The following is a 72,089-nucleotide window of genomic DNA, read 5'->3' as shown; positions in this document are numbered from 1 at the left end:
TACCACACAGTAACAGTCAACTAAACCTGGATTCGGTCAGTATTTTAGTCGGTAACACCGGTTAGGTCTGGGTTAGGTCTTGGTTATGCCCGCATCTGGCTCATGATTTTGCCTTCATCAGATACTTGTTGGCCAGATCCTGGGTTTTTTCGGGTTTGAATCACGTAGTAATGTGGTACCACACGGAAACAGTCCATTAAACAGGATTTCGATGAATATTTTAGAGGATAAAAGCGGTTAGGTCTGGGTAAGGTCTGGGTTATGCCCGCATCTGGCTCATGATTTTGCCTTCTTCGCATACTTGTTGGCCAGATCCTGGGTTTTTTCGGTTTTGAGTCACGCAGTAATGTGGTACCACAATGAAACAGACAATTAAACCTGGTTTCGATCCACATTTTAGAGGATAAATCCAGTTAGGTCTGGATTACGTCTGGGTTATGCCCGCATCTGGCTCATGATTTTGCCTTGTTCGCATACTTGTTGGCCAGATCCTGGGTTTTTTCGGGTTTGAATCACGTAGTAATGTGGTACCACACAGAAACAGTCCATTAAACTGGGTTTCGATGAATATTTTAGAGGTTAACACCGGTTAGCTCTGGGTTAGGTATGGGTTATGCCCACATCTGGCTCATGATTTTGCTTTCTTCGGGTACTTGTTGGCCAGATCCTGGGTTTTTTCGGGTTTGAATCACGTTGTAATGTGGTACCGCACTGAAACAGTCAATTAAACCTGGTTTCGATCCACATTTTAGAGTATAACAGCGGTTAGGTCTGAGTTAGGTCTGGGTTATGCCCGCATCTGGCTCATGATTTTGCCTTTACGCATTCTTGTTCGCCAGATCCTGGGTTTTTTCGAGTTTGAATCACGTAGTAATGTGATACCACAGTGAAACAGTCAATTAAACCAGGTTTCGATCAATATTTTAGAGGATAAAACCGGTTAGGTCTGGGTAAGGTCTGGGTTATGCCCGCATCTGGCTCATGATTTTGCCTTCTTCGCATACTTGTTGGCCAGATCCTGGGTTTTTTTCGGTTTTGAGTCAGGTTGTAATGAGGTACCACACAGTAACAGTCAACTAAACCTGGATTCGGTCAGTATTTTAGTCGGTAACACCGGTTAGGTCTGGGTTAGGTCTTGGTTATGCCCGCATCTGGCTCATGATTTTGCCTTCATCAGATACTTGTTGGCCAGATCCTGGGTTTTTTCGGGTTTGAATCACGTAGTAATGTGGTACCACACGGAAACAGTCCATTAAACAGGATTTCGATGAATATTTTAGAGGATAAAAGCGGTTAGGTCTGGGTAAGGTCTGGGTTATGCCCGCATCTGGCTCATGATTTTGCCTTCTTCGCATACTTGTTGGCCAGATCCTGGGTTTTTTCGGTTTTGAGTCACGCAGTAATGTGGTACCACAATGAAACAGACAATTAAACCTGGTTTCGATCCACATTTTAGAGGATAAATCCAGTTAGGTCTGGATTACGTCTGGGTTATGCCCGCATCTGGCTCATGATTTTGCCTTGTTCGCATACTTGTTGGCCAGATCCTGGGTTTTTTCGGGTTTGAATCACGTAGTAATGTGGTACCACACAGAAACAGTCCATTAAACTGGGTTTCGATGAATATTTTAGAGGATAACACCGGTTAGCTCTGGGTTAGGTATGGGTTATGCCCACATCTGGCTCATGATTTTGCTTTCTTCGGGTACTTGTTGGCCAGATCCTGGGTTTTTTCGGGTTTGAATCACGTTGTAATGTGGTACCGCACTGAAACAGTCAATTAAACCTGGTTTCGATCCACATTTTAGAGTATAACAGCGGTTAGGTCTGAGTTAGGTCTGGGTTATGCCCGCATCTGGCTCATGATTTTGCCTTTACGCATTCTTGTTCGCCAGATCCTGGGTTTTTTCGGGTTTGAATCACGTAGTAATGTGGTACCACACAGAAACAGTCCATTAAACTTGGTTTCGATGAATATTTTAGAGGATAAAACCGGTTAGGTCTGGGTAAGTTCTGGGTTATGCCCGTATCTGGCTCATGATTTTGCCTTCTTCGCATACTTGTTTGTCAGATCCTGGGTTTTTTCGGTTTTGAGTCACGTAGTGATGTGGTACCACACTGAAACAGGCAATTAAACCTGGTTTCGAGTCACATTTTAGAGGATAAATCCGGTTAGGTCTGGTTTACGTGTGGGTTATGTCCGCATCTGGCTCATGATTTTGCCTTCTTCGCATACTTGTTGGCCAGATCATGGGTTTTTTCGGGTTTGATTCAGGTACTAATGACGTACCACACAGAAACAGTCCATTAAACTTGGTATCGATCAATATTTTAGAGGATAACACCGGTTAGCTCTGGGTTAGGTATGGGTTATGCCCGCATCTGGCTCATGATTTTGCCTTCTTCGGATACTTGTTGGCCAGATCCTGGGTTTTTTCGGATTTGAATCACCTAGTAATGTGGTACGACACAGTAACAGTCAATTAAACTTGGATTCGATCCACATTTTAGAGAAAAACACCGGTTAGGTCTGGGTTAGGTCTAGGTTATGCCCGCATCTGGCTCATGATTTTGCCTTTTCCGCATTCTTGTTGGCCGGATCCTAGGTTTTTTCGGGTCTGAATCACGTAGTAATGTGGTACCACACGGAAACAGTCCATTAAACTTGGTTTCGATCAACATTTTAGAGGATATCACCGGTTAGGTCTGGGTTAGGTCTGGGCTATGCCCGCATCTGGCTCATGATTTTGCCTTCTTCGCATACTTGTTGGCCAGATCCTGGGTATTTTCGGGTTTGAATCACGTAGTAATGTGATACCACAGTGAAACAGTCAAATAAACAAGGTTTCGATCAATATTTTAGAGGATAACACGGTTAGATCTGGGTTAGGTCTGGGTTATGCCCGCATCTGGCTCATGATTTTGCCTTCATCAGATACTTGTTGGCCAGATCCTGAGTTTTTACGGGTTTGAATCACGTAGTAATGTGGTACCACACAGAAACAGGCCATTAAACTGGGTTTCAATGAATATTGTAGAGAATAAAACCGGTTAGGTCTGGGTAAGGTCTGGGTTATGCCATCATCTGGCTCATGATTTTGCCTTCTTCGCATACTTGTTGGCCAGATCCTGGGTTTTTTTCGGTTTTGAGTCACGTAGTAATGTGGTACCACACAGTAACAGTCAATTAAACCAGGATTCAGTCAGTATTTTAGTCGGTAACTCCGGTTAGGTCTGGGTTAGGTCTTGGTTATGCCCGCATCTGGCTCATGATTTTGCCTTCATCAGATACTTGTTGGCCAGATCCTGGGTTTTTTCGTGTTTGAATCACGTAGTAATGTGGTACCACACAGAAACAGTCCATCAAACTTGGTTTCGATCCACATTTTAGAGGATAAATCCGGTTAGGTCTGGATTACGTCTGGGTTATGCCCGCATCTGGCTCATGATTTAGCCTTGTTCGCATACTTGTTGGCCAGATCCTGGGTTTTTTCGGGTTTGAATCACGTAGTAATGTGGTACCACACAGAAACAGTCCATTAAACTGGGTTTCGATCCACATTTTAGAGGATAAATCCGGTTAGGTCTGGATTACGTCTGGGTTATGCCCGCATCTGGCTCATGATTTTGCCTTGTTCGCATACTTGTTGGCCAGATTCTGCGTTTTTTCGGGTTTGAATCACGTAGTAATGTGGTACCACACAGAAACAGTCCATTAAACTGGGTTTCGAGGAATATTTTAGAGGATAACACCGGTTAGCTCTGGGTTAGGTATGGGTTATGCCCGCAACTGGCTCATGATTTTGCCTTCTTCGCATACTTGTTGGCCAGATCCTGGGTATTTTCGGGCTTGAATCACCTAGTAATGTGGTACGACACAGTAACAGTCAATTAAACTTGGATTCGATCCACATTTTAGAGAAAAACACCGGTTAGGTCTGGGTTAGGTCTAGGTTATGCCCGCATCTGGCTCATGATTTTGCCTTTTCCGCATTCTTGTTGGCCGGATCCTAGGTTTTTTCGGGTCTGAATCACGTAGTAATGTGGTACCACACGGAAACAGTCCATTAAACTTGGTTTCGATCAACATTTTAGAGGATATCACCGGTTAGGTCTGGGTTAGGTCTGGGCTATGCCCGCATCTGGCTCATGATTTTGCCTTCTTCGCATACTTGTTGGCCACATCCTGGGTATTTTCGGGTTTGAGTCACGCAGTAATGTGGTACCACAATGAAACAGACAATTAAACCTGGTTTCGATCCACATTTTAGAGGATAAATCCAGTTAGGTCTGGATTACGTCTGGGTTATGCCCGCATCTGGCTCATGATTTTGCCTTGTTCGCATACTTGTTGGCCAGATCCTGGGTTTTTTTCGGTTTTGAGTCAGGTTGTAATGAGGTACCACACAGTAACAGTCAACTAAACCTGGATTCGGTCAGTATTTTAGTCGGTAACACCGGTTAGGTCTGGGTTAGGTCTTGGTTATGCCCGCATCTGGCTCATGATTTTGCCTTCATCAGATACTTGTTGGCCAGATCCTGGGTTTTTTCGGGTTTGAATCACGTAGTAATGTGGTACCACACGGAAACAGTCCATTAAACAGGATTTCGATGAATATTTTAGAGGATAAAAGCGGTTAGGTCTGGGTAAGGTCTGGGTTATGCCCGCATCTGGCTCATGATTTTGCCTTCTTCGCATACTTGTTGGCCAGATCCTGGGTTTTTTCGGTTTTGAGTCACGCAGTAATGTGGTACCACAATGAAACAGACAATTAAACCTGGTTTCGATCCACATTTTAGAGGATAAATCCAGTTAGGTCTGGATTACGTCTGGGTTATGCCCGCATCTGGCTCATGATTTTGCCTTGTTCGCATACTTGTTGGCCAGATCCTGGGTTTTTTCGGGTTTGAATCACGTAGTAATGTGGTACCACACAGAAACAGTCCATTAAACTGGGTTTCGATGAATATTTTAGAGGATAACACCGGTTAGCTCTGGGTTAGGTATGGGTTATGCCCACATCTGGCTCATGATTTTGCTTTCTTCGGGTACTTGTTGGCCAGATCCTGGGTTTTTTCGGGTTTGAATCACGTTGTAATGTGGTACCGCACTGAAACAGTCAATTAAACCTGGTTTCGATCCACATTTTAGAGTATAACAGCGGTTAGGTCTGAGTTAGGTCTGGGTTATGCCCGCATCTGGCTCATGATTTTGCCTTTACGCATTCTTGTTCGCCAGATCCTGGGTTTTTTCGGGTTTGAATCACGTAGTAATGTGGTACCACACAGAAACAGTCCATTAAACTTGGTTTCGATGAATATTTTAGAGGATAAAACCGGTTAGGTCTGGGTAAGTTCTGGGTTATGCCCGTATCTGGCTCATGATTTTGCCTTCTTCGCATACTTGTTTGTCAGATCCTGGGTTTTTTCGGTTTTGAGTCACGTAGTGATGTGGTACCACACTGAAACAGGCAATTAAACCTGGTTTCGAGTCACATTTTAGAGGTTAAATCCGGTTAGGTCTGGTTTACGTGTGGGTTATGTCCGCATCTGGCTCATGATTTTGCCTTCTTCGCATACTTGTTGGCCAGATCATGGGTTTTTTCGGGTTTGATTCAGGTACTAATGACGTACCACACAGAAACAGTCCATTAAACTTGGTATCGATCAATATTTTAGAGGATAACACCGGTTAGCTCTGGGTTAGGTATGGGTTATGCCCGCATCTGGCTCATGATTTTGCCTTCTTCGGATACTTGTTGGCCAGATCCTGGGTTTTTTCGGATTTGAATCACCTAGTAATGTGGTACGACACAGTAACAGTCAATTAAACTTGGATTCGATCCACATTTTAGAGAAAAACACCGGTTAGGTCTGGGTTAGGTCTAGGTTATGCCCGCATCTGGCTCATGATTTTGCCTTTTCCGCATTCTTGTTGGCCGGATCCTAGGTTTTTTCGGGTCTGAATCACGTAGTAATGTGGTACCACACGGAAACAGTCCATTAAACTTGGTTTCGATCAACATTTTAGAGGATATCACCGGTTAGGTCTGGGTTAGGTCTGGGCTATGCCCGCATCTGGCTCATGATTTTGCCTTCTTCGCATACTTGTTGGCCAGATCCTGGGTATTTTCGGGTTTGAATCACGTAGTAATGTGATACCACAGTGAAACAGTCAAATAAACAAGGTTTCGATCAATATTTTAGAGGATAACACGGTTAGATCTGGGTTAGGTCTGGGTTATGCCCGCATCTGGCTCATGATTTTGCCTTCATCAGATACTTGTTGGCCAGATCCTGAGTTTTTACGGGTTTGAATCACGTAGTAATGTGGTACCACACAGAAACAGGCCATTAAACTGGGTTTCAATGAATATTTTAGAGAATAAAACCGGTTAGGTCTGGGTAAGGTCTGGGTTATGCCATCATCTGGCTCATGATTTTGCCTTCTTCGCATACTTGTTGGCCAGATCCTGGGTTTTTTTCGGTTTTGAGTCACGTAGTAATGTGGTACCACACAGTAACAGTCAATTAAACCAGGATTCAGTCAGTATTTTAGTCGGTAACTCCGGTTAGGTCTGGGTTAGGTCTTGGTTATGCCCGCATCTGGCTCATGATTTTGCCTTCATCAGATACTTGTTGGCCAGATCCTGGGTTTTTTCGTGTTTGAATCACGTAGTAATGTGGTACCACACAGAAACAGTCCATCAAACTTGGTTTCGATCCACATTTTAGAGGATAAATCCGGTTAGGTCTGGATTACGTCTGGGTTATGCCCGCATCTGGCTCATGATTTAGCCTTGTTCGCATACTTGTTGGCCAGATCCTGGGTTTTTTCGGGTTTGAATCACGTAGTAATGTGGTACCACACAGAAACAGTCCATTAAACTGGGTTTCGATCCACATTTTAGAGGATAAATCCGGTTAGGTCTGGATTACGTCTGGGTTATGCCCGCATCTGGCTCATGATTTTGCCTTGTTCGCATACTTGTTGGCCAGATTCTGGGTTTTTTCGGGTTTGAATCACGTAGTAATGTGGTACCACACAGAAACAGTCCATTAAACTGGGTTTCGAGGAATATTTTAGAGGATAACACCGGTTAGCTCTGGGTTAGGTATGGGTTATGCCCGCAACTGGCTCATGATTTTGCCTTCTTCGCATACTTGTTGGCCAGATCCTGGGTATTTTCGGGCTTGAATCACCTAGTAATGTGGTACGACACAGTAACAGACAATTAAACTTGGATTCGATCCACATTTTAGAGAAAAACACCGGTTAGGTCTGGGTTAGGTCTAGGTTATGCCCGCATCTGGCTCATGATTTTGCCTTTTCCGCATTCTTGTTGGCCGGATCCTAGGTTTTTTCGGGTCTGAATCACGTAGTAATGTGGTACCACACGGAAACAGTCCATTAAACTTGGTTTCGATCAACATTTTAGAGGATATCACCGGTTAGGTCTGGGTTAGGTCTGGGCTATGCCCGCATCTGGCTCATGATTTTGCCTTCTTCGCATACTTGTTGGCCAGATCCTGGGTATTTTCGGGTTTGAATCACGTAGTAATGTGATACCACAGTGAAACAGTCAAATAAACAAGGTTTCGATCAATATTTTAGAGGATAACACGGTTAGATCTGGGTTAGGTCTGGGTTATGCCCGCATCTGGCTCATGATTTTGCCTTCATCAGATACTTGTTGGCCAGATCCTGAGTTTTTCCGGGTTTGAATCATGTAGTAATGTGGTACCACACAGAAACAGGCCATTAAACTGGGTTTCAATGAATATTTTAGAGAATAAAACCGGTTAGGTCTGGGTAAGGTCTGGGTTATGCCATCATCTGGCTCATGATTTTGCCTTCTTCGCATACTTGTTGGCCAGATCCTGGGTATTTTCGGGCTTGAATCACCTAGTAATGTGGTACGACACAGTAACAGTCAATTAAACCTGGATTCGGTCAGAATTTTAGAGGATAACACCGGTTAGGTCTGGGTTAGGTCTGGGTTATGCCCGCATCTGGCTCATGATTTTGCCTTCTCCGCATACTTGTTTGTCAGATCCTGGGTTTTTTCGGTTTTGAGTCACGTAGTGATGTGGTACCACACTGAAACAGGCAATTAAACCTGGTTTCGATTCACATTTTAGAGGATAAATCCGGTTAGGTCTGGTTTACGTGTGGGTTATGTCCGCATCTGGCTCATGATTTTGCCTTCTTCGCATACTTGTTGGCCAGATCATGGGTTTTTTTCGGTTTTGAGTCACGTAGTAATGTGGTACCACACAGTAACAGTCAATTAAACCAGGATTCGGTCAGTATTTTAGTCGGTAACTCCGGTTAGGTCTGGGTTAGGTCTTGGTTATGCCCGCATCTGGCTCATGATTTTGCCTTCATCAGATACTTGTTGGCCAGATCCTGGGTTTTTTCGGGTTTGAATCAAGTAGTAATGTGGTACCACACAGAAACAGTCCATCAAACTTGGTTTCCATCCACATTTTAGAGGATAAATCCGGTTAGGTCTGGATTACGTCTGGGTTGTGCCCGCATCTGGCTCATGATTTTGCCTTGTTCGCATACTTGTTGGCCAGATCCTGGGTTTTTTCGGGTTTGAATCACGTAGTAATGTGGTACCACACAGAAACAGTCCATTAAACTGGGTTTCGATGAACATTTTAGAGGATAACACCGGTTAGCTCTGGGTTAGGTATGGGTTATGCCCACATCTGGCTCATGATTTTGCTTTCTTCGGGTACTTGTTGGCCAGATCCTGGGTTTTTTCGGGTTTGAATCACGTTGTAATGTGGTACCGCATTGAAACAGTCAATTAAACCTGGTTTCGATCCACATTTTAGAGTATAACAGCGGTTAGGTCTGAGTTAGGTCTGGGTTATGCCCGCATCTGGCTCATGATTTTGCCTTTACGCATTCTTGTTCGCCAGATCCTGGGTTTTTTCGGGTTTGAATCACGTAGTAATGTGGTACCACACTGAAACAGTCCATTAAACTTGGTTTCGATGAATATTTTAGAGGATAAAACCGGTTAGGTCTGGGTAAGGTCTGGGTTATGCCCGTATCTGGCTCATGATTTTGCCTTCTTCGCATACTTGTTTGTCAGATCCTGGGTTTTTTCGGTTTTGAGTCACGTAGTGATGTGGTACCACACTGAAACAGGCAATTAAACCTGGTTTCGAGTCACATTTTAGAGGATAAATCCGGTTAGGTCTGGTTTACGTGTGGGTTATGTCCGCATCTGGCTCATGATTTTGCCTTCTTCGCATACTTGTTGGCCAGATCATGGGTTTTTTCGGGTTTGATTCAGGTACTAATGACGTACCACACAGAAACAGTCCATTAAACTTGGTATCGATCAATATTTTAGAGGATAACACCGGTTAGCTCTGGGTTAGGTATGGGTTATGCCCGCATCTGGCTCATGATTTTGCCTTCTTCGGATACTTGTTGGCCAGATCCTGGGTTTTTTCGGATTTGAATCACCTAGTAATGTGGTACGACACAGTAACAGTCAATTAAACTTGGATTCGATCCACATTTTAGAGAAAAACACCGGTTAGGTCTGGGTTAGGTCTAGGTTATGCCCGCATCTGGCTCATGATTTTGCCTTTTCCGCATTCTTGTTGGCCGGATCCTAGGTTTTTTCGGGTCTGAATCACGTAGTAATGTGGTACCACACGGAAACAGTCCATTAAACTTGGTTTCGATCAACATTTTAGAGGATATCACCGGTTAGGTCTGGGTTAGGTCTGGGCTATGCCCGCATCTGGCTCATGATTTTGCCTTCTTCGCATACTTGTTTGCCAGATCCTGGGTATTTTCGGGTTTGAATCACGTAGTAATGTGATACCACAGTGAAACAGTCAAATAAACAAGGTTTCGATCAATATTTTAGAGGATAACACGGTTAGATCTGGGTTAGGTCTGGGTTATGCCCGCATCTGGCTCATGATTTTGCCTTCATCAGATACTTGTTGGCCAGATCCTGAGTTTTTCCGGGTTTGAATCACGTAGTAATGTGGTACCACACAGAAACAGGCCATTAAACTGGGTTTCAATGAATATTTTAGAGAATAAAACCGGTTAGGTCTGGGTAAGGTCTGGGTTATGCCATCATCTGGCTCATGATTTTGCCTTCTTCGCATACTTGTTGGCCAGATCCTGGGTTTTTTTCGGTTTTGAGTCACGTAGTAATGTGGTACCACACAGTAACAGTCAATTAAACCAGGATTCAGTCAGTATTTTAGTCGGTAACTCCGGTTAGGTCTGGGTTAGGTCTTGGTTATGCCCGCATCTGGCTCATGATTTTGCCTTCATCAGATACTTGTTGGCCAGATCCTGGGTTTTTTCGTGTTTGAATCACGTAGTAATGTGGTACCACACAGAAACAGTCCATCAAACTTGGTTTCGATCCACATTTTAGAGGATAAATCCGGTTAGGTCTGGATTACGTCTGGGTTATGCCCGCATCTGGCTCATGATTTAGCCTTGTTCGCATACTTGTTGGCCAGATCCTGGGTTTTTTCGGGTTTGAATCACGTAGTAATGTGGTACCACACAGAAACAGTCCATTAAACTGGGTTTCGATCCACATTTTAGAGGATACATCCGGTTAGGTCTGGATTACGTCTGGGTTATGCCCGCATCTGGCTCATGATTTTGCCTTGTTCGCATACTTGTTGGCCAGATTCTGGGTTTTTTCGGGTTTGAATCACGTAGTAATGTGGTACCACACAGAAACAGTCCATTAAACTGGGTTTCGAGGAATATTTTAGAGGATAACACCGGTTAGCTCTGGGTTAGGTATGGGTTATGCCCGCAACTGGCTCATGATTTTGCCTTCTTCGCATACTTGTTGGCCAGATCCTGGGTATTTTCGGGCTTGAATCGCGTAGTAATGTGATACCACAGTGTAACAGTCAATTAAACAAGGTTTCGATCAATATTTTAGAGGATAAAACCGGTTATGTCTGGGTAAGGTGAGGGTTATGCCCGCATCTGACTCATGATTTTGCCTTTACGCATTCTTGTTGGCCAGATCCTGGGTTTTTTCGGGTTTGAATCACGTAGTAATGCGGTACAACACAGTAACAGTCAATTAAACCTGGATTCGGTCAGAATTTTAGAGGATAACACCGGTTAGGTCTGGGTTAGGTCTGGGTTATGCCCGCATCTGGCTCATGATTTTGCCTTCTCCGCATACTTGTTTGTCAGATCCTGGGTTTTTTCGGTTTTGAGTCACGTAGTTATGTGGTACCACACTGAAACAGGCAATTAAACCTGGTTTCGATTCACATTTTAGAGGATAAATCCGGTTAGGTCTGGTTTACGTGTGGGTTATGTCCGCATCTGGCTCATGATTTTGCCTTCTTCGCATACTTGTTGGCCAGATCCTGGGTATTTTCGGGCTTGAATCGCGTAGTAATGTGATACCACAGTGTAACAGTCAATTAAACAAGGTTTCGATCAATATTTTAGAGGATAAAACCGGTTATGTCTGGGTAAGGTGTGGGTTATGCCTGCACCTGGCTCATGATTTTGCCTTCATCAGATACTTGTTGGCCAGATCCTAGGTTTTTTCGGGTTTGAATCAAGTAGTAATGTGGTACCACACAGAAACAGTCCATCAAACTTGGTTTCCATCCACATTTTAGAGGACAAATCCGGTTAGGTCTGGATTACGTCTGGGTTATGCCCGCATCTGGCTCATGATTTAGCCTTGTTCGCATACTTGTTGGCCAGATCCTGGGTTTTTTTCGGTTTTGAGTCACGTAGTAATGTGGTACCACACAGTAACAGTCAATTAAACCACGATTCGGTCAGTATTTTAGTCGGTAACTCCGGTTAGGTCTGGGTTAGGTCTTGGTTATGCCCGCATCTGGCTCATGATTTTGCCTTCATCAGATACTTGTTGGCCAGATCCTAGGTTTTTTCGGGTTTGAATCAAGTAGTAATGTGGTACCACACAGAAACAGTCCATCAAACTTGGTTTCCATCCACATTTTAGAGAATAAAACCGGTTAGGTCTGGGTAAGGTCTGGGTTATGCCATCATCTGGCTCATGATTTTGCCTTCTTCGCATACTTGTTGGCCAGATCCTGGGTTTTTTTCGGTTTTGAGTCACGTAGTAATGTGGTACCACACAGTAACAGTCAATTAAACCAGGATTCGGTCAGTATTTTAGTCGGTAACTCCGGTTAGGTCTGGGTTAGGTCTTGGTTATGCCCGCATCTGGCTCATGATTTTGCCTTCATCAGATACTTGTTGGCCAGATCCTGGGTTTTTTCGTGTTTGAATCACGTAGTAATGAGGTACCACACAGAAACAGTCCGTTAAACTGGGTTTCGATCCACATTTTAGAGGATAAATCCGGTGAGGTCTGGATTACGTCTGGGTTATGCCCGCATCTGGCTCATGATTTAGCCTTGTTCGCATACTTGTTGGCCAGATCCTGGGTTTTTTCGGGTTTGAATCACGTAGTAATGTGGTACCACACAGAAACAGTCCATTAAACTGGGTTTCGATCCACATTTTAGAGGATAAATCCGGTTAGGTCTGGATTACGTCTGGGTTATGCCCGCATCTGGCTCATGATTTTGCCTTGTTCGCATACTTGTTGGCCAGATTCTGGGTTTTTTCGGGTTTGAATCACGTAGTAATGTGGTACCACACAGAAACAGTCCATTAAACTGGGTTTCGAGGAATATTTTAGAGGATAACACCGGTTAGCTCTGGGTTAGGTATGGGTTATGCCCGCAACTGGCTCATGATTTTGCCTTCTTCGCATACTTGTTGGCCAGATCCTGGGTATTTTCGGGTTTGAATCGCGTAGTAATGTGATACCACAGTGAAACAGTCAATTAAACAAGGTTTCGATCAATATTTAAGAGGATAAAACCGGTTAGGTCTGGGTAAGGTCAGGGCTATGCCCGCATCTGGCTCATGATTTTGCCTTTACGCATTCTTGTTGGCCAGATCCTGGGTTTTTTCGGGTTTGAATCACGTAGTAATGCGGTACAACACAGTAACAGTCAATTAAACCTGGAGTCGGTCAGAATTTTAGAGGATAACACCGGTTAGGTCTGGGTTAGGTCTGGGTTATGCCCGCATCTGGCTCATGATTTTGCCTTCTCCGCATACTTGTTGGCCAGATCCTGAGTTTTTACGGGTTTGAATCACGTAGTAATGTGGTACCACACAGAAACAGGCTATTAAACTGGGTTTCAATGAATATTTTAGAGAATAAAACCGGTAAGGTCTGGGTAAGGTCTGGGTTATGCCCTCATCTGGCTCATGATTTTGCCTTCTTCGCATACTTGTTGGCCAGATCCTGGGTTTTTTTCGGTTTTGAGTCACGTAGTAATGTGGTACCACACAGTAACAGTCAATTAAACCAGGATTCGGTCAGTATTTTAGTCGGTAACTCCGGTTAGGTCTGGGTTAGGTCTTGGTTATGCCCGCAGCTGGCTCATGATTTTGCCTTCATCAGATACTTGTTGGCCAGATCCTGGGTTTTTTCGGGTTTGAATCACGTAGTAATGTGGTACCACACAGAAACAGTCCATCAAACTTGGTTTCCATCCACATTTTAGAGGATAAATCCGGTTAGGTCTGGATTACGTCTGGGTTATGCCCGCATCTGGCTCATGATTTTGCCTTGTTCGCATACTTGTTGGCCAGATCCTGGGTTTTTTCGGGTTTGAATCACGTAGTAATGTGGTACCACACAGAAACAGTCCATTAAACTGGGTCTCGAGGAATATTTTAGAGGATAACACCGGTTAGCTCTGGGTTAGGTATGGGTTATGCCCGCATCTGGCTCATGATTTTGCCTTCTTCGCATACTTGTTGGCCAGATCCTGGGTATTTTCGGGTTTCAATCGCGTAGTAATGTGATACCACAGTGAAACAGTCAATTAAACAAGGTTTCGATCAATATTTTAGAGGATAAAACCGGTTAGGTCTGGGTAAGGTCAGGGTTATGCCCGCATCTGGCTCATGATTTTGCCTTTACGCATTCTTGTTGGCCAGATCCTGGGTTTTTTCGGGTTTGAATCACGTAGTAATGCGGTACAACACAGTAACAGTCAATTAAACCTGGATTCGGTCAGAATTTTAGTCGGTAACACCGGTTAGGTCTGGGTTAGGTCTTGGATATGCCCGCATCTGGCTCATGATTTTGCCTTTTCCGCATTCTTGTTGGCCGTATCCTGGGTTTTTTCGGGTCTGAATCACGTAGTAATGTGGTACCACAGTGAAACAGTCCATTCAACTTGGTTTCGATCAACATTTTTGAGGATAACACCGGTTAGGTCTGGGATAGGTCTGGGTTATGCCCGCATCTGGCTCATGATTTTGCCTTCATCGCAAACTTGTTGGCCAGATCCTGGGTTTTTTCGGGTTTGAATCACGTAGTAATGCGGTACAACACAGTAACAGTCAATTAAACCAGGTTTCGATCAATATTTTAGAGGATAAAACCGGTTAGGTCTGGGTAAGGTCTGGGTTATGCCCGCATCTGGCTCATGATTTTGCCTTCTTCGCATACTTGTTGGCCAGATCCTGGGTTTTTTTCGGTTTTGAGTCAGGTAGTAATGAGGTACCACACAGTAACAGTCAATTAAACCTGGATTCGGTCAGTATTTTAGTCGGTAACACCGGTTAGGTCTGGGTTAGGTCTTGGTTATGCCCGCATCTGGCTCATGATTTTGCCTTCATCAGATACTTGTTGGCCAGATCCTGGGTTTTTTCGGGTTTGAATCACGTAGTAATGTGGTACCACACAGAAACACTCCATTAAACTGGGTTTCGATGAATATTTTAGAGGATAAAAGCGGTTAGGTCTGGGTAAGGTCTGGGTTATGCCCGCATCTGGCTCATGTTTTGCCTTCTTTGCATACTTGTTGGCCAGATCCTGGGTTTTTTCGGTTTTGAGTCACGCAGTAATGTGGTACCACAATGAAGCAGACAATTAAACCTGGTTTCGATACACATTTTAGAGGATTAATCCGGTTAGGTCTGGATTACGTCTGGGTTATGCCCGCATCTGGCTCATGATTTTGCCTTGTTCGCATACTTGTTGGCCAGATCCTGGGTTTTTTCGGGTTTGAATCACGTAGTAATGTGGTACCACACAGAAACAGTCCACTAAACTGGGTTTCGATCAACATTTTAGGGGATAACATTTTAGAGGTCTGGGTTAGGTCTGGGCTATGCCCGCATCTGGCTCATGATTTTGCCTTCTTCGCATACTTGTTTGTCAGATCCTGGGTTTTTTCGGTTTTGAGTCACGTAGTGATGTGGTACCACACTGAAACAGGCAATTAAACCTGGTTTCGATTCACATTTTAGAGGATAAATCCGGTTAGGTCTGGTTTACGTGTGGGTTATGTCCGCATCTGGCTCATGATTTTGCCTTCTTCGCATACTTGTTGGCCAGATCATGGGTTTTTTCTGGTTTGATTCAGGTACTAATGACGTACCACACAGAAACAGTCCATTAAACTTGGTATCGATCAATATTTTAGAGGATAACACCGGTTAGCTCTGGGTTAGGTATGGGTTATGCCCGCATCTGGCTCATGATTTTGCCTTCTTCGGATACTTGTTGGCCAGATCCTGGGTTTTTTCGGATTTGAATCACCTAGTAATGTGGTACGACACAGTAACAGTCAATTAAACTTGGATTCGATCCACATTTTAGAGAAAAACTCCGGTTAGGTCTGGGTTAGGTCTAGGTTATGCCCGCATCTGGCTCATGATTTTGCCTTTTCCGCATTCTTGTTGGCCGGATCCTAGGTTTTTTCGGGTCTGAATCACGTAGTAATGTGGTACCACACGGAAACAGTCCATTAAACTTGGTTTCGATCAACATTTTAGAGGATAACATTTTAGAGGTCTGGGTTAGGTCTGGGCTATGCCCGCATCTGGCTCATGATTTTGCCGTCTTCGCATACTTGTTGGCCAGATCCTGGGTATTTTCGGGTTTGAATCACGTAGTAATGTGATACCACAGTGAAACAGTCAAATAAACAAGGTTTCGATCAATATTTTAGAGGATAACACGGTTAGATCTGGGTTAGGTCTGGGTTATGCCCGCATCTGGCTCATGATTTTGCCTTCATCAGATACTTGTTGGCCAGATCCTGAGTTTTTACGGGTTTGAATCACGTAGTAATGTGGTACCACACAGAAACAGGCCATTAAACTGGGTTTCAATGAATATTTTAGAGAATAAAACCGGTTAGGTCTGGGTAAGGTTATGCCCTCATCTGGCTCATGATTTTGCCTTCTTCGCATACTTGTTGGCCAGATCCTGGGTTTTTTTCGGTTTTGAGTCACGTAGTAATGTGGTACCACACAGTAACAGTCAATTAAACCAGGATTCGGTCAGTATTTTAGTCGGTAACTCCGGTTAGGTCTGGGTTAGGTCTTGGTTATGCCCGCATCTGGCTCATGATTTTGCCTTCATCAGATACTTGTTGGCCAGATCCTGGGTATTTTCGGGTTTGAATCACGTAGTAATGTGATACCACAGTGAAACAGTCAAATAAACAAGGTTTCGATCAATATTTTAGAGGATAACACGGTTAGATCTGGGTTAGGTCTGGGTTATGCCCGCATCTGGCTCATGATTTTGCCTTCATCAGATACTTTTTGGCCAGATCCTGAGTTTTTTCGGGTTTGAATCACGTAGTAATGTGGTACCACACAGAAACAGTCCATCAAACTTGGTTTCGATCCACATTTTAGAGGATAAATCCGGTTAGGTCTGGATTACGTCTGGGTTATGCCCGCATCTGGCTCATGATTTAGCCTTGTTCGCATACTTGTTGGCCAGATCCTGGGTTTTTTCGGGTTTGAATCACGTAGTAATGTGGTACCACACAGAAACAGTCCATTAAACTGGGTTTCGATCCACATTTTAGAGGATAAATCCGGTTAGGTCTGGATTACGTCTGGGTTATGCCCGCATCTGGCTCATGATTTTGCCTTGTTCGCATACTTGTTGGCCAGATCCTGGGTTTTTTCGGGTTTGAATCACGTAGTAATGCGGTACAACACAGTAACAGTCAATTAAACCTGGATTCGGTCAGAATTTTAGTCGGTAACACCGGTTAGGTCTGGGTTAGGTCTTGGATATGCCCGCATCTGGCTCATGATTTTGCCTTTTCCGCATTCTTGTTGGCAGTATCCTGGGTTTTTTCGGGTCTGAATCACGTAGTAATGTGGTACCACACGGAAACAGTCCATTAAACTTGGTTTCGATCAACATTTTAGAGGATAACACCGGTTAGGTCTGGGATAGGTCTGGGTTATGCCCGCATCTGGCTCCTGATTTTGCCTTCATCGCATACTTGTTGGCCAGATCCTGGGTATTTTCGGGTTTGAATCACGTAGTAATGTGATACCACAGCGAAACAGTCCATTAAACTGGGTTTCGATGAATATTTTAGAGGATAACACCGGTTAGGTCTGGGATAGGTCTCGGTTATGCCCGCATCTGGCTCATGATATTGCCTTCTTCGGATACTTCTTGGCCAGATCCTGGGTTTTTTCGGGTTTGAATCACGTAGTAATGTGGTACCACACAGAAACAGTCCATTAAACTGGGTTTCGATGAATATTTTAGAGGATAAAAGCGGTTAGGTCTGGGTAAGGTCTGGGTTATGCCCGCATCTGGCTCATGATTTTGCCTTCTTCGCATACTTGTTGGCCAGATCCTGGGTTTTTTGCGGTTTTGAGTCACGTAGTAATGTGGTACCACACAGTAACAGTCAATTAAACCTGGATTCGGTCAGTATTTTAGTCGGTAACACCGGTTAGGTCTGGGTTAGGTCTTGGTTATGCCCGCATCTGGCTCATGATTTTGCCTTCATCAGATACTTGTTGGCCAGATCCTGGGTTTTTTCGGGTTTGAATCACGTAGTAATGAGGTACCACACAGAAACAGTCCATTAAACTGGGTTTCGATGAATATTTTAGAGGATAAAAGCGGTTAGGTCTGGGTAAGGTCTGAGTTATGCCCGCATCTGGCTCATGATTTTGCCTTCTTCGCATACTTGTTGGCCAGATCCTGGGTCTTTAAGGATTTGAGTCACGCAGTAATGTGGTACCACAATGAAACAGACAATTAAACCTGGTTTCGATCCACATTTTAGAGGATAAATCCGGTTAGGTCTGGATTACGTCTGGGTTATGCCCGCATCTGGCTCATGATTTTGCCTTGCTCGCATACTTGTTGGCCAGATCCTGGGTTTTTTCGGGTTTGAATCACGTAGTAATGTGGTACCACACAGAAACAGTCCATTAAACTGGGTTTCGATGAATATTTTAGAGGATAAAGCCGGTTAGGTCTGGGTAAGGTCTGGGTTATGCCCGCATCTGGCTCATGATTTTGCCTTCTTCGCATACTTTTTGGCCAGATCCTGGGTTTTTTCGGGTCTGAATCACGTAGTAATGTGGTATCACACGGAAACAGTCCATTAAACTTGGTTTCGATCAACATTTTAGAGGATAATACCGGTTAGGTCTGGGTTAGGTCTGGGTTATGCCCGCATCTGGCTCATGATATTGCCTTCTTCTGATACTTCTTGGCCAGATCCTGGGTTTTTTCGTGTTTGAATCACGTAGTAATGTGGTATCACATGGAAACAGTCAATTAAACCTGGTTTCGATTCACATTTTAGAGGATAACACCGGTTAGGTCTGGGTTAGGTCTGGGTTATGCCCGCATCTGGCACATGATTTTGCCTTTTCCGCATTCTTGTTGGCCGGATCCTAGGTTTTTTCGGGTCTAAATCACGTAGTAATGTGGTACCACACAGTAACAGTCAATTAAACCTGGATTCGATTCACATGTTAGAGGATAAATCCGGTTAGGTCTGGTTAACGTCTGGGTTATGTCCGCATATGGCTCATGATTTTGCCTTCTTCGCATACTTGTTGGCCAGATCCTGGGTTTTTTCGGGTTTGAATCACGTAGTAATGTGGTACCACACAGAGACAGTCCATTAAACTGGGTTTCGATGAATATTTTAGAGGATAACACCGGTTAGCTCTGGGTTAGGTATGGGTTATGCCCGCATCTGGCTCATGATTTTGCTTTCTTCGGATACTTGTTGGCCAGATCCTGGGTTTTTTCGGGTCTGAATCACGTAGTAATGTGGTACCACACGGAAACAGTCCATTAAACTTGGTTTCGATCAACATTTTAGAGGATAACACCGGTTAGGTCTGGGTTAGGTCTGGGTTATGCCCGCATCTGGCTCATGATTTTGCCTTCTCCGCATACTTGTTAGCCAGATCCTGAGTTTTTACGGGTTTGAATCACGTAGTAATGTGGTACCACACAGAAACAGGCTATTAAACTGGGTTTCAATGAATATTTTAGAGAATAAAACCGGTAAGGTCTGGGTAAGGTCTGGGTTATGCCCTCATCTGGCTCATGATTTTGCCTTCTTCGCATACTTGTTGGCCAGATCCTGGGTTTTTTTCGGTTTTGAGTCACGTAGTAATGTGGTACCACACAGTAACAGTCAATTAAACCAGGATTCGGTCAGTATTTTAGTCGGTAACTCCGGTTAGGTCTGGGTTAGGTCTTGGTTATGCCCGCATCTGGCTCATGATTTTGCCTTCATCAGATACTTGTTGGCCAGATCCTGGGTTTTTTCGGGTTTGAATCACGTAGTAATGTGGCACCACACAGAAACAGTCCATTAAACTGGGTTTCGATGAATATTTTAGAGGATAAAACCGGTTAGGTCTGAGTAAGGTCTGGGTTATGCCCGCATCTGGCTCATGATTTTGCCTTCTTCGCATACTTGTTGGCCAGATCCTGGGGTTTTTCGTTTTTGAGTCACGCAGTAATGTGGTACCACAATGAAACAGACAATTAAACCTGGTTTCGATCAATATTTTAGAGGATAAATCCGGTTAGGTCTGGATTACGTCTGGGTTATGCCCGCATCTGGCTCATGATTTTGCCTTGTTCGCATACTTGTTGGCCAGATCCTGGGTTTTTTCGGTTTTGATTCACGCAGTAATGTGGTACCACAATGAAACAGACAATTAAACCTGGTTTCGATCAATATTTTAGAGGATAAATCCGGTTAGGTCTGGATTACGTCTGGGTTATGCCCGCATCTGGCTCATGATTTTGCCTTGTTCGCATACTTGTTGGCCAGATCCTGGGTATTTTCGGGTTTGAATCACGTAGTAATGTGATACCACAGTGAAACAGTCAATTAAACCAGGTTTCGATCAATATTTTAGAGGATAAAACCGGTTAGGTCTGGGTAAGGTCTGGGTTATGCCCGTATCTGGCTCATGATTTTGCCTTCTTCGCATACTTGTTGGCCAGATCCTGGGTTTTTTTCGGTTTTGAGTCAGGTAGTAATGTGGTACCACACAGTAACAGTCAATTAAACCTGGATTCGGTCAGTATTTTAGTCGGTAACACCGGTTAGGTCTGGGTTAGGTCTTGGTTATGCCCGCATCTGGCTCATGATTTTGCCTTCATCAGATACTTGTTGGCCAGATCCTGGGTTTTTTCGGGTTTGAATCACGTACTAATGTGGTACCACACAGAAACAGTCCATTAAACTGGGTTTCGATGAATATTTTAGAGGATAAAAGCGGTTAGGTCTGGGTAAGGTCTCGGTTATGCCCGCATCTGGCTCATGATTTTGCCTTCTTCGCATACTTGTTGGCCAGATCCTGGGTTTTTTCGGTTTTGAGTCACGCAGTAATGTGGTACCACAATGAAACAGACAATTAAACCTGGTTTCGATCCACATTTTAGAGGATAAATCCGGATAGGTCTGGATTACGTCTGGGTTATGCCCGCATCTGGCTCATGATTTTGCCTTGTTCGCATACTTGTTGGCCAGATCCTGGGTTTTTTCGGGTTTGAATCACGTAGTAATGTGGTACCACACAGAAACAGTCCATTAAACTGGGTTTCGATGAATATTTTAGAGGATAACACCGGTTAGCTCTGGGTTAGGTATGAGTTATGCCCACATCTGGCTCATGATTTTGCTTTCTTCGGGTACTTGTTGGCCAGATCCTGGGTTTCTTCGGGTTTGAATCACGTTGTAATGTGGTACCGCACTGAAACAGTCAATTAAACCTGGTTTCGATCCACATTTTAGAGTATAACAGCGGTTAGGTCTGAGTTAGGTCTGGGTTATGCCCGCATCTGGCTCATGATTTTGCCTTTACGCATTCTTGTTGGCCAGATCCTGGGTTTTTTCGGGTTTGAATCACGTAGTAATGTGGTACCACACAGAAACAGTCCATTAAACTTGGTTTCGATGAATATTTTAGAGGATAAAACCGGTTAGGTCTGGGTAAGGTCTGGGTTATGCCCGTATCTGGCTCATGATTTTGCCTTCTTCGCATACTTGTTTGTCAGATCCTGGGTTTTTTCGGTTTTGAGTCACGTAGTGATGTGGTACCACACTGAAACAGGCAATTAAACCTGGTTTCGATTCACATTTTAGAGGATAAATCCGGTTAGGTCTGGTTTACGTGTGGGTTATGTCCGCATCTGGCTCATGATTTTGCCTTCTTCGCATACTTGTTGGCCAGATCATGGGTTTTTTCGGGTTTGAATCGCGTAGTAATGTGATACGACAGTGAAACAGTCAATTAAACAAGGTTTCGATCAATATTTTAGAGGATAAAACCGGTTAGGTCTGGGTAAGGTCAGGGTTATGCCCGCATCTGGCTCATGATTTTGCCTTCTTCGGATACTTGTTGGCCAGATCCTGGGTTTTTTCGGATTTGAATCACCTAGTAATGTGGTACGACACAGTAACAGTCAATTAAACTTGGATTCGATCCACATTTTAGAGAAAAACACCGGTTAGGTCTGGGTTAGGTCTAGGTTATGCCCGCATCTGGCTCATGATTTTGCCTTTTCCGCATTCTTGTTGGCCGGATCCTAGGTTTTTTCGGGTCTGAATCACGTAGTAATGTGGGACCACACGGAAACAGTCCATTAAACTTGGTTTCGATCAACATTTTAGAGGATAACGCCGGTTAGGTCTGGGTTAGGTCTGGGCTATGCCCGCATCTGGCTCATGATTTTGCCTTCTTCGCATACTTGTTGGCCAGATCCTGGGTTTTTTCGGGTTTGAATCACGTAGTAATGAGGTACCACACAGAAACAGTCCATTAAACTGGGTTTCGATCCACATTTTAGAGGATAAATCCGGTTAGGTCTGGATTACGTCTGGGTTATGCCCGCATCTCGCTCATGATTTAGCCTTGTTCGCATACTTGTTGGCCAGATCCTGGGTTTTTTCGGGTTTGAATCAGGTAGTAATGTGGTACCACACAGAAACAGTCCATTAAACTGGGTTTCGATCCACATTTTAGAGGATAAATCCGGTTAGGTCTGGATTACGTCTGGGTTATGCCCGCATCTGGCTCATGATTTAGCCTTGTTCGCATACTTGTTGGCCAGATCCTGGGTTTTTTCGGGTTTGAATCACGTAGTAATGAGGAACCACACAGAAACAGTCCATTAAACTGGGTTTCGATCCACATTTTAGAGGATAAATCCGGTTAGGTCTGGATTACGTCTGGGTTATGCCCGCATCTGGCTCATGATTTAGCCTTGTTCGCATACTTGTTGGCCTGATCCTGGGTTTTTTCGGGTTTGAATCACGTAGTAATGTGGTACCACACAGAAACAGGCCATTAAACTGGGTTTCAATGAATATTTTAGAGAATAAAACCGGTTAGGTCTGGGTAAGGTCTGGGTTATGCCCTCATCTGGCTCATGACTTTGCCTTCTTCGCATACTTGTTGGCCAGATCCTGGGTTTTTTTCGGTTTTGAGTCACGTAGTAATGTGGTACCACACAGTAACAGTCAATTAAACCAGGATTCGGTCAGTATTTTAGTCGGTAACTCCGGTTAGGCCTGGGTTAGGTCTTGGTTATGCCCGCATCTGGCTCATGATTTTGCCTTCATCAGATACTTCTTGGCCAGATCCTGGGTTTTTTCGGGTTTGAATCACGTAGTAATGTGGTACCACACAGAAACGGTCCATCAAACTTGGTTTCGATCCACATTTTAGAGGATAAATCCGGTTAGGTCTGGATTACGTCTGGGTTATGCCCGCATCTGGCTCATGATTTAGCCTTGTTCGCATACTTGTTGGCCAGATCCTGGGTTTTTTCGGGTTTGAATCACGTAGTAATGTGGTACCACACAGAAACAGTCCATTAAACTGGGTTTCGAGGAATATTTTAGAGGATAACACCGGTTAGCTCTGGGTTAGGTATGGGTTATGCCCGCATCTGGCTCATGATTTTGCCTTCTTCGCATACTTGTTGGCCAGATCCTGGGTATTTTCGGGTTTGAATCGCGTAGTAATGTGATACCACAGTGAAACAGTCAATTAAACCTGGTTTCGATCCACATTTTAGAGTATAACAGCGGTTAGGTCTGAGTTAGGTCTGGGTTATGCCCGCATCTGGCTCATGATTTTGCCTTTACGCATTCTTGTTGGCCAGATCCTGGGTTTTTTTCGGTTTTGAGTCACGTAGTAATGCGGTACAACACAGTAACAGTCAATTAAACCTGGACTCGGTCAGAATTTTAGTCGGTAACACCGGTTAGGTCTGGGTTAGCTCTTGGATATGCCCGCATCTGGCTCATGATTTTGCCTTCATCAGATACTTGTTGGCCAGATCCTGGGTTTTTTCGGGTTTGAATCACGTAGTAATGAGGTACCACACAGAAACAGTCCATTAAACTGGGTTTCGATGAATATTTTAGAGGATAAAAGCGGTTAGGTCTGGGTAAGGTCTGGGTTATGCCCGCATCTGGCTCATGATTTTGCCTTCTTCGCATACTTGTTGGCCAGATCCTGGGTTTTTAAGGTTTTGAGTCACGCAGTAATGTGGTACCACAATGAAACAGACAATTAAACTTGGTTTCGATCCACATTTTAGAGGATAAATCCGGTTAGGTCTGGATTACGTCTGGGTTATGCCCGCATCTGGCTCATGATTTTGCCTTGCTCGCATACTTGTTGTCCAGATCCTGGGTTTTTTCGGGTTTGAATCACGTAGTAATGTGGTACCACACAGAAACAGTCCATTAAACTGGGTTACGATGAATATTTTAGAGGATAAAGCCGGTTAGGTCTGGGTAAGGTCTGGGTTATGCCCGCATCTGGCTCATGATTTTGCCTTCTTCGCATACTTGTTGGCCAGGTCCTGGGTTTTTTCGGGTTTGAATCACGTAGTAATGTGGTACCGCACAGAAACAGGACATTAAACTGGGTTTCGATGAATATTTTAGAGGATAAAACCGGTTAGGTCTGGGTAAGGTCTTGGTTATGCCCGCATCTGGCTCATGATTTTGCCTTCATCAGATACTTGTTGGCCAGATCCTGGGTTTTTTCGGGTTTGAATCACGTAGTAATGAGGTACCACACAGAAACAGTCCATTAAACTGGGTTTCGATGAATATTTTAGAGGATAAAAGCGGTTAGGTCTGGGTTAGGTCTTGGTTATGCCCGCATCTGGCTCATGATTTTGCCTTGCTCGCATACTTGTCCAGATCCTGGGTTTTTTCGGGTCTGAATCACGTAGTAATGTGGTATCACACGGAAACAGTCCATTAAACTTGGTTTCGATCAACATTTTAGAGGATTATACCGGTTAGGTCTGGGTTAGGTCTGGGTTATGCCCGCATCTGGCTCATGATATTGCCTTCTTCGGATACTTCTTGGCCAGATCCTGGGTTTTTTCGGGTTTGAATCACGTAGTAATGTGGTACCACACAGAAACAGTCCATTAAACTGGGTTTCGATGAATATTTTAGAGGATAAAGCCGGTTAGGTCTGGGTAAGGTCTGGGTTATGCCCGCATCTGGCTCATGATTTTGCCTTCTTCGCATACTTGTTGGCCAGATCCTGGGTTTTTTCGGGTTTGAATCACGTAGTAATGTGGTACCGCACAGAAACAGGACATTAAACTGGGTTTCAATGAATATTTTAGAGGATAAAACCGGTTAGGTCTGGGTAAGGTCTGGGTTATGCCCGCATCTGGCTCATGATTTTGCCTTCTTCGCATACTTGTTGGCCAGATCCTGGGTTTTTTTCGGTTTTGAGTCACGTAGTAATGTGGTACCACACAGTAACAGTCAATTAAACCTGGATTCGGTCAGTATTTTAGTCGGTAACTCCGGTTAGGTCTGGGTTAGTTCTCGGTTATGCCCGCAACTGGCTCATGATTTTGCCTTCATCAGATACTTGTTGGCCAGATCCTGGGTTTTTTCGGGTCTGAATCACGTAGTAATGTGGTATCACACGGAAACAGTCCATTAAACTTGGTTTCGATCAACATTTTAGAGGATAATACCGGTTAGGTCTGGGTTAGGTCTGGGTTATGCCCGCATCTGGCTCATGATATTGCCTTCTTCGGATACTTCTTGGCCAGATCCTGGGTTTTTTCGTGTTTGAATCACGTAGTAATGTGATACCACATGGAAACAGTCAATTAAACCTGGTTTCGATTCACATTTTAGAGGATAACACGGTTAGATCTGGGTTAGGTCTGGGTTATGCCCGCATCTGGCTCATGATTTTGCCTTCATCAGATACTTGTTGGCCAGATCCTGGGTTTTTTCGGGTTTGAATCACGTAGTAATATGCTCCACACAGAAACAGTCCATTAAACTGGGTTTCGATGAATATTTTAGAGGATAAAACCGGTTAGGTCTGGGTAAGGTCTGGGTTATGCCCGCATCTGGCTCATGATTTTGCCTTCTTCGCATACTTGTTGGCCAGATCCTGGGTTTTTCCGGGTCTGAATCACGTAGTAATGTGGTATCACACGGAAACAGTCCATTAAACTTGGTTTCGATCAACATTTTAGAGGATAATACCGGTTAGGTCTGGGTTAGGTCTGGGTTATGCCCGCATCTGGCTCATGATATTGCCTTCTTCGGATACTTCTTGGCCAGATCCTGGGTTTTTTCGTGTTTCAATCACGTAGTAATGTGATACCACATGGAAACAGTCAATTAAACCTGGTTTCGATTCACATTTTAGAGGATAACACGGTTAGATCTGGGTTAGGTCTGGGTTATGCCCGCATCTGGCTCATGATTTTGCCTTCATCAGATACTTGTTGGCCAGATCCTGGGTTTTTTCGGTTTTGTGTCACGTAGTAATGTGCTACCACACTGAAACAGACATTTAAACCTGGTTTCGATCCACATTTTAGAGGATAAATCCGGTTAGGTCTGGTTTACGTCTGGGTTATGCCCGCATCTCGCTCATGATTTTGCCTTCTTCGCATACTTGTTGGCCAGATCCTGGGTTTCTTCGGGTTTGAATCACGTACTAACGACGTACCACACAGAAACAGTCCATTAAACTTGGTATCGATCAATATTTTTGAGGATAACACCGGTTAGCTCTGGGTTAGGTATGGGTTATGCCCGCATCTGGCTCATGATTTTGCTTTTTCCGCACTCTTGTTGGCCAGAACCTTTTTTTTTTTTTTTTTTTTTTTTTTTTTTCGTGGGGAAAATCTTCGAAAGACTCCCTCCCACCTCCTTGGGGAGAGGTGGGAGGGGTGTGTGGGATTCCCCGCGCCCGTACAACGACAGGCGCGGGACCTACCCACTAAAAACCCCACGGTGACCCTTCGGCACGCTTTAGGAGGATACCGGGAATCGCTCGAAGCATTCATCCGGTATCCTCCCCGTGCCCGCGCCTTCGCGCCCATCCCCCGGGGGGACAATCGGTCCCCCCAGTAGACACACTGCCTCATAGCGGCGGGACGGGGCCACTCCATCCCGCCGCTATCCGTCCCGGGGCCGCGTTTAGTGGCGGCTGCGAGCCCCAACTCGCAACCGCCCGCGACCCCGTTTCCACCCCTCGGCGGCCGGGCGTTCATGGCCGCACCAGACCGCCGAGGGTGCCTCCCCTTGCGTCGGACCGGTAGGGGGAGGCTCTCCTACCCCTAACCGGTCCGACCCGGCGCCGCCTGGCGGGAGGAGGGTCCCCTCAGGACCCCCCTCCCAGCCTAGGTCATCCGCCACGCCGAGGCGGCCGCCCGCGACGCCTCGCGACCGGGCGACGACCTCGGGCCACCGCACGGGCGCGAGCTTCAGCGCCGCTGAAGCTCGCGCTCCCTCCCCGCGGCCTCCTTCTGCAACATTACGTTCTCGCAGAAGGAGGCCACGGCCCTCCACTTCTCCTCGCTGCCGAGCATGGCGCGCACCACGCCCGGCAGCGAGACATCCCGCCCGACGACGCCGACCAGGACACGGCGCTCCCCCTCCCACGCGGGGCATACCTCCAGGGTATGATCCGCCGTGTCCTGCTCAGCGTCGCAGTGGCAGCAACGCGCCGTCGGCTCCTTCCCCATCCGGCACAGGTATCTTCCGAAGCTGCCATGCCCGGAAAATACCTGTGCCATCCGGTAGGTGAGGCTGCCATGGCCTCTGTCCAGCTACTCCTTCAGGAGTGGCTGAACCGCCCCGACAGTCCGGTGCCCCGCGGTTGGCAGAGCCAGCCGCTCCTGCCACGCGAGCAACACGGACTGCCGGGCCTGGCGCTTCAAATCGCCCCAAGCAGGTTCCTGCCCGCCCGGGACCGCCCCCACCCCCGCGCGACGGTCGACGCGGTGCCGGTACATCACCGCGTGCGACCGCGCGAGCAGGTCCATGGGCGGCATCCCCGCTAGAACCGTCGCCGCCTCATGTGACATGGTCCGATACCCGCGGACGACCCTGAGCGCCATGCGCCTCTGCACCCGACGCAGCATAGTCATGCTGCGCCGGGAGGCAGCCAGGTCGTCCGCCCAGACGGGGGCCCCGTATAGGGCCACCGACTGGACCATTGCCACATAGAGGCGACGAACTCGGCCCGCCGGGCCCCCCAGGTTGGGCAGGATCCGGCCCAGAGCCGCAACCATCCTTTCCAACCGGGGGACCAGGCAGCGGAAATGCTTCTCGAAACGCCAGTGGCTATCGAGGATCAGCCCTAGATACCTGATCTGGGGCTTCACCTCGATGTCAGCCCCACCCACCCAAATCAGAGGGGGTGGCGGATCCTGCCGAGGTGAATGAAACGCAATCACCTCGGTCTTATGGACCGCCACCGTCATCCCCATCCCCCTGATCCGGTCGACGACACGTTGCGACCCCTCCTCCGCGCGACGCATGGCGCTCCCCCAGTGCGCCCCGACGGCCAGCACCAGTGTGTCATCCGCATAACACACCGTGCTGACGCCGTCGGGGAGGCCGGCCCGCAACACCGAGTCGTACGCGATGTTCCACAGGAGTGGCCCGAGGACCGACCCCTGCGGAACACCGCAGTACACCTCCCTCCGCATATCACCATCCCGGCCCGGATACTCGATCCACCTGCCGCGGAGATAATCCCCGACGACCGCCCTGAGACAAGGGGGGACTCGATGATATTCGAGTCCCTTCCTTATCTCTTCCCAGGGGAGGGTGTTAAAGGCATTGGCAATATCCAAGGATATTGCCAATGCCACCCCTCCCCGGGAGACGGCCGCCTCCGAGAGGGCCCTCACACGACCTATCGCGTCGATAGTCGATCGGCCCCCCCGGAAACCGAACTGGCAGTCGGCCAGACCCGGATCACCCCGCGACAGGTGCTCGACGAGGCGGGCAGCAATCACACGCTCGAAGAGCTTGCCCACCTCGTCGAGGAGACAAATGGGCCGGTATGCGGAGGGAGACTCCGCGGGCCGACCCTCCTTCCGGAGGAGGACCATCCTCGCCACCTTCCAACTGGGGGGGAATCGCCCGTCCCTCAGGCAGCGGTCGAACAACCGCCTGAGGTCGGCCCCAAGGACGCCCTGGGTCAAGACCCAAACCCGGCCGGGCACACCATCCGGACCCGGGGCCGTGTTACGAACCCCGAGCCGTCTGATGGCCGCTGCCAGCTCCTCCTGCGTGACCCCCAGTTCGGCCGTCCACTCCACTGGGACAGCCGCCGCCGCCGGAGGACGCGGTCCCCTCTCCCCAATTGGCAAGAGTGTATTGACCACGTCCTCCAGCAGCCGGGGGTCAAGACCCTCGGTGACGGGGGGCGCCCACGGGCGGAGCTTATTCAGCACCACCTTATATGGGCGCCCCCATGGATCGTCATCAAGGGTCTGGAGGAGCTCCTTCCATGCCTGGGTCTTGGCCCGTTTGATGGCGACCTGCAGAGCATCCCGCGCCACGCGGTATGCTCCATACAGGTCATCAGCTGCCCTCGCTCGCGCCACGCCGTCGCCTGTACGTTGACGACGGCGCGCGCGGGTGTACTGGCGTCGGGCGCGGACAGTCGCGACTCGCAACTCCGCGATCGCGTCCGACCACCAGTACACCGCCCGACGAGGAGAAGCCCGCCCGACCCGAGGCATCGCCGCGTCGCAAATACCCGCGACCAATGCTCCGAGCCGGGCGACCTCCTCCTCTATGCTCGGCAACTCGGCCGCTCCCTGCGGCCAAGTTGCAGCGAGGGCAGCTGCCATCAGGGCGTCCTTGTCCAGGCGCCGAAGCGCCCAGCGGTGTGGTGGGGTGCCACGCAGGCGGCCGTGTCGGGATGCACTCGCGGCGGCAGAGACCTCCATCCGGATGTATCGGTGATCGGAGAGTGTCTCTGCCCCCGCGACCACGTGCCAACCCGACACCATGCGCACGGCGTTGGGGGTCGCGAATCCAACATCCACGATGGACCCCCCATATCGCCGCACGCATGTGTGCTCCGACCCCCGGTTCAATACCCGGAGGTCGAGCCCCGCCGCCCAATCGCCCAGGATCCCGCCGCGAACGGAGGTCCTGGGGGATCCCCAAGCCACCGACTTGGCATTAAAATCCCCCAGGACCAGCACCGGCCGGGCCGCGTAGCGCTGCACGCATGCCGCGACCTCGGCCAAGTACAGCTCGAACGCAGCGTGACCGCTACGGGGCGAAATGTAGCACCCCACCACAGCGACTCCCCCCCAGTCCACGGCGACGAATCCCCGACCGCGCTCCAACAAGGAGAACGGGGGGGACCCGTCGCCCCCTCCCCATACCGTCGCCACCAAGCCGTCCGCGTCGCCCACCCAATGAGGGTGATCAGGGACGCGGTACGGCTCGGCGGCGACCGCCAGGCCAACCCCCCACTCCGCGAGGACTTGGGACATCAAGTCCTGTGCCGCGCGGCAGTGGTTGAGGTTGGCCTGGAGGAGGAGGCGGGGCGGCATTAATTAATGGCCGCGCCAGCCTCCTCCCGGCCGTCCGTCCCCGTAGCACCGTCCACCTCCATGGAGGACGATGCCACCGCCCTCGGCACCGGAGCCGGTGCAGCCCGCCTCTTCCTCTCCTTCCGGGAGGGGGGGGGAGCACTTCTTGCTCCCCACCCTGTGATCGGCTGGCCTCCCCATGTCCGCACACAGCGGGCAGTGGGGGGCCGCCGAGCACTGGCTCGCACGGTGCTCTTTGGCACCGCAGCGGTAACACTGACCGCTGCGGTCCACCGGCGAGGTGCACCACTGCCTCACGTGCCCCAATTCGAGGCAGCGGTGACACTGGAGCGGGCGCGGCGCGAGGATTTCCACTCGCGCCGAAACCCACCCCACCAACACCCTCCCGGATTCCGCCACCTTACGGGCGGCGGAGAGGGGGCACCGGGCCCACACCGACCCGAGGCCGGAGGGCGACCTGCGGATCTCTCCGATCCGCAGGTCCTCCACAGGACAGTCCCCCGCCCTCGCAAGGGCACGGGACACATCCTGTGCGCTGACCGAGTCGTCTAGCCCACAAACGCGCATCTCCGTGCGCTTCGTGGGCCGGGCGACCCGGACACCTCGCTCGCCCAGCTGCTCCCGGAGCCTCTGGGCGAGACGATCCGCCTTCGCGCCGCCTTCTGCACCGGGGATCTCCAGCAAGAGACCCCCGGTCACGGCCCTCTTCGCCCTCACGGAGGCGATGCCCAGCTCTTCCAGGGAGATATTCTCCCTGGCGAGCCGCATCGCCTCCGCGAGGGTCAGGTCGCCCCCCTGCGCAACGGTCAGCGTCACCGCTGCCGTTTTTGGGGGACGACCTGGTCGTGCCTTACCGACCTTCGCGGCCTTTACCTTGGCCGCCGGCGGCGGAGGCGGAGGCTGCGGTTGCGAGGCCTTCCTCGCCGCCCGCTTCGCCTTCCGCCCCACCACCTCACTCCACGCCACCACCCCTTGGGAGGGTGCTGTGGAGGACGCGACCACCGCGACCACGGGTACACCACCCCCCTTGGGGGTCGCGACCCGGGGCCCTGGTGCCGCAACGCTGGGCGGAGCCTTCACTCCGCCCTTCTTTGCCTTCCCCGACTGTACCGGAACAGGTCGGGGAGGCACCGCCTTCCTGCTGACCGCTCTTCCGGCGAGGAGCTCCTCCCGGAAGGCGGCCAGCTTGCCATCAATCATGTCCCCAATTCTCCTCAGAAGATCGTCTTCTGAGGAGGACGGGGACTTCTTCACGGGCGGAGTGCGGGTGGAGGGGCCCGCGGTGCCCCGCACCACTGCCGCCGCACCCCGCTTACTTACCTCCGCCGAGGGACGCGGCGGTGGAGGAGGAGGGAGGATGGGAGGGAGGGCCGCGCTGTTCCACAGCGCCTCTGCCCTCCTCCTCCCCTGTCGCTCCTCCTCCAACAGGAGCTGCAGACGGGCGTTCCGCCCTCTGAGCTCCCGCGCCGCCTCCCTCATTTCCTCCGCCGCGGCCTTCAGGGCCTCCGCGCCACCGCTTTTCTGCCCCTTAAAGGCGCAGGCAGCGGCGACTTTCTCCACCCGCCTCAGGGACGAGGAGATCCTCTCCGATATCTCCTCGGTCACCTCGTCCCTGAGGCAACCCAGCCTCACCGACGGGCTCATCGCCCCGCCCACCTCGACGACGGCCTGCCCCGTCCTCTTCCTCTTAGAGCCTATGTGGCTCGCGCTGGAGGAGAAGGACGAGACCGACGCCGTCTCGTCGTCCTCCTCCACCCTCCACGAAGCCGGACCTGGCGCTGAGTGGGGCGCGAGCGCCGCCACCCTAACCCCAACCCCGTCTCCGTCCTCCCCAACCGACAAAATCCGCCCCATCCCCATTTTATTTTCTGTGTCCATAATAGTCCCACGAGATGGTCGGAAATAAAGGTCCACCCGGGCAGAGCCGCCTTACCCGGGTAAGCCTAATACTCCGGGGGTTCGGCAGGTTCCCCGGAGGAGGTCGCTTGGGATCGGGCCTTCTCCCCCAACCATGCATCCCATCGCCGCGCACCATAGCTTAGGATTGGAGGGCGATTTTATAGAGTCGCCATACTCGTGGCCCAGGCGGTTAAGCCAAGACCCCCGCTCCTCCTGCCGTCACGTACCATTCACAAAACCAATAGGGAATTGTGAATGGGTCGTTGTGACGACCAACAGGAGGCTTACGGTGTGTGTATGACTCGGGTACCCCGGGTTCGTTAAGCCCGTACTGCAGCTGAAAGGCTGGCAGCCCCTGAGGGATTGGCCAGAACCTTGGTTTTTTCGGGTTTGAATCACGTAGTAATGTGGTACCACACAGAAACAGTCCATCAAACTTGGTTTCGATCAATATTTTAGAGGATAACACCGGTTAGGTCTGGGTTAGGTCTGGGTTATGCCAGCATCTGGCTCATGATATTGCCTTCTTCGCATACTTGTTGGCCAGATCCTCGGTATTTTCGGGTTTGAATCACGTAGTAATTTGATACCACAGTGAAACAGTCAATTAAACCAGCTTTCGATCAATATTTTAGAGGATAACACGGTTAGATCTGGGTTAGGTCTGGGTTATGCCCGCATCTGGCTCATGGTTTTGCCTTTACGCATTCTTGTTGGCCAGATACTGGGTTTTTTCGGGTTTGAATCACGTAGTAATGTGGTACAACACAGTAACAGTCAATTAAACCTGGATTCGGTCACTATTTTAGTGGGTAACACCGGTTAGGTCTGGGTTAGGTCTCGGTTATGCCCGCATCTGGCTCATGATTATGCCTTCATCAGATACTTGTTGGCCAGATCCCGGGTTTTTTCAGGTTTGAATGACGTAGTAATGTGGTACCACACAGAAGCAGTCCATTAAACTTGTTATCGTTCAATATTTTAGAGGAAAACACCGGTTAGGTCTGGGTTAGGTCTGGGTTATGCCCGCATCTGGCTCATGATTTTGCCTTCTTCGGATACTTCTTGGCCAGATCCTGGGTTTTTTCGGGTTTGAATCACGTAGTAATGTGATACCACATGGAAACAGTCAATTAAACCTGGTTACGATCCACATTTTAGAGGATAACACGGTTAGATCTGGGTTAGGTCTGGGTTATGCCCGCATCTGGCTCATGATTTTGCCTTCATCAGATACTTGTTGGCCAGATCCTGGGTTTTTTCGGGTTTGAATCACGTAGTAATGTGGTACCACACAGAAACAGTCCATCAAACTTGGTTTCGATCAATATTTTAGAGGATAACACCGGTTAGGTCTGGGTTAGGTCTGGGTTATGCCAGCATCTGGCTCATGATATTGCCTTCTTCGCATACTTGTTGGCCAGATCCTGGGTTTGTTCGGGTTTGAATCACGTATTAATGACGTACCACACAGAAACAGTCCATTAAACTTGGTATCGATCAATATTTTTGAGGATAACACCGGTTAGCTCTGGGTTAGGTATGGGTTATGCCCGCATCTGGCTCATGATTTTGACTTTCCCGCATTCTTGTTGGCCAGAACCTTGGTTTTTTCGGGTTTGAATCACGTAGTAATGTGATACCACATGGAAAGAGTCAATTAAACCTGGTTTCGATCCACATTTTAGAGGATAACACTGTTAGATCTGGGTTAGGCCTGGGTTATGCCCACATCTGGCTCATGATTTTGCCTTTACGCAGTCTTGTTGGCCAGATCCTGGTTTTTTCGGGTTTGAATCACGTAGTAATGTGGTACAACACAGTAACAGTCAATTAAACCTGGATTCGGTCAGAATTTTAGTCGGTAACACCGATTAGGTCTGGGTTAGGTCTGGGTTATGCCCGCATCTGGCTCATGATTTTGCCTTCTTCGCATACTTGTTGGTCAGATCCTCGGTATTTTCGGGTTTGAATCACGTAGTAATGTGATACCACATGGAAACAGTCAATTAAACCAGGTTTCGATTCACATTTTAGAGGATAACACGGTTAGATCTGGGTTAGGTCTGGGTTATGCCCGCATCTGGCTCATGATTTTGCCTTCATCAGATACTAGTTGGCCAGATCCTGGGTTTTTTCGGGTTTGAATCACGTAGTAATATGGTACCACACAGAAACAGTCCATTAAACTGGGTTTCGATGAATATTTTAGAGGATAAAACCGGTTAGGTCTGGGTAAGGTCTGGGTTATGCCCGCATCTGGCTCATGATTTTGCCTTCATCAGATACTTTTTGACCAGATCCTGGGTTTTTTCGGGTTTGAATCACGTAGTAATGTGGTACCACACAGAAACAGTCCATTAAACTGGGTTTCGATGAATGTTTTAGAGGATAAAACCGGTTAGGTCTGGGTAAGGTCTGGGTTATGCCCGCATCTGGCTCATGATTTTGCCTTCTTCGCATACTTGTTGGCCAGATCCTGGGTTTTTTCGGTTTTGTGTCACGTAGTAATGTGACACCACATGGAAACAGTCAATTAAACCAGGTTTCGATTCACATTTTAGAGGATAACACGGTTAGATCTGGGTTAGGTCTGGGTTATGCCCGCATCTGGCTCATGATTTTGCCTTCATCAGATACTTGTTGGCCAGATCCTGGGTTTTTTCGGGTTTGAATCACGTAGTAATATGGTACAACACAGTAACAGTCAATTAAACCTGGATTCGGTCACTATTTTAGTGGGTAACACCGGTTAGGTCTGGGTTAGGTCTTGGTTATGCCCGCATCTGGCTCATGATTATGCCTTCATCAGATACTTGTTGGCCAGATCCCGGGTTTTTTCAGGTTTGAATGACGTAGTAATGTGGTACCACACAGAAGCAGTCCATTAAACTTGTTATCGTTCAATATTTTAGAGGATAACACTGTTAGATCTGGGTTAGGCCTGGGTTATGCCCAAATCTGGCTCATGATTTTGCCTTTACGCAGTCTTGTTGGCCAGATCCTGGGTTTTTTCGGGTTTGAATCACGTAGTAATGTGGTACAACACAGTAACAGTTCATTAAACTGGGTTTCGATGAATATTTTAGAGGATAAAACCGGTTAGGTCTGGGTAAGGTCTGGGTTATGCCCGCATCTGGCTCATGATTATGCCTTCTTCGCATACTTGTTGGCCAGATCCTGGATTTTTTCGGTTTTGTGTCACGTAGTAATGTGATACCACATGGAAACAGTCAATTAAACCAGGTTTCGATTCACATTTTAGAGGATAACACGGTTAGATCTGGGTTAGGTCTGGGTTATGCCCGCATCTGGCTCATGATTTTGCCTTCATCAGATACTTGTTGGCCAGATCCTGGGTTTTTTCGGGTTTGAATCACGTAGTAATATGGTACCACACAGAAACAGTCCATTAAACTGGGTTTCGATGGATATTTTAGAGGATAAAACCGGTTAGGTCTGGGTAAGGTCTGGGTTATGCCCGCATCTGGCTCATGATTTTGCCTTCATCAGATACTTGTTGACCAGATCCTGGGTTTTTTCGGGTTTGAATCACGTAGTAATGTGGTACCACACAGAAACAGTCCATTAAACTGGGTTTCGATGAATGTTTCAGAGGATAAAACCGGTTAGGTCTGGGCAAGGTCTGGGTTATGCCCGCATCTGGCTCATGATTTTGCCTTCTTCGCATACTTGTTGGCCAGATCCTGGGTTTTTTCGGTTTTGTGTCACGTAGTAATGTGACACCACATGGAAACAGTCAATTAAACCAGGTTTCGATTCACATTTTACAGGATAATACCGGTTAGGTCTGGGTAAGGTCTGGGTTATGCCCGCATCTGGCTCATGATTTTGCCTTTTCCGCATTCTTGTTGGCCAGAACCTGGGTTTTTTCGGGTTTGAATCACGTAGTAATGTGGTACCACACAGAAACAGTCCATCAAACTTGGCTTCGATCAATATTTTAGAGGATGAAACCGGTTATGTCTGGGTTAGGTCTGGGTTATGCCAGCATCTGGCTCATGATATTGCCTTCTTCGCATACTTGTTGGCCAGATTCTGGGTTTTTTCGGGTTTGAATCACGTACTAATGACGTACCACACAGAAACAGTCCATTAAACTTGGTATCGATCAATATTTTAGAGGATAACACCGGTTAGCTCTGGGTTAGGTATGGGTTATGCCCGCATCTGGCTCATGATTTTGCCTTCTTCGCATACTTGTTGGCCAGATCCTGGGTTTTTTCGGTTTTGTGTCACGTAGTAATGTGATACCACATGGAAACAGTCAATTAAACCTGGTTTCGATTCACATTTTAGAGGATAGCACGGTTAGATCTGGGTTAGGTCTGGGTTATGCCCGCATCTGGCTCATGATTTTGCCTTCATCAGATACCTGTTGGCCAGATCCTGGGTTTTTTCGGGTTTGAATCACGTAGTAATATGGTACCACACAGAAACAGTCCATTAAACTGGGTTTCGATGAATATTTTAGAGGATAAAACCGGTTAGGTCTGGGTAAGGTCTGGGTTATGCCCGCATCTGGCTCATGATTTTGCCTTCTTCGCATACTTGTTGGCCAGATCCTGGGTTTTTTCGGGTCTGAATCACGTAGTAATGTGGTATCACACGGAAACAGTCCATTAAACTTGGTTTCGATCAACATTTTAGAGGATAATACCGGTTAGGTCTGGGTTAGGTCTGGGTTATGCCCGCATCTGGCTCATGATATTGCCTTCTTCGGATACTTGTTGGCCAGATCCTGGGTTTTTTCGGGTTTGAATCACGTAGTAATATGGTACCACACAGAAACAGTCCATTAAACTGGGTTTCGATGAATATTTTAGAGGATAAAACCGGTTAGGTCTGGGTAAGGTCTGGGTTATGCCCGCATCTGGCTCATGATTTTGCCTTTTTCGCATACTTGTTGGCCAGATCCTGGGTTTTTCCGGGTCTGAATCACGTAGTAATGTGGTATCACACGGAAACAGTCCATTAAACTTGGTTTCGATCAACATTTTAGAGGATAATACCGGTTAGGTCTGGGTTAGGTCTGGGTTATGCCCGCATCTGGCTCATGATATTGCCTTCTTCGGATACTTCTTGGCCAGATCCTGGGTTTTTTCGTGTTTGAATAACGTAGTAATGTGATACCACATGGAAACAGTCAATTAAACCTGGTTTCGATTCACATTTTAGAGGATAACACGGTTAGATCTGGGTTAGGTCTGGGTTATGCCCGCATCTGGCTCATGATTTTGCCTTCATCAGATACTTGTTGGCCAGATCCTGGGTTTTTTCGGTTTTGTGTCACGTAGTAATGTGCTACCTCACTGAAACAGACATTTAAACCTGGTTTCGATCCACATTTTAGAGGATAAATCTGGTTAGGTCTGGTTTACGTCTGGGTTATGCCCGCATCTGGCTCATGATTTTGCCTTCTTCGCATACTTGTTGGCCAGATCCTGGATTTCTTCGGGTTTGAATCACGTACTAATGACGTACCACACAGAAACAGTCCATTAAACTTGGTATCGATCAATATTTTTGAGGATAACACCGGTTAGCTCTGGGTTAGGTATGGGTTATGCCAGCATCTGGCTCATGATATTGCCTTCTTCGCATACTTGTTGGCCAGATCCTCGGTATTTTCGGGTTTGAATCACGTAGTAATTTGATACCACAGTGAAACAGTCAATTAAACCAGGTTTCGATCAATATTTTAGAGGATAACACGGTTAGAACTGGGTTAGGTCTGGGTTATGCCCGCATCTGGCTCATGGTTTTGCCTTTACGCATTCTTGTTGGCCAGATCCTGGGTTTTTTCGGGTTTGAATCACGTAGTAATGTGGTACAACACAGTAACAGTCAATTAAACCTGGATTCGGTCACTATTTTAGTGGGTAACACCGGTTAGGTCTGGGTTAGGTCTCGGTTATGCCCGCATCTGGCTCATGATTATGCCTTCATCAGATACTTGTTGGCCAGATCCCGGGTTTTTTCAGGTTTGAATGACGTAGTAATGTGGTACCACACAGAAGCAGTCCATTAAACTTGTTATCGTTCAATATCTTAGAGGAAAACACCGGTTAGGTCTGGGTTAGGTCTGGGTTATGCCCGCATCTGGCTCATGATTTTGCCTTCTTCGGATACTTCTTGACCAGATCCTGGGTTTTTTCGGGTTTGAATCACGTAGTAATGTGATACCACATGGAAACAGTCAATTAAACCTGGTTACGATCCACATTTTAGAGGATAACACGGGTAGATCTGGGTTAGGTCCGGGTTATGCCCGCATCTGGCTCATGATTTTGCCTTCATCAGATACTTGTTGGCCAGATCCTGGGTTTTTTCGGGTTTGAATCACGTAGTAATGTGGTACCACACAGAAACAGTCCATCAAACTTGGTTTCGATCAATATTTTTGAGGATAACACCGGTTAGCTCTGGGTTAGGTATGGGTTATGCACGCATCTGGCTCATGATTTTGACTTTTCCGCATTCTTGTTGGCCAGAACCTTGGTTTTTTCGGGTTTGAATCACGTAGTAATGTGATACCACATGGAAACAGTCAATTAAACCTGGTTTCGATCCACATTTTAGAGGATAACACGGTTAGATCTGGGTTAGGCCTGGGTTATGCCCACATCTGGCTCATGATTTTGCCTTTACGCAGTCTTGTTGGCCAGATCCTGGTTTTTTCTTGTTTGAATCACGTAGTAATGTGGTACAACACAGTAACAGTCAATTAAACCTGGATTCGGTCAGAATTTTAGTCGGTAACACCGATTAGGTCTGGGTTAGGTCTGGGTTATGCCCGCATCTGGCTCATTATTTTGCCTTCTTCGCATACTTGTTGGCCAGATCCTCGGTATTTTCGGGTTTGAATCACGTTGTAATGTGATACCACAGCGAAACAGTCAATTAAACCAGGTTTCGATCAATATTTTAGAGGATAACACGGTTAGATCTGGGTTAGGTCTGGGTTATGCCCGCATCTGGCTCATGATTTTGCCTTTACGCATTCTTGTTGGCCAGATCCTGGGTTTTTTCGGATTTGAATCACGTAGTAATGTGGTACAACACAGTAACAGTCAATTAAACCTGGATTCGGTCACTATTTTAGTGGGTAACACCGGTTAGGTCTGGGTTAGGTCTTGGTTATGCCCGCATCTGGCTCATGATTATGCCTTCATCAGATACTTGTTGGCCAGATCCCGGGTTTTTTCAGGTTTGAATGACGTAGTAATGTGGTACCACACAGAAGCAGTCCATTAAACTTGTTATCGTTCAATATTTTAGAGGATAACACCGGTTAGGTCTGGGTTAGGTCTGGGTTATGCCCGCATCTGGCTCATGATTTTGCCTTCTTCGGATACTTCTTGGCCAGATCCTGGGTTTTTTCGGGTTTGAATCACGTAGTAATGTGATACCACGTGGAAACAGTCAATTAAACCTGGTTACGATCCACATTTTAGAGGATAACACGGTTAGATCTGGGTTAGGTCTGGGTTATGCCCGCATTTGGCTCATGATTTTGCCTTTACGCATTCTTGTTGGCCAGATCCTGGGTTTTTTCGGGTTTGGATCACGTAGTAATGTGGTACAACACAGTAACAGTCAATTAAACCTGGATTCGGTCACTATTTTAGTGGGTAACACCGGTTAGGTCTGGGTTAGGTCTTGGTTATGCCCGCATCTGGCTCATGATTATGCCTTCATCAGATACTTGTTGGCCAGATCCCGGGTTTTTTCAGGTTTGAATGACGTAGTAATGTGGTACCACACAGAAGCAGTCCATTAAACTTGGTATCGATCAATATTTTAGAGGATAACACCGGTTAGCTCTGGGTTAGGTATGGGTTATGCCCGCATCTGGCTCATGATTTTGCCTTCTTCGCATACTTGTTGGCCAGATCCTGGGTTTTTTCGGTTTTGTGTCACGTAGTAATGTGATACCACATGGAAACAGTCAATTAAACCTGGTTTCGATTCACATTTTAGAGGATAGCACGGTTAGATCTGGGTTAGGTCTGGGTTATGCCCGCATCTGGCTCATGATTTTGCCTTCATCAGATACCTGTTGGCCAGATCCTGGGTTTTTTCGGGTTTGGATCACGTAGTAATGTGGTACAACACAGTAACAGTCAATTAAACCTGGATTCGGTCACTATTTTAGTGGGTAACACCGGTTATGTCTGGGTAAGGTCTGGGTTATGCCCGCATCTGGCTCATGATTTTGCCTTCTTCGCAAACTTGTTGGCCAGATCCTGGGTTTTTCGGGTCTGAATCACGTAGTAATGTGGTATCACACGGAAACAGTCCATTAAACTTGGTTTCGATCAACATTTTAGAGGATAATACCGGTTAGGTCTGGGTTAGGTCGCGGTTATGCCCGCATCTGGCTCATGATATTGCCTTCTTCGGATACTTGTTGGCCAGATCCTGGGTTTTTTCGGGTTTGAATCACGTAGTAATATGGTACCACACAGAAACAGTCCATTAAACTGGGTTTCGATGAATATTTTAGAGGATAAAACCGGTTAGGTCTGGGTAAGGTCTGGGTTATGCCCGCATCTGGCTCATGATTTTGCCTTTTTCGCATACTTGTTGGCCAGATCCTGGGTTTTTCCGGGTCTGAATCACGTAGTAATGTGGTATCACACGGAAACAGTCCATTAAACTTGGTTTCGATCAACATTTTAGAGGATAATACCGGTTAGGTCTGGGTTAGGTCTGGGTTATGCCCGCATCTGGCTCATGATATTGCCTTCTTCGGATACTTCTTGGCCAGATCCTGGGTTTTTTCGTGTTTGAATAACGTAGTAATGTGATACCACATGGAAACAGTCAATTAAACCTGGTTTCGATTCACATTTTAGAGGATAACACGGTTAGATCTGGGTTAGGTCTGGGTTATGCCCGCATCTGGCTCATGATTTTGCCTTCATCAGATACTTGTTGGCCAGATCCTGGGTTTTTTCGGTTTTGTGTCACGTAGTAATGTGCTACCTCACTGAAACAGACATTTAAACCTGGTTTCGATCCACATTTTAGAGGATAAATCTGGTTAGGTCTGGTTTACGTCTGGGTTATGCCCGCATCTGGCTCATGATTTTGCCTTCTTCGCATACTTGTTGGCCAGATCCTGGGTTTCTTCGGGTTTGAATCACGTACTAATGACGTACCACACAGAAACAGTCCATTAAACTTGGTATCGATCAATATTTTTGAGGATAACACCGGTTAGCTCTGGGTTAGGTATGGGTTATGCCAGCATCTGGCTCATGATATTGCCTTCTTCGCATACTTGTTGGCCAGATCCTCGGTATTTTCGGGTTTGAATCACGTAGTAATTTGATACCACAGTGAAACAGTCAATTAAACCAGGTTTCGATCAATATTTTAGAGGATAACACGGTTAGATCTGGGTTAGGTCTGGGTTATGCCCGGATCTGGCTCATGGTTTTGCCTTTACGCATTCTTGTTGGCCAGATCCTGGGTTTTTTCGGGTTTGAATCACGTAGTAATGTGGTACAACACAGTAACAGTCAATTAAACCTGGATTCGGTCACTATTTTAGTGGGTAACACCGGTTAGGTCTGGGTTAGGTCTCGGTTATGCCCGCATCTGGCTCATGATTATGCCTTCATCAGATACTTGTTGGCCAGATCCCGGGTTTTTTCAGGTTTGAATGACGTAGTAATGTGGTACCACACAGAAGCAGTCCATTAAACTTGTTATCGTTCAATATCTTAGAGGAAAACACCGGTTAGGTCTGGGTTAGGTCTGGGTTATGCCCGCATCTGGCTCATGATTTTGCCTTCTTCGGATACTTCTTGACCAGATCCTGGGTTTTTTCGGGTTTGAATCACGTAGTAATGTGATACCACATGGAAACAGTCAATTAAACCTGGTTACGATCCACATTTTAGAGGATAACACGGTTAGATCTGGGTTAGGTCCGGGTTATGCCCGCATCTGGCTCATGATTTTGCCTTCATCAGATACTTGTTGGCCAGATCCTGGGTTTTTTCGGGTTTGAATCACGTAGTAATGTGGTACCACACAGAAACAGTCCATCAAACTTGGTTTCGATCAATATTTTTGAGGATAACACCGGTTAGCTCTGGGTTAGGTATGGGTTATGCACGCATCTGGCTCATGATTTTGACTTTTCCGCATTCTTGTTGGCCAGAACCTTGGTTTTTTCGGGTTTGAATCACGTAGTAATGTGATACCACATGGAAACAGTCAATTAAACCTGGTTTCGATCCACATTTTAGAGGATAACACGGTTAGATCTGGGTTAGGCCTGGGTTATGCCCACATCTGGCTCATGATTTTGCCTTTACGCAGTCTTGTTGGCCAGATCCTGGTTTTTTCTTGTTTGAATCACGTAGTAATGTGGTACAACACAGTAACAGTCAATTAAACCTGGATTCGGTCAGAATTTTAGTCGGTAACACCGATTAGGTCTGGGTTAGGTCTGGGTTATGCCCGCATCTGGCTCATTATTTTGCCTTCTTCGCATACTTGTTGGCCAGATCCTCGGTATTTTCGGGTTTGAATCACGTAGTAATGTGATACCACAGCGAAACAGTCAATTAAACCAGGTTTCGATCAATATTTTAGAGGATAACACGGTTAGATCTGGGTTAGGTCTGGGTTATGCCCGCATCTGGCTCATGATTTTGCCTTTACGCATTCTTGTTGGCCAGATCCTGGGTTTTTTCGGATTTGAATCACGTAGTAATGTGGTACAACACAGTAACAGTCAATTAAACCTGGATTCGGTCACTATTTTAGTGGGTAACACCGGTTAGGTCTGGGTTAGGTCTTGGTTATGCCCGCATCTGGCTCATGATTATGCCTTCATCAGATACTTGTTGGCCAGATCCCGGGTTTTTTCAGGTTTGAATGACGTAGTAATGTGGTACCACACAGAAGCAGTCCATTAAACTTGTTATCGTTCAATATTTTAGAGGATAACACCGGTTAGGTCTGGGTTAGGTCTGGGTTATGCCCGCATCTGGCTCATGATTTTGCCTTCTTCGGATACTTCTTGGCCAGATCCTGGGTTTTTTCGGGTTTGAATCACGTAGTAATGTGATACCACGTGGAAACAGTCAATTAAACCTGGTTACGATCCACATTTTAGAGGATAACACGGTTAGATCTGGGTTAGGTCTGGGTTATGCCCGCATCTGGCTCATGATTTTGCCTTTACGCATTCTTGTTGGCCAGATCCTGGGTTTTTTCGGGTTTGAATCACGTACTAATGACGTACCACACAGAAACAGTCCATTAAACTTGGTATCGATCAATATTTTTGAGGATAACACCGGTTAGCTCTGGGTTAGGTATGGGTTATGCCAGCATCTGGCTCATGATATTGCCTTCTTCGCATACTTGTTGGCCAGATCCTCGGTATTTTCGGGTTTGAATCACGTAGTAATTTGATACCACAGTGAAACAGTCAATTAAACCAGGTTTCGATCAATATTTTAGAGGATAACACGGTTAGATCTGGGTTAGGTCTGGGTTATGCCCGCATCTGGCTCATGGTTTTGCCTTTACGCATTCTTGTTGGCCAGATCCTGGGTTTTTTCGGGTTTGAATCACGTAGTAATGTGGTACAACACAGTAACAGTCAATTAAACCTGGATTCGGTCACTATTTTAGTGGGTAACACCGGTTAGGTCTGGGTTAGGTCTCGGTTATGCCCGCATCTGGCTCATGATTATGCCTTCATCAGATACTTGTTGGCCAGATCCCGGGTTTTTTCAGGTTTGAATGACGTAGTAATGTGGTACCACACAGAAGCAGTCCATTAAACTTGTTATCGTTCAATATCTTAGAGGAAAACACCGGTTAGGTCTGGGTTAGGTCTGGGTTATGCCCGCATCTGGCTCATGATTTTGCCTTCTTCGGATACTTCTTGACCAGATCCTGGGTTTTTTCGGGTTTGAATCACGTAGTAATGTGATACCACATGGAAACAGTCAATTAAACCTGGTTACGATCCACATTTTAGAGGATAACACGGTTAGATCTGGGTTAGGTCCGGGTTATGCCCGCATCTGGCTCATGATTTTGCCTTCATCAGATACTTGTTGGCCAGATCCTGGGTTTTTTCGGGTTTGAATCACGTAGTAATGTGGTACCACACAGAAACAGTCCATCAAACTTGGTTTCGATCAATATTTTTGAGGATAACACCGGTTAGCTCTGGGTTAGGTATGGGTTATGCACGCATCTGGCTCATGATTTTGACTTTTCCGCATTCTTGTTGGCCAGAACCTTGGTTTTTTCGGGTTTGAATCACGTAGTAATGTGATACCACATGGAAACAGTCAATTAAACCTGGTTTCGATCCACATTTTAGAGGATAACACGGTTAGGTCTGGGTTAGGCCTGGGTTATGCCCACATCTGGCTCATGATTTTGCCTTTACGCAGTCTTGTTGGCCAGATCCTGGTTTTTTCTTGTTTGAATCACGTAGTAATGTGGTACAACACAGTAACAGTCAATTAAACCTGGATTCGGTCAGAATTTTAGTCGGTAACACCGATTAGGTCTGGGTTAGGTCTGGGTTATGCCCGCATCTGGCTCATTATTTTGCCTTCTTCGCATACTTGTTGGCCAGATCCTCGGTATTTTCGGGTTTGAATGACGTAGTAATGTGGTACCACACAGAAGCAGTCCATTAAACTTGTTATCGTTCAATATTTTAGAGGATAACACCGGTTAGGTCTGGGTTAGGTCTGGGTTATGCCCGCATCTGGCTCATGATTTTGCCTTCTTCGGATACTTCTTGGCCAGATCCTGGGTTTTTTCGGGTTTGAATCACGTAGTAATGTGATACCACGTGGAAACAGTCAATTAAACCTGGTTACGATCCACATTTTAGAGGATAACACGGTTAGATCTGGGTTAGGTCTGGGTTATGCCCGCATTTGGCTCATGATTTTGCCTTTACGCATTCTTGTTGGCCAGATCCTGGGTTTTTTCGGGTTTGGATCACGTAGTAATGTGGTACAACACAGTAACAGTCAATTAAACCTGGATTCGGTCACTATTTTAGTGGGTAACACCGGTTAGGTCTGGGTTAGGTCTTGGTTATGCCCGCATCTGGCTCATGATTATGCCTTCATCAGATACTTGTTGGCCAGATCCCGGGTTTTTTCAGGTTTGAATGACGTAGTAATGTGGTACCACACAGAAGCAGTCCATTAAACTTGTTATCGTTCAATATTTTAGAGGATAACACCGGTTAGGTCTGGGTTAGGTCTGGGTTATGCCCGCATCTGGCTCATGATTTTGCCTTCTTCGGATACATCTTGGCCAGATCCTGGGTTTTTTCGGGTTTGAATCACGTAGTAATGTGATACCACATGGAAACAGTCAATTAAACCTGGTTACGATCCACATTTTAGAGGATAACACGGTTAGATCTGGGTTAGGTCTGGGTTATGCCCGCATCTGGCTCATGATTTTGCCTTCATCAGATACTTGTTGGCCAGATCCTGGGTTTTTTCGGGTTTGAATCACGTAGTAATGTGGTACCACACAGAAACAGTCCATTAAACTTGGTTTCGATGAATATTTTAGAGGATAAAACCGGTTAGGTCTGGGTAAGGTCTAGGCAATGCCCGCATCTGGCTCATGATTTTGCCTTCTTCGCATACTTGTTTGCCAAATCCTGGGTTTTTTCGGTTTTGAGTCACGTAGTAATGTGGTACCACACTGAAACAGGCAATTAAACCAGGTTTCGATCCACATTTTAGAGGATAAATCCGGTTAGGTCTGGTTTACGTCTGGGTTATGACCGCATCTGGCTCATGATTTTGCCTTCTTCGCATACTTGTTGGCCAGATCCTGGGTTTTTTCTGGTTTGAATCACGTAGTAATGTGATACGACATGGAAACAGTCAATTAAACCTGGTTTTGATCCACATTTTAAAGGATAACACGGTTAGATCTGGGTTAGGTCTGGGTTATGCCCAAATCTGGCTCATGATTTTGCCTTTACGCAGTCTTGTTGGCCAGATCCTGGGTTTTTTCGGGTTTGAATCACGTAGTAATGTGGTACAACACAGTAACAGTTCATTAAACTGGGTTTCGATGATTATTTTAGAGGATAAAACCGGTTAGGTCTGGGTAAGGTCTGGGTTATGCCCGCATCTGGCTCATGATTTTGCCTTCTTCGCATACTTGTTGGCCAGATCCTGGATTTTTTCGGTTTTGTGTCACGTAATAATGTGATACCACATGGAAACAGTCAATTAAACCAGGTTTCGATTCACATTTTAGAGGATAACACGGTTAGATCTGGGTTAGGTCTGGGTTATGCCCGCATCTGGCTCATGATTTTGCCTTCGTCAGATACTTGTTGGCCAGATCCTGGGTTCTTTCGGGTTTGAATCACGTAGTAATATGGTACCACACAGAAACAGTCCATTAAACTGGGTTTCGATGAATATTTTAGAGGATAAAACCGGTTAGGTCTGGGTAAGGTCTGGGTTATGCCCGCATCTGGCTCATGATTTTGCCTTCATCAGATACTTGTTGACCAGATCCTGGGTTTTTTCGGGTTTGAATCACGTAGTAATGTGGTACCACACAGAAACAGTCCATTAAACTGGGTTTCGATGAATGTTTTAGAGGATAAAACCGGTTAGGTCTGGGTAAGGTCTGGGTTATGCCCGCATCTGGCTCATGATTTTGCCTTCTTCGCATACTTGTTGGCCAGATCCTGGGTTTTTTCGGTTTTGTGATACGTAGTAATGTGACACCACATGGAAACAGTCAATTAAACCAGGTTTCGATTCACATTTTACAGGATAATACCGGTTAGGTCTGGGTAAGGTCTGGGTTATGCCCGCATCTGGCTCATGATTTTGCCTTTTCCGCATTCTTGTTGGCCAGAACCTGGGTTTTTTCGGGTCTGAATCACGTAGTAATGTGGTACCACACGGAAACAGTCCATTAAACTTGGTTTCGATCAATATTTTAGAGGATAACACCGGTTAGGTCTGGGTTAGGTCTGGGTTATGCCAGCATCTGGCTCATGATATTGCCTTCTTCGCATACTTGTTGGCCAGATCCTGGGTTTTTTCGGGTCTGAATCACGTAGTAATGTGGTACCACACAGAAACAGTCCATTAAACTTGGTATCGATCAATATTTTAGAGGATAACACCGGTTAGCTCTGGGTTAGGTATGGGTTATGCCCGCATCTGCCTTATGATTTTGCCTTCTTCGCATACTTGTTGGCCAGATCCTGGGTTTTTTCGGGTCTGAATCACGTAGTAATGTGGTACCACACGGAAACAGTCCATTAAACTTGGTTTCGATCAATATTTTAGAGGATAACACCGGTTAGGTCTGGGTTAGGTCTGGGTTATGCCAGCATCTGGCTCATGATATTGCCTTCTTCGCATACTTGTTGGCCAGATCCTGGGTTTTTTCGGGTCTGAATCACGTAGTAATGTGGTACCACATGGAAACAGTCCATCAAACTTGGTTTCGATCAATATTTTAGAGGATAACACCGGTTAGGTCTGGGTTAGGTCTGGGTTATGCCAGCATCTTGCTCATGATATTGCCTTCTTCGCATACTTGTTGGCCAGATCCTGGGTTTTTTCGGGTTTGAATCACGTAGTAATGTGATACCACATGGAAACAGTCAATTAAACCTGGTTTCGATTCACATTTTAGAGGATAACACGGTTAGATCTGGGTTAGGTCTGGGTTGTGCCCGCATCTGGCTCATGATATTGCCTTCTTCGCATACTTGTTGGCCAGATCCTCGGTATTTTCGGGTTTGAATCACGTAGTAATTTGATACCACAGTGAAACAGTCAATTAAACCAGCTTTCGATCAATATTTTAGAGGATAACACGGTTAGATCTGGGTTAGGTCTGGGTTATGCCCGCATCTGGCTCATGGTTTTGCCTTTACGCATTCTTGTTGGCCAGATCCTGGGTTTTTTCGGGTTTGAATCATTTAGTAATGTGGTACAACACAGTAACAGTCAATTAAACCTGGATTCGGTCACTATTTTAGTGGGTAACACCGGTTAGGTCTGGGTTAGGTCTCGGTTATGCCCGCATCTGGCTCATGATTATGCCTTCATCAGATACTTGTTGCCCAGATCCCGGGTTTTTTCAGGTTTGAATGACGTAGTAATGTGGTACCACACAGAAGCAGTCCATTAAACTTGTTATCGTTCAATATTTTAGAGGAAAACACCGGTTAGGTCTGGGTTAGGTCTGGGTTATGCCCGCATCTGGCTCATGATTTTGCCTTCTTCGGATACTTCTTGGCCAGATCCTGGGTTTTTTCGGGTTTGAATCCCGTAGTAATGTGATACCACAGTGAAACAGTCAATTAAACAAGGTTTCGATCAATATTTTAGAGGATAAAACCGGTTAGGTCTGGGTAAGGTCAGGGTTATGCCCGCATCTGGCTCATGATTTTGCCTTTACGCATTCTTGTTGGCCAGATCCTGGGTTTTATCGGGTTTGAATCACGTAGTAATGCGGTACAACACAGTAACAGTCAATTAAACCTGGATTCGGTCAGAATTTTAGTCGGTAACACCGGTTAGGTCTGGGTTAGGTCTTGGATATGCCCGCATCTGGCTCATGATTTTGCCTTCATCAGATACTTGTTGGCCAGATCCTGGGTTTTTTCGGGTTTGAATCACGTAGTAATGAGGTACCACACAGAAACAGTCCATTAAACTGGGTTTCGATGAATATTTTAGAGGATAAAAGCGGTTAGGTCTGGGTAAGGTCTGGGTTATGCCCGCATCTGGCTCATGATTTTGCCTTCTTCGCATACTTGTTGGCCAGATCCTGGGTTTTTAAGGTTTTGAGTCACGCAGTAATGTGGTACCACAATGAAACAGACAATTAAACTTGGTTTCGATCCACATTTTAGAGGATAAATCCGGTTAGGTCTGGATTACGTCTGGGTTATGCCCGCATCTGGCTCATGATTTTGCCTTGCTCGCATACTTGTTGTCCAGATCCTGGGTTTTTTCGGGTTTGAATCACGTAGTAATGTGGTACCACACAGAAACAGTCCATTAAACTGGGTTTCGATGAATATTTTAGAAGATAAAGCCGGTTAGGTCTGGGTAAGGTCTGGGTTATGCCCGCATCTGGCTCATGATTTTGCCTTCCTCGCATACTTGTTGGCCAGATCTTGGGTTTTTTCGGGTTTGAATCACGTAGTAATGTGGTACCGCACAGAAACAGGACATTAAACTGGGTTTCGATGAATATTTTAGAGGATAAAACCAGTTAGGTCTGGGTAAGGTCTTGGTTATGCCCGCATCTGGCTCATGATTTTGCCTTCATCAGATACTTGTTGGCCAGATCCTGGGTTTTTTCGGGTTTGAATCACGTAGTAATGAGGTACCACACAGAAACAGTCCATTAAACTGGGTTTCGATGAATATTTTAGAGGATAAAAGCGGTTAGGTCTGGGTTAGGTCTTGGTTATGCCCGCATCTGGCTCATGATTTTGCCTTGCTCGCATACTTGTTGTCCAGATCCTGGGTTTTTTCGGGTCTGAATCACGTAGTAATGTGGTATCACACGGAAACAGTCCATTAAACTTGGTTTCGATCAACATTTTAGAGGATAATACCGGTTAGGTCTGGGTTAGGTCTGGGTTATGCCCGCATCTGGCTCATGATATTGCCTTCTTCGGATACTTCTTGGCCAGATCCTGGGTTTTTTCGGGTTTGAATCACGTAGTAATGTGGTACCACACAGAAACAGTCCATTAAACTGGGTTTCGATGAATATTTTAGAGGATAAAGCCGGTTAGGTCTGGGTAAGGTCTGGGTTATGCCCGCATCTGGCTCATGATTTTGCCTTCTACGCATACTTGTTGGCCAGATCCTGGGTTTTTTCGGGTTTGAATCACGTAGTAATGTGGTACCGCACAGAAACAGGACATTAAACTGGGTTTCAATGAATATTTTAGAGGATAAAACCGGTTAGGTCTGGGTAAGGTCTGGGTTATGCCCGCATCTGGCTCATGATTTTGCCTTCTTCGCATACTTGTTGGCCAGATCCTGGGTTTTTTTCGGTTTTGAGTCACGTAGTAATGTGGTACCACACAGTAACAGTCAATTAAACCTGGATTCGGTCAGTATTTTAGTCGGTAACTCCGGTTAGGTCTGGGTTAGTTCTCGGTTATGCCCGCAACTGGCTCATGATTTTGCCTTCATCAGATACTTGTTGGCCAGATCCTGGGTTTTTTCGGGTTTGAATCACGTAGTAATATGGTACCACACAGAAACAGTCCATTAAACTGGGTTTCGATGAATATTTTAGAGGATAAATCCGGTTAGGTCTGGATTACGTCTGGGTTATGCCCGCATCTGGCTCATGATTTTGCCTTGCTCGCATACTTGTTGTCCAGATCCTGGGTTTTTTCGGGTCTGAATCACGTAGTAATGTGGTATCACACGGAAACAGTCCATTAAACTTGGTTTCGATCAACATTTTAGAGGATAATACCGGTTAGGTCTGGGTTAGGTCTGGGTTATGCCCGCATCTGGCTCATGATATTGCCTTCTTCGGATACTTCTTGGCCAGATCCTGGGTTTTTTCGTGTTTGAATCACGTAGTAATGTGATACCACATGGAAACAGTCAATTAAACCTGGTTTCGATTCACATTTTAGAGGATAACACGGTTAGATCTGGGTTAGGTCTGGGTTATGCCCGCATCTGGCTCATGATTTTGCCTTCATCAGATACATGTTTGCCAGATCCTGGGTTTTTTCGGGTTTGAATCACGTAGTAATATGGTACCACACAGAAACAGTCCATTAAACTGGGTTTCGATGAATATTTTAGAGGATAAAACCGGTTAGGTCTGGGTAAGGTCTGGGTTATGCCCGCATCTCGCTCATGATTTTGCCTTCTTCGCATACTTGTTGGCCAGATCCTGGGTTTCTTCGGGTTTGAATCACGTACTAACGACGTACCACACAGAAACAGTCCATTAAACTTGGTATCGATCAATATTTTTGAGGATAACACCGGTTAGCTCTGGGTTAGGTATGGGTTATGCCCGCATCTGGCTCATGATTTTGCCTTTTCCGCATTCTTGTTGGCCAGAACCTTGGTTTTTTCGGGTTTGAATCACGTAGTAATGTGGTACCACACAGAAACAGTCCATCAAACTTGGTTTCGATCAATATTTTAGAGGATAACACCGGTTAGGTCTGGGTTAGGTCTGGGTTATGCCAGCATCTGGCTCATGATATTGCCTTCTTCGCATACTTGTTGGCCAGATCCTCGGTATTTTCGGGTTTGAATCACGTAGTAATTTGATACCACATTGAAACAGTCAATTAAACCAGCTTTCGATCAATATTTTAGAGGATAACACGGTTAGATCTGGGTTAGGTCTGGGTTATGCCCGCATCTGGCTCATGGTTTTGCCTTTACGCATTCTTGTTGGCCAGATACTGGGTTTTTTCGGGTTTGAATCACGTAGTAATGTGGTACAACACAGTAACAGTCAATTAAACCTGGATTCGGTCACTATTTTAGTGGGTAACACCGGTTAGGTCTGGGTTAGGTCTCGGTTATGCCCGCATCTGGCTCATGATTATGCCTTCATCAGATACTTGTTGGCCAGATCCCGGGTTTTTTCAGGTTTGAATGACGTAGTAATGTGGTACCACACAGAAGCAGTCCATTAAACTTGTTATCGTTCAATCATTTAGAGGAAAACACCGGTTAGGTCTGGGTTAGGTCTGGGTTATGCCCGCATCTGGCTCATGATTTTGCCTTCTTCGGATACTTCTTGGCCAGATCCTGGGTTTTTTCGGGTTTGAATCACGTAGTAATGTGATACCACATGGAAACAGTCAATTAAACCTGGTTACGATCCACATTTTAGAGGATAACACGGTTAGATCTGGGTTAGGTCTGGGTTATGCCCGCATCTGGCTCATGATTTTGCCTTCATCAGATACTTGTTGGCCAGATCCTGGGTTTTTTCGGGTTTGAATCACGTAGTAATGTGGTACCACACAGAAACAGTCCATCAAACTTGGTTTCGATCAATATTTTAGAGGATAACACCGGTTAGGTCTGGGTTAGGTCTGGGTTATGCCAGCATCTGGCTCATGATATTGCCTTCTTCGCATACTTGTTGGCCAGATCCTGGGTTTGTTCGGGTTTGAATCACGTATTAATGACGTACCACACAGAAACAGTCCATTAAACTTGGTATCGATCAATATTTTTGAGGATAGCACCGGTTAGCTCTGGGTTAGGTATGGGTTATGCCCGCATCTGGCACATGATTTTGCCTTCATCAGATACTTGTTGGCCAGATCCTGGGTTTTTTCGGGTTTGAATCACGTAGTAATGTGGTACCACACAGAAACAGTCCATTAAACTTGGTTTCGATGAATATTTTAGAGGATAAAACCGGTTAGGTCTGGGTAAGGTCTAGGCAATGCCCGCATCTGGCTCATAATTTTGCCTTCTTCGCATACTTGTTTGCCAAATCCTGGGTTTTTTCGGTTTTGAGTCACGTAGTAATGTGGTACCACACTGAAACAGGCAATTAAACCTGGTTTCGATCCACATTTTAGAGGATAAATCCGGTTAGGTCTGGTTTACGTCTGGGTTATGACCGCATCTGGCTCATGATTTTGCCTTCTTCGCATACTTGTTGGCCAGATCCTGGGTTTTTTCGGGTATGAATCACGTAGTAATGTGATACCACATGGAAACAGTCAATTAAACCTGGTTTCGATCCACATTTTAAAGGATAACACGGTTAGATCTGGGTTAGGTCTGGGTTATGCCCAAATCTGGCTCATGATTTTGCCTTTACGCAGTCTTGTTGGCCAGATCCTGGGTTTTTTCGGGTTTGAATCACGTAGTAATGTGGTACAACACAGTAACAGTTCATTAAACTGGGTTTCGATGAATATTTTAGAGGATAAAACCGGTTAGGTCTGGGTAAGGTCTGGGTTATGCCCGCATCTGGCTCATGATTTTGCCTTCTTCGCATACTTGTTGGCCAGATCCTGGATTTTTTCGGTTTTGTGTCACGTAGTAATGTGATACCACAGCGAAACAGTCAATTAAACCAGGTTTCGATTCACATTTTAGAGGATAACACGGTTAGATCTGGGTTATGCCCGCATCTGGCTCATGATTTTGCCTTCATCAGATACTTGTTGGCCAGATCCTGGGTTTTTTCGGGTTTGAATCACGTAGTAATATGGTACCACACAGAAACAGTCCATTAAACTGGGTTTCGATGGATATTTTAGAGGATAAAACCGGTTAGGTCTGGGTAAGGTCTGGGTTATGCCCGCATCTGGCTCATGATTTTGCCTTCATCAGATACTTGTTGACCAGATCCTGGGTTTTTTCGGGTTTGAATCACGTAGTAATGTGGTACCACACAGAAACAGTCCATTAAACTGGGTTTCGATGAATGTTTCAGAGGATAAAACCGGTTAGGTCTGGGCAAGGTCTGGGTTATGCCCGCATCTGGCTCATGATTTTGCCTTCTTCGCATACTCGTTGGCCAGATCCTGGGTTTTTTCGGTTTTGTGTCACGTAGTAATGTGACACCACATGGAAACAGTCAATTAAACCAGGTTTCGATTCACATTTTACAGGATAATACCGGTTAGGTCTGGGTAAGGTCTGGGTTATGCCCGCATCTGGCTCATGATTTTGCCTTTTCCGCATTCTTGTTGGCCAGAACCTGGGTTTTCGGGTTTGAATCACGTAGTAATGTGGTACCACACAGAAACAGTCCATCAAACTTGGTTTCGATCAATATTTTAGAGGATGAAACCGGTTATGTCTGGGTTAGGTCTGGGTTATGCCAGCATCTGGCTCATGATATTGCCTTCTTCGCATACTTGTTGGCCAGATCCTGGGTTTTTTCGGGTTTGAATCACGTACTAATGACGTAGCACACAGAAACAGTCCATTAAACTTGGTATCGATCAATATTTTAGAGGATAACACCGGTTAGCTCTGGGTTAGGTATGGGTTATGCCCGCATCTGGCTCATGATTTTGCCTTCTTCGCATACTTGTTGGCCAGATCCTGGATTTTTTCGGTTTTGTGTCACGTAGTAATGTGATACCACATGGAAACAGTCAATTAAACCAGGTTTCGATTCACATTTTAGAGGATAACACGGTTAGATCTGGGTTAGGTCTGGGTTATGCCCGCATCTGGCTCATGATTTTGCCTTCATCAGATACTTGTTGGCCAGATCCTGGGTTTTTCCGAGTCTGAATCACGTAGTAATGTGGTATCACACGGAAACAGTCCATTAAACTTGGTTTCGATTAACATTTTAGAGGATAATACCGGTTAGGTCTGGGTTAGGTCTGGGTTATGCCCGCATCTGGCTCATGATATTGCCTTCTTCGGATACTTCTTGGCCAGACCCTGGGTTTTTTCGGGTTTGAATCACGTAGTAATTTGATACCACATGGAAACAGTCAATTAAACCAGGTTTCGATTCACATTTTACAGGATAATACCGGTTAGGTCTGGGTAAGGTCTGGGTTATGCCCGCATCTGGCTCATGATTTTGCCTTTTCCGCATTCTTGTTGGCCAGATACTGGGTTTTTTCGGGTTTGAATCACGTAGTAATGTGGTACAACACAGTAACAGTCAATTAAACCTGGATTCGGTCACTATTTTAGTGGGTAACACCGGTTAGGTCTGGGTTAGGTCTCGGTTATGCCCGCATCTGGCTCATGATTATGCCTTCATCAGATACTTGTTGGCCAGATCCCGGGTTTTTTCAGGTTTGAATGACGTAGTAATGTGGTACCACACAGAAGCAGTCCATTAAACTTGTTATCGTTCAATATTTTAGAGGAAAACACCGGTTAGGTCTGGGTTAGGTCTGGGTTATGCCCGCATCTGGCTCATGATTTTGCCTTCTTCGGATACTTCTTGGCCAGATCCTGGGTTCTTTCGGGTTTGAATCACGTAGTAATGTGATACCACATGGAAACAGTCAATTAAACCTGGTTACGATCCACATTTTAGAGGATAACACGGTTAGATCTGGGTTAGGTCTGGGTTATGCCCGCATCTGGCTCATGATTTTGCCTTCATCAGATACTTGTTGGCCAGATCCTGGGTTTTTTCGGATTTGAATCACGTAGTAATGTGGTACCACACAGAAACAGTCCTTCAAACTTGGTTTCGATCAATATTTTAGAGGATAACACCGGTTAGGTCTGGGTTAGGTCTGGGTTATGCCAGCATCTGGCTCATGATATTGCCTTCTTCGCATACTTGTTGGCCAGATCCTGGGTTTGTTCGGGTTTGAATCACGTATTAATGACGTACCACACAGAAACAGTCCATTAAACTTGGTATCGATCAATATTTTTGAGGATAACACCGGTTAGCTCTGGGTTAGGTATGGGTTATGCCCGCATCTGGCTCATGATTTTGACTTTTCCGCATTCTTGTTGGCCAGAACCTTGGTTTTTTCGGGTTTGAATCACGTAGTAATGTGATACCACATGGAAAGAGTCAATTAAACCTGGTTTCGATCCACATTTTAGAGGATAACACTGTTAGATCTGGGTTAGGCCTGGGTTATGCCCACATCTGGCTCATGATTTTGCCTTTACGCAGTCTTGTTGGCCAGATCCTGGTTTTTTCGGGTTTGAATCACGTAGTAATGTGGTACAACACAGTAACAGTCAATTAAACCTGGATTCGGTCAGAATTTTAGTCGGTAACACCGATTAGGTCTGGGTTAGGTCTGGGTTATGCCCGCATCTGGCTCATGATTTTGCCTTCTTCGCATACTTGTTGGCCAGATCCTCGGTATTTTCGGGTTTGAATCACGTAGTAATGTGATACCACAGCGACACAGTCAATTAAACCAGGTTTCGAACAATATTTTAGAGGATAACACGGTTAGATCTGGGTTAGGTCTGGGTTATGCCCGCATCTGGCTCATGATTTTGCCTTTACGCATTCTTGTTGGCCAGATCCTGGGTTTTTTCGGGTTGGAATCACGTAGTAATGTGGTACAACACAGTAACAGTCAATTAAACCTGGATTCGGTCACTATTTTAGTGGGTAACACCGGTTAGGTCTGGGTTAGGTCTTGGTTATGCCCGCATCTGGCTCATGATTATGCCTTCATCAGATACTTGTTGGCCAGATCCCGGGTTTTTTCAGGTTTGAATGACGTAGTAATGTGGTACCACACAGAAGCAGTCCATTAAACTTGTTATCGTTCAATATTTTAGAGGATAACACCGGTTAGGTCTGGGCTAGGTCTGGGTTATGCCCGCATCTGGCTCATGATTTTGCCTTCATCAGATACTTGTTGGCCAGATCCTGGGTTTTTTCGGGTTTGAATCACGTAGTAATGTGGTACCACACAGAAACAGTCCATTAAACTTGGTTTCGATGAATATTTTAGAGGATAAAACCGGTTAGGTCTGGGTAAGGTCTAGGCAATGCCCGCATCTGGCTCATGATTTTGCCTTCTTCGCATACTTGTTTGCCAAATCCTGGGTTTTTTCGGTTTTGAGTCACGTAGTAATGTGGTACCACACTGAAACAGGCAATTAAACCTGGTTTCGATCCACATTTTAGAGGATAAATCCGGTTAGGTCTGGTTTACGTCTGGGTTATCACCGCATCTGGCTCATGATTTTGCCTTCTTCGCATACTTGTTGGCCAGATCCTGGGTTTTTTCGGGTTTGAATCACGTAGTAATGTGATACCACATGGAAACAGTCAATTAAACCTGGTTTCGATCCACATTTTAAAGGATAACACGGTTAGATCTGGGTTAGGTCTGGGTTATGCCCAAATCTGGCTCATGATTTTGCCTTTACGCCGTCTTGTTGGCCAGATCCTGGGTTTTTTCGGGTTTGAATCACGTAGTAATGTGGTACAACACAGTAACAGTTCATTAAACTGGGTTTCGATGAATATTTTAGAGGATAAAACCGGTTAGGTCTGGGTAAGGTCTGGGTTATGCCCGCATCTGGCTCATGATTTTGCCTTCTTCGCATACTTGTTGGCCAGATCCTGGATTTTTTCGGTTTTGTGTCACGTGGTAATGTGATACCACATGGAAACAGTCAATTAAACCAGGTTTCGATTCACATTTTAGAGGATAACACGGTTAGATCTGGGTTAGGTCTGGGTTATGCCCGCATCTGGCTCATGATTTTGCCTTCAACAGATACTTGTTGGCCAGATCCTGGGTTTTTTCGGGTTTGAATCACGTAGTAATGTGGTACCACACAGAAACAGTCCATTAAACTGGGTTTCGATGAATGTTTTAGAGGATAAAACCGGTTAGGTCTGGGTAAGGTCTGGGTTATGCCCGCATCTGGCTCATGATTTTGCCTTCTTCGCATACTTGTTGGCCAGATCCTGGGTTTTTTCGGTTTTGTGTCACGTAGTAATGTGACACCACATGGAAACAGTCAATTAAACCAGGTTTCGATTCACATTTTAGAGGATAACACGGTTAGATCTGGGTTAGGTCTGGGTTATGCCCGCATCTGGCTCATGATTTTGCCTTCATCAGATACTTGTTGGCCAGATCCTGGGTTTTTTCGGGTTTGAATCACGTAGTAATATGGTACAACACAGTAACAGTCAATTAAACCTGGATTCGGTCACTATTTTAGTGGGTAACACCGGTTAGGTCTGGGTTAGGTCTTGGTTATGCCCGCATCTGGCTCATGATTATGCCGTCATCAGATACTTGTTGGCCAGATCCCGGGTTTTTTCAGGTTTGAATGACGTAGTAATGTGGTACCACACAGAAGCAGTCCATTAAACTTGTTATCGTTCAATATTTTAGAGGATAACACGGTTAGATCTGGGTTAGGCCTGGGTTATGCCCAAATCTGGCTCATGATTTTGCCTTTACGCAGTCTTGCTGGCCAGATCCTGGGTTTTTTCGGGTTTGAATCACGTAGTAATGTGGTACAACACAGTAACAGTTCATTAAACTGGGTTTCGATGAATATTTTAGAGGATAAAACCGGTTAGGTCTGGGTAAGGTCTGGGTTATGCCCGCATCTGGCTCATGATTTTGCCTTCTTCGCATACTTGTTGGCCAGATCCTGGATTTTTTCGGTTTTGTGTCACGTAGTAATGTGATACCACATGGAAACAGTCAATTAAACCAGGTTTCGATTCACATTTTAGAGGATAACACGGTTAGATCTGGGTTAGGTCTGGGTTATGCCCGCATGTGGCTCATGATTTTGCCTTCATCAGATACTTGTTGGCCAGATCCTGGGTTCTTTCGGGTTTGAATCACGTAGTAATATGGTACCACACAGAAACAGTCCATTAAACTGGGTTTCGATGGATATTTTAGAGGATAAAACCGGTTAGGTCTGGGTAAGGTCTGGGTTATGCCCGCATCTGGCTCATGATTTTGCCTTCATCAGATACTTGTTGACCAGATCCTGGGTTTTTTCGGGTTTGAATCACGTAGTAATGTGGTACCACACAGAAACAGTCCATTAAACTGGGTTTCGATGAATGTTTCAGAGGATAAAACCGGTTAGGTCTGGGCAAGGTCTGGGTTATGCCCGCATCTGGCTCATGATTTTGCCTTCTTCGCATACTTGTTGGCCAGATCCTGGGTTTTTTCGGTTTTGTGTCACGTAGTAATGTGACACCACATGGAAACAGTCAATTAAACCAGGTTTCGATTCACATTTTACAGGATAATACCGGTTAGGTCTGGGTAAGGTCTGGGTTATGCCCGCATCTGGCTCATGATTTTGCCTTCATCAGATACTTGTTGGCCAGATCCTGGGTTCTTTCGGGTTTGAATCACGTAGTAATGTGGTAACACACAGAAACAGTCCATCAAACTTGGTTTCGATCAATATTTTAGAGGATGAAACCGGTTATGTCTGGGTTAGGTCTGGGTTATGCCAGCATCTGGCTCATGATATTGCCTTCTTCGCATACTTGTTGGCCAGATCCTGGGTTTTTTCGGGTTTGAATCACGTACTAATGACGTACCACACAGAAACAGTCCATTAAACTTGGTATCGATCAATATTTTAGAGGATAACACCGGTTAGCTCTGGGTTAGGTATGGGTTATGCCCGCATCTGGCTCATGATTTTGCCTTCTTCGCATACTTGTTGGCCAGATCCTGGGTTTTTTCGGTTTTGTGTCACGTAGTAATGTGATACCACATGGAAACAGTCAATTAAACCTGGTTTCGATTCACATTTTAGAGGATAGCACAGTTAGATCTGGGTTAGGTCTGGGTTATGCCCGCATCTGGCTCATGATTTTGCCTTCATCAGATACCTGTTGGCCAGATCCTGGGTTTTTTCGGGTTTGAATCACGTAGTAATATGGTACCACACAGAAACAGTCCATTAAACTGGGTTTCGATGAATATTTTAGAGGATAAAACCGGTTAGGTCTGGGTAAGGTCTGGGTTATGCCCGCATCTGGCTCATGATTTTGCCTTCTTCGCATACTTGTTGGCCAGATCCTGGGTTTTTTCGGGTCTGAATCACGTAGTAATGTGGTATCACACGGAAACAGTCCATTAAACTTGGTTTCGATCAACATTTTAGAGGATAATACCGGTTAGGTCTGGGTTAGGTCTGGGTTATGCCCGCATCTGGCTCATGATATTGCCTTCTTCGGATACTTCTTGGCCAGATCCTGGGTTTTTTCGTGTTTGAATCACGTAGTAATGTGATACCACATAGAAACAGTCAATTAAACCTGGTTTCGATTCACATTTTAGAGGATAACACGGTTAGATCTGGGTTAGGTCTGGGTTATGCCCGCATCTGGCTCATGATTTTGCCTTCATCAGATACTTGTTGGCCAGATCCTGGGTTTTTTCGGGTTTGAATCACGTAGTAATATGGTACCACACAGAAACAGTCCATTAAACTGGGTTTCGATGAATATTTTAGAGGATAAAACCGGTTAGGTCTGGGTAAGGTCTGGGTTATGCCCGCATCTGGCTCATGATATTGCCTTCTTCGGATACTTCTTGGCCAGATCCTGGGTTTTTTCGTGTTTGAATCACGTAGTAATGTGATACCACATGGAAACAGTCAATTAAACCTGGTTTCGATTCACATTTTAGAGGATAACACGGTTAGATCTGGGTTAGGTCTGGGTTATGCCCGAATCTGGCTCATGATTTTGCCTTCATCAGATACTTGTTGGCCAGATCCTGGGTTTTTTCGGGTTTGAATCACGTAGTAATATGGTACCACACAGAAGCAGTCCATTAAACTGGGTTTCGATGAATATTTTAGAGGATAAAACCGGTTAGGTCTGGGTAAGGTCTGGGTTATGCCCGCATCTGGCTCATGATTTTGCCTTTTTCGCATACTTGTTGGCCAGATCCTGGGTTTTTCCGGGTCTGAATCACGTAGTAATGTGGTATCACACGGAAACAGTCCATTAAACTTGGTTTCGATCAACATTTTAGAGGATAATACCGGTTAGGTCTGGGTTAGGTCTGGGTTATGCCCGCATCTGGCTCATGATATTGCCTTCTTCGGATACTTCTTGGCCAGATCCTGGGTTTTTTCGTGTTTGAATGACGTAGTAATGTGATACCACATGGAAACAGTCAATTAAACCTGGTTTCGATTCACATTTTAGAGGATAACACGGTTAGATCTGGGTTAGGTCTGGGTTATGCCCGCATCTGGCTCATGATTTTGCCTTCATCAGATACTTGTTGGCCAGATCCTGGGTTTTTTCGGTTTTGTGTCACGTAGTAATGTGCTACCTCACTGAAACAGACATTTAAACCTGGTTTCGATCCACATTTTAGAGGATAAATCTGGTTAGGTCTGGTTTACGTCTGGGTTATGCCCGCATCTGGCTCATGATTTTGCCTTCTTCGCATACTTGTTGGCCAGATCCTGGGTTTCTTCGGGTTTGAATCACGTACTAATGACGTACCACACAGAAACAGTCCATTAAACTTGGTATCGATCAATATTTTTGAGGATAACACCGGTTAGCTCTGGGTTAGGTATGGGTTATGCCAGCATCTGGCTCATGATATTGCCTTCTTCGCATACTTGTTGGCCAGATCCTCGGTATTTTCGGGTTTGAATCACGTAGTAATTTGATACCACAGTGAAACAGTCAATTAAACCAGGTTTCGATCAATATTTTAGAGGATAACACGGTTAGATCTGGGTTAGGTCTGGGTTATGCCCGCATCTGGCTCATGGTTTTGCCTTTACGCATTCTTGTTGGCCAGATCCTGGGTTTTTCGGGTTTGAATCACGTAGTAATGTGGTACAACACAGTAACAGTCAATTAAACCTGGATTCGGTCACTATTTTAGTGGGTAACACCGGTTAGGTCTGGGTTAGGTCTCGGTTATGCCCGCATCTGGCTCATGATTATGCATTCATCAGATACTTGTTGGCCAGATCCCGGGTTTTTTCAGGTTTGAATGACGTAGTAATGTGGTACCACACAGAAGCAGTCCATTAAACTTGTTATCGTTCAATATCTTAGAGGAAAACACCGGTTAGGACTGGGTTAGGTCTGGGTTATGCCCGCATCTGGCTCATGATTTTGCCTTCTTCGGATACTTCTTGACCAGATCCTGGGTTTTTTCGGGTTTGAATCACGTAGTAATGTGATACCACATGGAAACAGTCAATTAAACCTGGTTACGATCGACATTTTAGAGGATAACACGGTTAGATCTGGGTTAGGTCCGGGTTATGCCCGCATCTGGCTCATGATTTTGCCTTCATCAGATACTTGTTGGCCAGATCCTGGGTTTTTTCGGGTTTGAATCACGTAGTAATGTGGTACCACACAGAAACAGTCCATCAAACTTGGTTTCGATCAATATTTTTGAGGATAACACCGGTTAGCTCTGGGTTAGGTATGGGTTATGCACGCATCTGGCTCATGATTTTGACTTTTCCGCATTCTTGTTGGCCAGAACCTTGGTTTTTTCGGGTTTGAATCACGTAGTAATGTGATACCACATGGAAACAGTCAATTAAACCTGGTTTCGATCCACATTTTAGAGGATAACACGGTTAGATCTGGGTTAGGCCTGGGTTATGCCCACATCTGGCTCATGATTTTGCCTTTACGCAGTCTTGTTGGCCAGATCCTGGTTTTTTCTTGTTTGAATCACGTAGTAATGTGGTACAACACAGTAACAGTCAATTAAACCTGGATTCGGTCAGAATTTTAGTCGGTAACACCGATTAGGTCTGGGTTAGGTCTGGGTTATGCCCGCATCTGGCTCATGATTTTGCCTTCTTCGCATACTTGTTGGCCAGATCCTCGGTATTTTCGGGTTTGAATCACGTAGTAATGTGATACCACAGCGACACAGTCAATTAAACCAGGTTTCGAACAATATTTTAGAGGATAACACGGTTAGATCTGGGTTAGGTCTGGGTTATGCCCGCATCTGGCTCATGATTTTGCCTTTACGCATTCTTGTTGGCCAGATCCTGGGTTTTTTCGGGTTTGAATCACGTAGTAATGTGGTACAACACAGTAACAGTCAATTAAACCTGGATTCGGTCACTATTTTAGTGGGTAACACCGGTTAGGTCTGGGTTAGGTCTTGGTTATGCCCGCATCTGGCTCATGATTATGCCTTCATCAGATACTTGTTGGCCAGATCCCGGGTTTTTTCAGGTTTGAATGACGTAGTAATGTGGTACCACACAGAAGCAGTCCATTAAACTTGTTATCGTTCAATATTTTAGAGGATAACACCGGTTAGGTCTGGGCTAGGTCTGGGTTATGCCCGCATCTGGCTCATGATTTTGCCTTCATCAGATACTTGTTGGCCAGATCCTGGGTTTTTTCGGGTTTGAATCACGTAGTAATGTGGTACCACACAGAAACAGTCCATTAAACTTGGTTTCGATGAATATTTTAGAGGATAAAACCGGTTAGGTCTGGGTAAGGTCTAGGCAATGCCCGCATCTGGCTCATGATTTTGCCTTCTTCGCATACTTGTTTGCCAAATCCTGGGTTTTTTCGGTTTTGAGTCACGTAGTAATGTGGTACCACACTGAAACAGGCAATTAAACCTGGTTTCGATCCACATTTTAGAGGATAAATCCGGTTAGGTCTGGTTTACGTCTGGGTTATCACCGCATCTGGCTCATGATTTTGCCTTCTTCGCATACTTGTTGCCCAGATCCTGGGTTTTTTCGGGTTTGAATCACGTAGTAATGTGATACCACATGGAAACAGTCAATTAAACCTGGTTTCGATCCACATTTTAAAGGATAACACGGTTAGATCTGGGTTAGGTCTGGGTTATGCCCAAATCTGGCTCATGATTTTGCCTTTACGCCGTCTTGTTGGCCAGATCCTGGGTTTTTTCGGGTTTGAATCACGTAGTAATGTGGTACAACACAGTAACAGTTCATTAAACTGGGTTTCGATGAATATTTTAGAGGATAAAACCGGTTAGGTCTGGGTAAGGTCTGGGTTATGCCCGCATCTGGCTCATGATTTTGCCTTCTTCGCATACTTGTTGGCCAGATCCTGGATTTTTTCGGTTTTGTGTCACGTGGTAATGTGATACCACATGGAAACAGTCAATTAAACCAGGTTTCGATTCACATTTTAGAGGATAACACGGTTAGATCTGGGTTAGGTCTGGGTTATGCCCGCATCTGGCTCATGATTTTGCCTTCAACAGATACTTGTTGGCCAGATCCTGGGTTTTTTCGGGTTTGAATCACGTAGTAATGTGGTACCACACAGAAACAGTCCATTAAACTGGGTTTCGATGAATGTTTTAGAGGATAAAACCGGTTAGGTCTGGGTAAGGTCTGGGTTATGCCCGCATCTGGCTCATGATTTTGCCTTCTTCGCATACTTGTTGGCCAGATCCTGGGTTTTTTCGGTTTTGTGTCACGTAGTAATGTGACACCACATGGAAACAGTCAATTAAACCAGGTTTCGATTCACATTTTAGAGGATAACACGGTTAGATCTGGGTTAGGTCTGGGTTATGCCCGCATCTGGCTCATGATTTTGCCTTCATCAGATACTTGTTGGCCAGATCCTGGGTTTTTTCGGGTTTGAATCACGTAGTAATATGGTACAACACAGTAACAGTCAATTAAACCTGGATTCGGTCACTATTTTAGTGGGTAACACCGGTTAGGTCTGGGTTAGGTCTTGGTTATGCCCGCATCTGGCTCATGATTATGCCGTCATCAGATACTTGTTGGCCAGATCCCGGGTTTTTTCAGGTTTGAATGACGTAGTAATGTGGTACCACACAGAAGCAGTCCATTAAACTTGTTATCGTTCAATATTTTAGAGGATAACACGGTTAGATCTGGGTTAGGCCTGGGTTATGCCCAAATCTGGCTCATGATTTTGCCTTTACGCAGTCTTGCTGGCCAGATCCTGGGTTTTTTCGGGTTTGAATCACGTAGTAATGTGGTACAACACAGTAACAGTTCATTAAACTGGGTTTCGATGAATATTTTAGAGGATAAAACCGGTTAGGTCTGGGTAAGGTCTGGGTTATGCCCGCATCTGGCTCATGATTTTGCCTTCTTCGCATACTTGTTGGCCAGATCCTGGATTTTTTCGGTTTTGTGTCACGTAGTAATGTGATACCACATGGAAACAGTCAATTAAACCAGGTTTCGATTCACATTTTAGAGGATAACACGGTTAGATCTGGGTTAGGTCTGGGTTATGCCCGCATCTGGCTCATGATTTTGCCTTCATCAGATACTTGTTGGCCAGATCCTGGGTTCTTTCGGGTTTGAATCACGTAGTAATATGGTACCACACAGAAACAGTCCATTAAACTGGGTTTCGATGGATATTTTAGAGGATAAAACCGGTTAGGTCTGGGTAAGGTCTGGGTTATGCCCGCATCTGGCTCATGATTTTGCCTTCATCAGATACTTGTTGACCAGATCCTGGGTTTTTTCGGGTTTGAATCACGTAGTAATGTGGTACCACACAGAAACAGTCCATTAAACTGGGTTTCGATGAATGTTTCAGAGGATAAAACCGGTTAGGTCTGGGCAAGGTCTGGGTTATGCCCGCATCTGGCTCATGATTTTGCCTTCTTCGCATACTTGTTGGCCAGATCCTGGGTTTTTTCGGTTTTGTGTCACGTAGTAATGTGACACCACATGGAAACAGTCAATTAAACCAGGTTTCGATTCACATTTTACAGGATAATACCGGTTAGGTCTGGGTAAGGTCTGGGTTATGCCCGCATCTGGCTCATGATTTTGCCTTCATCAGATACTTGTTGGCCAGATCCTGGGTTCTTTCGGGTTTGAATCACGTAGTAATGTGGTAACACACAGAAACAGTCCATCAAACTTGGTTTCGATCAATATTTTAGAGGATGAAACCGGTTATGTCTGGGTTAGGTCTGGGTTATGCCAGCATCTGGCTCATGATATTGCCTTCTTCGCATACTTGTTGGCCAGATCCTGGGTTTTTTCGGGTTTGAATCACGTACTAATGACGTACCACACAGAAACAGTCCATTAAACTTGGTATCGATCAATATTTTAGAGGATAACACCGGTTAGCTCTGGGTTAGGTATGGGTTATGCCCGCATCTGGCTCATGATTTTGCCTTCTTCGCATACTTGTTGGCCAGATCCTGGGTTTTTTCGGTTTTGTGTCACGTAGTAATGTGATACCACATGGAAACAGTCAATTAAACCTGGTTTCGATTCACATTTTAGAGGATAGCACAGTTAGATCTGGGTTAGGTCTGGGTTATGCCCGCATCTGGCTCATGATTTTGCCTTCATCAGATACCTGTTGGCCAGATCCTGGGTTTTTTCGGGTTTGAATCACGTAGTAATATGGTACCACACAGAAACAGTCCATTAAACTGGGTTTCGATGAATATTTTAGAGGATAAAACCGGTTAGGTCTGGGTAAGGTCTGGGTTATGCCCGCATCTGGCTCATGATTTTGCCTTCTTCGCATACTTGTTGGCCAGATCCTGGGTTTTTTCGGGTCTGAATCACGTAGTAATGTGGTATCACACGGAAACAGTCCATTAAACTTGGTTTCGATCAACATTTTAGAGGATAATACCGGTTAGGTCTGGGTTAGGTCTGGGTTATGCCCGCATCTGGCTCATGATATTGCCTTCTTCGGATACTTCTTGGCCAGATCCTGGGTTTTTTCGTGTTTGAATCACGTAGTAATGTGATTCCACATAGAAACAGTCAATTAAACCTGGTTTCGATTCACATTTTAGAGGATAACACGGTTAGATCTGGGTTAGGTCTGGGTTATGCCCGCATCTGGCTCATGGTTTTGCCTTCATCAGATACTTGTTGGCCAGATCCTGGGTTTTTTCGGGTTTGAATCACGTAGTAATATGGTACCACACAGAAACAGTCCATTAAACTGGGTTTCGATGAATATTTTAGAGGATAAAACCGGTTAGGTCTGGGTAAGGTCTGGGTTATGCCCGCATCTGGCTCATGATATTGCCTTCTTCGGATACTTCTTGGCCAGATCCTGGGTTTTTTCGTGTTTGAATCACGTAGTAATGTGATACCACATGGAAACAGTCAATTAAACCTGGTTTCGATTCACATTTTAGAGGATAACACGGTTAGATCTGGGTTAGGTCTGGGTTATGCCCGAATCTGGCTCATGATTTTGCCTTCATCAGATACTTGTTGGCCAGATCCTGGGTTTTTTCGGGTTTGAATCACGTAGTAATATGGTACCACACAGAAGCAGTCCATTAAACTGGGTTTCGATGAATATTTTAGAGGATAAAACCGGTTAGGTCTGGGTAAGGTCTGGGTTATGCCCGCATCTGGCTCATGATTTTGCCTTTTTCGCATACTTGTTGGCCAGATCCTGGGTTTTTCCGGGTCTGAATCACGTAGTAATGTGGTATCACACGGAAACAGTCCATTAAACTTGGTTTCGATCAACATTTTAGAGGATAATACCGGTTAGGTCTGGGTTAGGTCTGGGTTATGCCCGCATCTGGCTCATGATATTGCCTTCTTCGGATACTTCTTGGCCAGATCCTGGGTTTTTTCGTGTTTGAATGACGTAGTAATGTGATACCACATGGAAACAGTCAATTAAACCTGGTTTCGATTCACATTTTAGAGGATAACACGGTTAGATCTGGGTTAGGTCTGGGTTATGCCCGCATCTGGCTCATGATTTTGCCTTCATCAGATACTTGTTGGCCAGATCCTGGGTTTTTTCGGTTTTGTGTCACGTAGTAATGTGCTACCTCACTGAAACAGACATTTAAACCTGGTTTCGATCCACATTTTAGAGGATAAATCTGGTTAGGTCTGGTTTACGTCTGGGTTATGCCCGCATCTGGCTCATGATTTTGCCTTCTTCGCATACTTGTTGGCCAGATCCTGGGTTTCTTCGGGTTTGAATCACGTACTAATGACGTACCACACAGAAACAGTCCATTAAACTTGGTATCGATCAATATTTTTGAGGATAACACCGGTTAGCTCTGGGTTAGGTATGGGTTATGCCAGCATCTGGCTCATGATATTGCCTTCTTCGCATACTTGTTGGCCAGATCCTCGGTATTTTCGGGTTTGAATCACGTAGTAATTTGATACCACAGTGAAACAGTCAATTAAACCAGGTTTCGATCAATATTTTAGAGGATAACACGGTTAGATCTGGGTTAGGTCTGGGTTATGCCCGCATCTGGCTCATGGTTTTGCCTTTACGCATTCTTGTTGGCCAGATCCTGGGTTTTTCGGGTTTGAATCACGTAGTAATGTGGTACAACACAGTAACAGTCAATTAAACCTGGATTCGGTCACTATTTTAGTGGGTAACACCGGTTAGGTCTGGGTTAGGTCTCGGTTATGCCCGCATCTGGCTCATGATTATGCATTCATCAGATACTTGTTGGCCAGATCCCGGGTTTTTTCAGGTTTGAATGACGTAGTAATGTGGTACCACACAGAAGCAGTCCATTAAACTTGTTATCGTTCAATATCTTAGAGGAAAACACCGGTTAGGACTGGGTTAGGTCTGGGTTATGCCCGCATCTGGCTCATGATTTTGCCTTCTTCGGATACTTCTTGACCAGATCCTGGGTTTTTTCGGGTTTGAATCACGTAGTAATGTGATACCACATGGAAACAGTCAATTAAACCTGGTTACGATCGACATTTTAGAGGATAACACGGTTAGATCTGGGTTAGGTCCGGGTTATGCCCGCATCTGGCTCATGATTTTGCCTTCATCAGATACTTGTTGGCCAGATCCTGGGTTTTTTCGGGTTTGAATCACGTAGTAATGTGGTACCACACAGAAACAGTCCATCAAACTTGGTTTCGATCAATATTTTTGAGGATAACACCGGTTAGCTCTGGGTTAGGTATGGGTTATGCACGCATCTGGCTCATGATTTTGACTTTTCCGCATTCTTGTTGGCCAGAACCTTGGTTTTTTCGGGTTTGAATCACGTAGTAATGTGATACCACATGGAAACAGTCAATTAAACCTGGTTTCGATCCACATTTTAGAGGATAACACGGTTAGATCTGGGTTAGGCCTGGGTTATGCCCACATCTGGCTCATGATTTTGCCTTTACGCAGTCTTGTTGGCCAGATCCTGGTTTTTTCTTGTTTGAATCACGTAGTAATGTGGTACAACACAGTAACAGTCAATTAAACCTGGATTCGGTCAGAATTTTAGTCGGTAACACCGATTAGGTCTGGGTTAGGTCTGGGTTATGCCCGCATCTGGCTCATTATTTTGCCTTCTTCGCATACTTGTTGGCCAGATCCTCGGTATTTTCGGGTTTGAATCACGTAGTAATGTGATACCACAGCGAAACAGTCAATTAAACCAGGTTTCGATCAATATTTTAGAGGATAACACGGTTAGATCTGGGTTAGGTCTGGGTTATGCCCGCATCTGGCTCATGATTTTGCCTTTACGCATTCTTGTTGGCCAGATCCTGGGTTTTTTCGGGTTTGAATCACGTAGTAATGTGGTACAACACAGTAACAGTCAATTAAACCTGGATTCGGTCACTATTTTAGTGGGTAACACCGGTTAGGTCTGGGTTAGGTCTTGGTTATGCCCGCATCTGGCTCATGATTATGCCTTCATCAGATACTTGTTGGCCAGATCCCGGGTTTTTTCAGGTTTGAATGACGTAGTAATGTGGTACCACACAGAAGCAGTCCATTAAACATGTTATCGTTCAATATTTTAGAGGATAACACCGGTTAGGTCTGGGTTAGGTCAGGGTTATGCCCGCATCTGGCTCATGATTTTGCCTTCTTCGGATACTCCTTGGCCAGATCCTGGGTTTTTTCGGGTTTGAATCACGTAGTAATGTGATACCACGTGGAAACAGTCAATTAAACCTGGTTACGATCCACATTTTAGAGGATAACACGGTTAGATCTGGGTTAGGTCTGGGTTATGCCCGCATCTGGCTCATGATTTTGCCTTTACGCATTCTTGTTGGCCAGATCCTGGGTTTTTTCGGGTTTGGATCACGTAGTAATGTGGTACAACACAGTAACAGTCAATTAAACCTGGATTCGGTCACTATTTTAGTGGGTAACACCGGTTAGGTCTGGGTTAGGTCTTGGTTATGCCCGCATCTGGCTCATGATTATGCCTTCATCAGATACTTGTTGGCCAGATCCCGGGTTTTTTCAGGTTTGAATGACGTAGTAATGTGGTACCACACAGAAGCAGTCCATTCAACTTGTTATCGTTCAATATTTTAGAGGATAACACCGGTTAGGTCTGGGTTAGGTCTGGGTTATGCCCGCATCTGGCTCATGATTTTGCCTTCTTCGGATACATCTTGGCCAGATCCTGGGTTTTTTCGGGTTTGAATCACGTAGTAATGTGATACCACATGGAAACAGTCAATTAAACCTGGTTACGATCCACATTTTAGAGGATATCACGGTTAGATCTGGGTTAGGTCTGGGTTATGCCCGCATCTGGCTCATGATTTTGCCTTCATCAGATACTTGTTGGCCAGATCCTGGGTTTTTTCGGGTTTGAATCACGTAGTAATGTGGTACCACACAGAAACAGTCCATTAAACTTGGTTTCGATGAATATTTTAGAGGATAAAACCGGTTAGGTCTGGGTAAGGTCTAGGCAATGCCCGCATCTGGCTCATGATTTTGCCTTCTTCGCATACTTGATTGCCAAATCCTGGGTTTTTTCGGTTTTGAGTCACGTAGTAATGTGGTACCACACTGAAACAGGCAATTAAACCAGGTTTCGATCCACATTTTAGAGGATAAATCCGGTTAGGTCTGGTTTACGTCTGGGTTATGACCGCATCTGGCTCATGATTTTGCCTTCTTCGCATACTTGTTGGCCAGATCCTGGGTTTTTTCTGGTTTGAATCACGTAGTAATGTGATACCACATGGAAACAGTCAATTAAACCTGGTTTTGATCCACATTTTAAAGGATAACACGGTTAGATCTGGGTTAGGTCTGGGTTATGCCCAAATCTGGCTCATGATTTTGCCTTCATCAGATACTTGTTGACCAGATCCTCGGTTTCTTCGGGTTTGAATCACGTAGTAATGTGGTACCACACAGAAACAGTCCATTAAACTGGGTTTCGATGAATGTTTTAGAGGATAAAACCGGTTAGGTCTGGGTAAGGTCTGGGTTATGCCCGCATCTGGCTCATGATTTTGCCTTCTTCGCATACTTGTTGGCCAGATCCTGGATTTTTTCGGTTTTGTGTCACGTAATAATGTGATACCACATGGAAACAGTCAATTAAACCAGGTTTCGATTCACATTTTAGAGGATAACACGGTTAGATCTGGGTTAGGTCTGGGTTATGCCCGCATCTGGCTCATGATTTTGCCTTCATCAGATACTTGTTGGCCAGATCCTGGGTTTTTTCGGGTTTGAATCATGTAGTAATATGGTACCACACAGAAACAGTCCATTAAACTGGGTTTCGATGAATATTTTAGAGGATAAAACCGGTTAGGTCTGGGTAAGGTCTGGGTTATGCCCGCATCTGGCTCATGATTTTGCCTTCATCAGATACTTGTTGACCAGATCCTGGGTTTTTTCGGGTTTGAATCACGTAGTAATGTGGTACCACACAGAAACAGTCCATTAAACTGGGTTTCGATGAATGTTTTAGAGGATAAAACCGGTTAGGTCTGGGTAAGGTCTGGGTTATGCCCGCATCTGGCTCATGATTTTGCCTTCTTCGCATACTTGTTGGCCAGATCCTGGGTTTTTTCGGTTTCGTGTTACGTAGTAATGTGACACCACATGGAAACAGTCAATTAAACCAGGTTTCGATTCACGTTTTACAGGATAATACCGGTTAGGTCTGGGTAAGGTCTGGGTTATGCCCGCATCTGGCTCATGATTTTGCCTTTTCCGCATTCTTGTTGGCCAGAACCTGGGCTTTTCGGGTTTGAATCACGTAGTAATGTGGTACCACACAGAAACAGTCCATCAAACTTGGTTTCGATCAATATTTTAGAGGATAACACCGGTTAGCTCTGGGTTAGGTATGGGTTATGCCCGCATCTGCCTTATGATTTTGCCTTCTTCGCATACTTGTTGGCCAGATCCTGGGTTTTTTCGGGTCTGAATCACGTAGTAATGTGGTACCACACGGAAACAGTCAATTAAACTTGGTTTCGATCAATATTTTAGAGGATAACACCGGTTAGGTCTGGGTTAGGTCTGGGTTATGCCAGCATCTGGCTCATGATTTTGACTTTTCCGCATTCTTGTTGGCCAGAACCTTGGTTTTTTCGGGTTTGAATCACGTAGTAATGTGATACCACATGGAAACAGTCAATTAAACCTGGTTTCGATCCACATTTTACA

The sequence above is a fragment of the Colletes latitarsis genome, chromosome 5 (genome assembly GCF_051014445.1).
Source record: "Colletes latitarsis isolate SP2378_abdomen chromosome 5, iyColLati1, whole genome shotgun sequence".
NCBI lineage: Eukaryota > Metazoa > Arthropoda > Insecta > Hymenoptera > Colletidae > Colletes > Colletes latitarsis.
Note: the sequence above shows the minus strand (reverse complement) of the source record.